Source organism: Narcine bancroftii, chromosome 1, assembly GCF_036971445.1.
Source record: "Narcine bancroftii isolate sNarBan1 chromosome 1, sNarBan1.hap1, whole genome shotgun sequence".
Taxonomy (NCBI): domain Eukaryota; kingdom Metazoa; phylum Chordata; class Chondrichthyes; order Torpediniformes; family Narcinidae; genus Narcine; species Narcine bancroftii.
In genome coordinates, this window is record NC_091469.1 from 145,650,706 (window position 1) to 145,722,794 (window position 72,089).

At 43.8% G+C, this 72,089-nt stretch overlaps 1 protein-coding gene across 7 annotated transcripts; it reads left to right on the plus strand.

The window, feature by feature from the left end:
* Positions 1-6,849: 6,849 nt before the first annotated feature.
* hand2 (heart and neural crest derivatives expressed 2) lies at positions 6,850-47,161 on the plus strand. 7 transcript variants are annotated; one of them, XR_011346403.1, is made up of 4 exons: positions 6,850-7,955; positions 8,906-9,227; positions 24,911-25,006; positions 26,233-26,601. XR_011346403.1 is itself a non-coding variant. In XM_069903035.1 (3 exons), the coding sequence occupies exons 1-2, from the start codon at positions 7,422-7,424 to the stop codon at positions 9,002-9,004; spliced, it is 633 nt and encodes a 210-aa protein (XP_069759136.1). In that variant the 5' UTR covers positions 6,850-7,421; the 3' UTR covers positions 9,005-9,027; positions 9,155-9,644. The 7 variants fall into 7 exon arrangements, 2 of the variants coding, with proteins under 2 accessions (XP_069759136.1, XP_069758942.1); XR_011346418.1 differs by lacking the exons at positions 24,911-25,006; positions 26,233-26,601 and adding an exon at positions 46,013-47,161; XR_011346395.1 differs by lacking the exons at positions 24,911-25,006; positions 26,233-26,601 and adding an exon at positions 33,470-33,580.
* The last annotated feature ends 24,928 nt before the right edge of the window (positions 47,162-72,089 follow it).

Sequence of the window (72,089 nt, forward strand, 5' to 3'; positions counted from 1 at the left end):
ACTGTCCCCTCATGTCCCACCACCTCTTCACCCTGCCGTCTTGCCTCAGATCCTCCGACTTTAGGAACCAGACTATCACTGTTCACTTTGTCAATACCCCTCATGGTTAAATGATTCAATCTATGTGCAATTTACTCCCGTGTTTAGCAAAAAGAATCATTTAAATCCCCTACGAAATCATCCACCGTTATTTCAGAACCTTTCGCTTGCAATCTTTTCCAAAGGTGTTACCTCACCCAAATGAATTTCTACAGAATTTCCTGCAATTTTTTTTTTAAAGATTTTAGCTTTGGTTTTTATCGAGACGGTATATATTTCAGTAACGAGCGCGGGAGCCCCTTTGATTCTGCTGTTATTACCAACGAATCATCAATCCAATTCACACCGCATTTCTCCCGTGTCTGATCCGGGCTTTATCAATAATCGACAAACTTTTTGCTTTCGAAATTGTCCGTGTTACTTGGTATCCACTTTTCCCAGTGAATGCAATCGCGCTGCTCCATCAGCCCTAACCCTAACCCCACCATCGATTACAAATGATTGTTGAAATGTTGGTAACCAGTGAAAACCCTGGCACTGCAAGATATTAGCACCAAAAGGATCGATGTGCAAAGATCCCCAACGCGGTTTCTGGAACGGTTTATGGTTTCAGCAGATTTGATTTTAAAATAGCTGCTGTCCGTTTTGTGTTGAAATTCCTACTGGCAAAGGTGAAATGGGATCGGGGCGGAGCGGGTGCTATGGTTTCGTTCAAGCTGGACTAGATGCTGGGGAGAGTGGGGGGGGGGGGAATGGGGAGGGGAGAGAGAGAGAGAGAGAGAGAGAGAGAGAGAGAGAGAGAGAGAGAGAGAGAAATTAAACCCGGATCACCGTGTGTACAAAACTATTCTGCTAGAGTCTAACTTTAAAATGAAATTCCAAAACACGTTCGTGCCAATTTACGGGACCAAGGTCAGAAATTCTCACTTCTGTGCCCTTTCGAAGTATAAGGTCCCTGCCAGTCTAAGTCGTTAGAAATTCATTCTCTAATCTTTTGTTGGAGGGACTTTAAAGTGGAGGGTTTTTTTTTGTTGGAACGACCTTAAAGTAGCAAACCTATTTTTTTTTCAAAAGTCTATTGCCCGAATTAATGTTCCTGTTTCAATATAAATGCTATTAACTCGAAAACGATCAGCTTTAAGTATGTTCTTTCTCGTTCATTCCCTGAAGGGAACCATGGGCATCTTTTGAAACCCCCCACCAAAGGGTGTTTTTGTTTTAAAAAAAATGATGTTGCAAAGTAATCGTTTCCATTTTGTCTGCAGTTTCTGATGGATAACTGTGGGTTTAGTGATGTAGGGTTGTTGCAAGCATTCAAGTCAGCGATCGCCGTCTCAGCATTAATCTTAAAAGAGAGAAAAAAAAGTTCATCTCTGATATCCACTGTCCAATAAATGAAACATTTTGGTTTTATTGTAGCTTTTTGTATAAGCATATTATATCTACGTGCGTGCATTCCACGTGTAATAGATTTAAAACGTTATGTATTTAAAGCTTCAAAGATACATTTTTAATTTGTTTCATTTTCAAAAACTGTCAGATTTCTTTCTCCAGAGATCCAAATATTTAAAGTTCTTTTTAAAAACCATATTCTTTCCGCGTCCTCTTTCGCTCACCCCTTCTCATCATCATCTCGTCTCCTGTTGGTGATGTCTGGTATCAGGTAGCTTCCATATCGAACTTTGATGCCAAACGTTTTTAGTGCGTTTTTAGTGCGTTAGAATATTCTTTGTTCAAGAAAAAAAAGTGTTTTTGTGCAGATAAACTACTCGGGTGCTTTTCACAAAACCAGAGTTGAAAGAAATCGCCTTTGAATTCACTCAGTCACTCGGTCAGTACATTTGATTTCAAACCACCTTTATCTGAAATTTCAAGTAAGGGAAGTTTCTGTGCTGTGTTTAAAGGGTAACTTGTATTGTTTTAAAAATCGATTCTTGAACATTATGGGTTGTTTTTAAATATAACAAGTTTTCCAATGTTTTCTACGAGTCAGCCATATCTTGGTTTTCTCTGTTTGTTTATTTAAAATAAAGTTTGAAAGGACATCAGAGGACGCTGGAAAAGTTGTAATAAGAGAATGGCCGAGTGACCCTTGGAGTTGATTACACGTAATTACCTGGAGCCTCAGCATGTCCGGAGACTGTGCGGGGAGGGGGGGGGGGGTGGAGAGAGGTGAGACCGACCTCATTCAGGGGAACTTCAACAGCAGGAGAGGGTGGAAGGAGAGGATAACACTTCATGGTACAAATACCATTTCAAATCAACATAAGACACAAACTGCAAGAACAGCTTGATTACAAGATTTTCCTGTTTTAATTTCATTAAGTCTAAACCAAAGACTTCAAGCATTGCCCGTGCATGCAAAGGTTTGCAGCAATGGGACATGCGTCTTCTCAAGCGACCAACCTTTCAGTTTGAATGGAAAATCGTAAATTTTTTTAAAAAAAGTGTTTCTCCCACATTATGATGCGGAGATTGCTGCAAAGGACGAAAGTGCAAACGTCCATTGCTTATTTCTCTGGTCGAATTCTCCACAGAATTACGCGGTCGAGCTCGTACAACGCCGAGTTTTCCTCTTATTGCTTGATTCAGTTCTGTACTTATACATTGGCTCGCTGCAAAGAACGATATCGGTACAGCCTCGTGATAGATTGTTTCTTCGTATAGTTTGAGCATCTCGAGATAAGTAAATCAGGTTAACGTGGTATAATCAACGTTTTCTTGTGTCCAACCGCGTGTTGCCCTTGTTCGGGTAACTCCAGCCGGGTTCTGCTCAGAACCAACGCAGGAGTCAAGTTGGGGCGTAAGTTGTATATATATTTCCACTGAATATTCCTCAGCTCGGAATATTGAGTGTAGAAGCACAATTTCCCCTCAGCCTCTCCAATGTATGTCTTGTGTTTACAAATCTATTTGGCTTTTTTTTATAGGCAATCTGGAGTTTATTCAAAATTACAAATTGATACTTGTCTGTTCGAGGATATTAGCAAAACTGAAGTCGTTGAATGAATTTCATCAATATTTTACCAAGAACCTGGCCCTCGACTTCCAAAGTGTTCCGAGTGGCTCAAGCGGCGGGCCAGTCACCCGCTACAGTGTGGAGCTGCATTTGCATTTAGCCCCGGGCCTCTTTTCTTTCACTGCACCCCATCCGGATGGTCAACTCCAGAATAAAAAGGGAAGGGGTGCTCGTCTTTCATCAGGGACATTAACTAGTATTTCAAGCTGCCTGCACAAAAAGGTTTCTTGTCAAGCACTGAAGTTGAAACAGACCCCGGTATAAATATAAATTCCCCGCAAGTTGAAATCTAATGTTATTAATGTTGGAAAATGAGAGAACAGACCATATTATTGCACAGCGATTCAGTCTACATTTGCTCTATTCTGCTAATACTAAACTGCGCCACCTCACGGAAATCGACGGTAGCGCACTCAATGTTTTGCTCTCTCAACACACACACACACACACACATACCTGTTATCTCTTAAAGGGACCTTTATTTTTTTTCGCTCGAGGTGAGTGTTCTGGCCGCTCGTTTACATTTTTAAAGCAGACAGCAGTACCATGTGTCGAGTTTACTACCATTGCATTGCCAGAAACGGAGGCGACATTGAGTTTCGCTCTCTCTCTCTCTCTATCTTGGCTATTCTCACGTACTAATGCGATGTTGGTACATTGGTCTCTGTAGCCCTGCGTTCCAAACCTACAGCACTGTGAATGCGTGTGGAAGCGAAGCCATATATATCCCCGAATAAAATCTGGTCCAAAAGTGGAAATAAATGTAACCGACCAATCCTTTTCATTGAAATGTGCCCCACAATTATTTCCCCTCTACCTTTCAGAACTGAATCACAGTTCTGACACTCAAATCTGGACGTCGCAGAATTCTATCGATTTAGGACTGACCCATTGGGCCTACAGTCCTCCGAATAATTATTGAATTGAGAACCCGTTTTTTAATTAAAAAAGACTTCGTTTTGCGTGCCACCAAGGCAAGACAACTTATAAAGCATGTAGAGCAATGATAACAAATAAAGAAAGAACTGGACCACACGACAGTCCAGACTTCTTGTAACATTGCTCTTGTTACAAAAAGTCATGGAGAGTGAAAGGTGCAGATATAATTACAAAGGGAATGGAAAACCGCGAAAGGACACCATCATTTGCTTGTAAGAGATCTATTTAATCAAAGGGAATTAATTTATCTATGCTGAGTAGACAGTATATAGAAATATGTACATGACTAGTTGATCGGTCAGTAGGTAGATAGATATATTTAGACGGACATTGGTGGATATCTATAAAAGAACATCTAGAGGGATTTTTTTTTGTGTGTGTACGTTGACAATGGTTTAATGTAAAATCTTGGTTTGAATAGCCGCCAATGTGCAACGGAAACCAAAAGACAACGCATTGAAACGTCCACCGTGTATACTGTTGATTTGGACGGATTATTTTTTAATTGAACATTCGTAGTTTTTTTCTAATTGATTAATTAAAATGAGGTAACTATATAGTGTTTAAATTGCACCGCCTTGTTTTGAACATCTTTTCATGGCATTAAGTTTGTGGGATCAGGGAAGCGGACATAGAAAGGCATTTGGGGCTCACAGTAAATTTCCACACAACCGCAGACACCCTGATTTTTCTCTCAATGTGTAATTTCGTTGTAGCCCGATTTTAGTGCTAATTACATTAATATCGCTGACATTGTTCGTGAACCATGCACATTGAAAAACAGTAAACACTTACATAATGCTCCTTGGAGGGGCTCAGTAGTACACGTGGACTCACAGTTGTATGTTTCGCTTCGACTCAACTGCGGTCGCATGATTTTTCAACACGATTATTTCTCGACTTTCACGCCTTGGTAACGTTGAAGCAGTTCGTCGACTTGTTCCCGGTCACTTTGGGACATTTTTTGATTATGGCTCACAATTACAACCAAGAGTGACAGCACCTCTTTGTGCCTGCAAGACCACAGCTCAGGGCGTGTGATGTTTAGACCATTAGCTAATGTTGCCGGTTCTGTTCTCTGGAACAGAATCCGTGCTCTGTGGCACATTGTCGCACCCGCCATTGAGAACCATACAAGCAAACAAACCTGAATTCTCGGCCACGTACTTAACGGAAAACTAAATTTCCTCATGTTTATCTCAAATCCAAACATTCAATGGTCAGGATTTTCATAAGCTGCAATCTTACGAAAGGTTTTGGTTCATTTTAAAAGTGCAATGCCCCTTTTAAGTAGATGGTATAAATATCTTGCATTGCTGGAATTAACACACGTTGGTTCATTCTTGCTCAAAATGTTAAAAACTCTCGTTTTCTCCTTCAAATTGCAAAATTACACAAATGTAAAACATTTTTTTTCCCCGACTGCATAAAGGGTTTCATTAGAATTGCAACATAAAGCAAGTTAACAGCGGTACTCGTGATTTCCTCATATATATTAAATAATTTAGCTTTCAAGGCTATAAATATATGTTAAAGGCGCTCCATTTGTTCACTCTTCCGCTGTAACTAGCTTGGGGACGATTTTAAAAGAGAAATTGTATGCGTCCATTTGATGGATATTAGGAAAGAATATTACAAGAGGGTTTACTTTGACGATGCATCTCTTCCAAACTGGTGGAAACCAATAATGCTTTCAGTAAATTAAATTGACAAAGCATCAATTAATGATTAGTTCAGGTCCATCTGCACTTCAGTGCTTTCCTGTCACTATAACCAATTTCACTGGTTGTTTTTCGTACTCTACCTGCTTAGTATTTTTCTTAATATTCACCCATTGTGCTGCAAAGCGAATGTCCGATTGGGGTATTCTCTGTCTACAACGATAAATAAATGTGAATTGCATGAGTAGACACAAAACAAAATGTTACTTGTTCCGCTGAATCTTCAGTGTTTTCCTTCTTATTAAGTATCTTAGAAACATGTTCTATGGGAGTTGTTTTATATTCAAAATGAATCAATTTTAATTCAGTAGTAATTCAATATTCCCGTGCTAGCCCAATTTAATCGGTTTGATTTCAACATTTAGTAGCAAAACGTAGTTATCAGCTTTGATTTCACACGTCGCCTGTTTCTAATAAAATATCACAGAAATAGGTGGGGGGGGGGAAGAAAGGAAATGTTTCATCCTATATATATATATATATATATATATCGTTTACTTCCCTTGAGAAGCTGAATATGTTTTTGCCCTAAGTTAATGCTACTTCTGTCCTTAATCGCGGAATGTTAAATCCCATTAGTTATTGGTACCGTACTGGATTTTGATCAGATAGCATCGCGTGAAAAGCAAACTCGGCAACACACGAAAGCTCAAACTCTTAAAAGGTGAGTAAAGAAACTGCAAAACTGTGGCTGGACCGATTTAGTTTTATGAAAGGGAAGGAGGTCGAAAATAAATCTGTTTACCGAAAATATTATCGCAATATATTGTTGCGCGTTTATACGCTCACAGGTCGGGTGTCATTCCTCGAGCAATAGGTAGACTGTTGTCCCCGTGTTATTTTGTTTTGGAAGGAGGAGAGGGACAGACATTACAGTTATCTTTTTTTAAAATGTGTGCGAAGAATACCTGTTAACGAGATTTTTTTCTGCACATTGCTAATTTCATGATGTAAAAGAAATTGCAAGCCAATCCCAAAGTGAGCCTTGACAATTAGAAAAGTAAACAGTCCGGAGAACTTTGAGTGCTGCTCTCGGAAGCCCGCCCCTGTTGCAGTCTCATTGGCTCCTGGCTGCTCTGACGACATATATTAACCCAAGCTACCCAAAAGATGTAGCTTTACATGGAGATCAAATTCGGAAAATTCTGCCGCTGCTCTGCTTGGCCGTGAGTGGATCACAAATATTGGAGCACCGTTACTGATAAGTTTTTTTTCTTCCCCCCCCCCCCCCCACCCCCTCTTGTGTGCTAGAGAGAGAGAGAGAGAGAGAGAGAACGCGGTGTTGATCCCTTTCCCAACTCGTCTGTGGAAGATTATTGAGTGAATGCATGCGTGCGTGGTGTATATTTTTCTTAATGCCGCTTGTAAGCACTGTGGAGCCCAACACACTTTCTTCAGAGAAGATTTTTTTTTGTGTGTGGCAATTGACAATTTAATGCAAAGAATCCCGTTCGGGGAGAGACTGCACAATGGAGGAAGTTGGTTGTAAGTAAAGCACCGCGATATTTAAAAACAAACTTTCAAAAAGTCTCCTTGATTGGAGTTTGTTTGCTCGTTCAACATCAAACACCGAATAGGGGCGGAAAGAAATACATTGGCAGAATATTGCACACTTTTTGATTGCATTTCAATCCTCATTCAATAAATTGTGGAAGGAGGGAGAGGAAGCTAAAGGACAGTGAAGGGTGGCTGATAACCGAAAGATGAGTCTAGTTGGAGGGTTTCCTCATCACTCCGTGGTACATGATGGGTATCCTTTTGCCGCGGCGGCGGCGGCAGCGACCGCCAGCCGCTGTCACGAAGACAGCCCCTACTTCCACGGCTGGCTCATTAGCCACGCCGAGATGTCTCCTCCTGACTACTCGATGGCGCCCAACTACAGTCCCGAGTACGCGAACGGCGGCGGGGGCCTCGATCACACGTCCTACGGGGGTGTTTCGTCCGCGGTGGGGACGGCGCCGGGGAACCGGCCGATCAAGCGGAGGGGCACGGCCAACCGCAAGGAGAGGCGCAGGACTCAAAGCATCAACAGCGCCTTCTCCGAGCTCCGGGAGTGCATCCCCAACGTGCCTGCCGACACCAAGCTCTCCAAGATCAAAACCTTGCGCCTAGCCACCAGCTACATCGCCTACCTCATGGATCTCCTGGCCAAAGATGACCAGAATGGGGAGACGGAGGCCTTCAAAGCGGAGATCAAAAAGGTGGATGTCAAGGAAGAGAAGAGGAAGCGAGAGTTGGTGAGAACAATTCTCTTTCTTTTGTTTTAAACTTTTGTGAGGGTTTTCTTTTGTAAAAGGGGCGCTTTTTCCCAGCTGACTGCAACTTTTCTTTTGCTCCTGTTTCAATACCAGGAAATGGCCCCCTCGCTTTATTTTGTCAGTTTGACTCAATTAATTGCAACTAAGAGGTCATTCGTGCGGCGTCGAGGCGATAGAATCGGGGGATTCTGCTTTTTAAAAAAAACTTTTGCAAGGACTGCGCCGAGTTCCATTTTGTCGGCCTGCATTGCCTGACTATTAGATCGCTGCCATCTCGCCCCGCTCGGAAAGGTGGAAAAGCACAAGAGTCCGAGGAGAGTGGCGATTTTGACCCTCCCCGGCATCCGAGTGGGGTGGTTGGGTGAGATTTTTGTCCAGGGGCAGACTATTTGCAATGGGAACTCTCCTGGTCCCTCGCCTTTCGAGGACAGTTACTCCATCGAATGCAAACCAGTCTCTTCGATAATGAGCAAACAATATCATTCAAGAGAAAACGAACACGTTTGTCTTCTGCTGCTCATGCGATTGCGGGAGGGGGGTGGGTGGGGGGAGATGCTTATTAACGCTGGGAAAAAAAATCTGGTAAAACGACCAAGGTCATAGGCTAAATGTGGTTGTGTTTATTCAAAAAACACATATTACCCGAAAAGCAGAAGTATATGGGGCCCAATCATGGCAACAGCCTCCATTTTCGAAAGTATGGTTTTTTTCTCTCTCTCTCTCTCTCTCGCTCTCTCTGGGAAGTTAAAATGAACTTTAAAAAAAAAACCAAATGCATAAAGGTCTAAAATGCCTTAATTTCGCCACTCCCCGCGCGAGAATGTGTTGCGAACCGGGCATGGGTGGGTGTTTTATTTCTAACAATGCAGCGGGGGCTAATGTTGCATCATAAATAATCGTTTGCGTTTTACTTTGCTGGGATTTGTCAGACTGAAGTTCTGAAGAATACAGTCAGCAACAACGACAAGAAGACAAAGGGGAGAACTGGTTGGCCGCAACACGTCTGGGCTTTGGAACTCAAACAGTGAAAGTTTGAACCTGACCTTAGAAGGTGGGGGAAGAAGAGACTTCCAGATTTGTTGCCCTGAGTATTTGTCACGCAAACTTTTCGCACGTCGACAGAAGCTCTATATGTTCAGAATCAACTTTATTTATATGTGCAATTTACCCCACCCCAGAGAGAGACTGAGAGAGAGAACGGAATGGTGGAAAAAAAAGGCATTTCACATTTGGAAGAGAAAGGCCGAGATGGTAAGGGGTTGTATTGTTTTATAGTAGATGTGAATGTTGTTTTCCTCCTCCCTCCCTCTTTTTTTTTAACGTGTTAAACGTTTATAGCACACACACACACACAAAGATTTCTCAGTAAAGGATTATGTATGTGCAGTGTATCTGGCAGGACTTTCATGGGGTATAAATATTCGAGGTTTGGTTTTTTTTTTCTCCTATGTTGTATTGGAACGAAAAGTAGATGTACCAAAATGCAATTTGGTCACGTTAGCGCGCCGAATATATAATGATGTTGTTGTGTTGTGGTCTTGCAGTATTTTGTTCGGTTATTTTCCAATCATTGTTTGATATGTGCACTTCCGTCCAAAAAGTGGAGATTAATATTGGAGATGTAAACGTTGTAATTATTGTCAATAAAACACTTTTTTTTTAATAAAACCTATACCAACATATATTGCATCATTTCGACCGTCCAGTGACGCTGGTAGATTAAATTCGGTCTCTGGTTTAAATGTGATCTAATAGAATAATTAAAGAAAGTGAGTCTTTTTACACAGAGAGTTGTGGGTGCCTGGTGGAGGAGCATTGAGTGCATTTAAGAGACTCTTAGACAGGCACGTTTGAAAGAAAGAAAAATAGAGAGTTACGAGGTAGGAAGGGTTCAGTATTTTTTGGTAGGAATAATATAGGTCGGCACAGCATCGAGGCCCGAAGGGCCTGCACTGTGCTGTAATGTTCTAAAGTCACTGTAATATTGGCCATGAATGAAAACGCCGCTTCCCTGCAAACGCTCATCTTCCACCAACTAGCTCTGGGTCGCAATGTTTTGTAACAGAGAGAGAGAGAGAGGAGGGCAGTTCTTTTTTTTTGTCCTTTAAATCACAAATGGCAAACATCCAAAGCATTAATTAGAGCAGATTTGTAAAGATTTCCAAACATTCTCCGGCGCTGAGTAAGCGTTCTTGTCTCGGGAACGTGAATTGCTCCCTCTAGGATTTCTAAGACCAGCAAAAAAATAATTATAATAATTTATTTTACTGTTAATTAATGAGCTCCCACAGGATTTTCGGTGGCCGCAGCAATTGTTAATTTTAAATAAATTTATGTTAATGAAAGTGTTAGGCGCATAATGGAGAGAAAAATAATAATAATTAGAAGTTGGCATAATAATAAAATAAAGTGGCCAACAATCGGCTTGCCTCGTTAAGTGCTGACATTCCATCCAATCCCCAAGTAGACGATGAGAGCTCGATAATAGAATTTTGCCTTCAGTGTGTATGTAGGTGTTGGTGTGGAATACTTCAAAAAGCACAGTCAACAAGGCATATGATCTTATGACAGACAATCAACGGCTTGGAAGGAAAGTACACATTTTCTAATCTTAAATTGTTAAAAGAATACAAAAACAAAGGGTTTTTTTGTTGAGCTTTGAGAGGTCGCTTACATTTTCCGAGGCTTGAGATGCAACAAAAGAAAAAATTAATAGTATAGAGCAGTGAAGAAATTCCGTGCTTCAGAAACTTGCCAAAAAGAACCGGTGTGTGTGTGTGTGTGTGTTAATGTCATGGAAGCAGCAGCCACAGAAGTGGGTTTTGGGGCCCGGCCACTAGCACTTGAAAGTCTTAAGATAAAATATAAACTGAATCAATTGATGGATCATTTCCGAGATCATTTTTGTGCTTAGTCAGTTTCAGTATCCCGTTGCTGTGCGGTGACCCGGTGGGTCTCGGTGCTTGTGCGTAGCAATCCTCCTCTATTTTTATATTGGACACGCACTAGCAGTTCGGATAGGTACATCTGCAATTGCCCATAAAAGATAAGAGAAGCTTTACACCCTTGTGCAAATAGGTTACAAAGGCAGAGGTTGCGGGGTTAACAAAACTGGTTGTGGATGGGCAAAAGTGATGTGCCCTAAAGGGTCATATTTTATGTTTGCAATGTTTACATAAAAGTGCATTTGTTGCTAATACAGTTGATGGTTGCAGTCGATCTAACACTTACTCGGGACTTTGATGCACTTACACATACCCTGTTTGGTTAAGTCACCCCTTTGTATGCTCTCTGCTTATCTTGCGTTCCTCGCTTGAAATGCATCGCCATCTCGGTTGAAGACATATTTTCACCACTAATAAACATTCCGCAATAAGGTGCTCTAAAAACGAGTTGGTCAATGGTTAAATATAACCATGGCTGTCTTTTTGAGCAAAACAGAGACGCTGCTCTTGCAACTTATTCTTCACCGTCTCGTCGAGCAAGCACAAACTCAGCAGCTTTCACGCACTGGCAGGACCATACGTGAGCAAAGCATATTTTCAACAGTAGACGGGGAACACACGATGAGCAATTTCCCCCAAGTCCGAGAAAATGCGGATCACGTTTTAGGCCCCCCCCCCCCCAATAATCCCCGTACCCGTGACCAAATCTACTCCCCTTGGATGTTGAGTGTTGGTGAATGGAATGGTCTCAGAAAATATCAGGCTATGTTGTTTCAAGGGTACAAAGGAGTGGAACTCATTGGTGGTACTGTACTCGGTGTGTTTATTTGATTAATCCCTTTTTAAACAGCGCGGTGTTCCTGGGTGCCACGAGGTTGACACATTATGATTAAAACCGCTGAACAAATGCAAATAAACAAGTCATTTGCTGAAGACCTATGAAGCTCCCATACTTCTATGGAAAAAAAGATACAAAAGTATTCATCAGTAGAAAAGGAGAAGTGTGACTTTGGGTCGTTTTATTAATTAATTAATAGCCGCAAACACTCTCACTGTAAGATGTGTGCGCGGATAGCCATGTAGAAATGACCCCCAGCTCTTTGTTTCACTGGGATTGTTACCTTCTTAAAACGGTTAAAACATTTGAACCCTAGACATGCCGGAGCCGAAGCACATGCCCGATTTGACGTTAAAAGCTAAATGGTGCAGTGAGATGGGTTGAGGTAAATTGATGAGCTATCGGGGATGTCAGTGACATGGCCTCGATACAACATGTGGACTTGGTGTTATCGATAACACATTTATTCGAGTAGATGGCTCCCTACGTGCCCCCCACCCCCCACCCCTGCTCCCTCTCACCCCGGTTAAACCATTTTCAAAGAGTGCGTTGGTTGATCGGGCGAACAGGGGCTGTCAGAGGCAGATTGATCTTTTGAGGCCAATCTCATTTTAGGCAGAAATGCTCTCACTCACTTCGTCCTCGTCCGCCATCACTTTGAAAGCACGAGCGTCATGGCTGGACGTCGTTGCTTTGCGGTCTAATGCTTGGAAGGTGCGTGCGAAACTTTCCCATTAGTGTGGCATTAGAACGAAGGACTAATTTTATAATTTAAAGTACTTCAAGCGGATCGAAACACTGCAAATTATATTCATGGCCTCGCTGTGTTTGAAATGGTTGAAGTATAAAAAATGCAAAATGCTGGAGAAGTTCAGCAGGTCAAAAAATGTCCTTTATGTAGCAACGATACAGATACATCATCGACGTTCCGGGCTTGAGCCCTTCATCAAGCCGGAAACATCCTTTATGTATCTTTGCCTTTACTACATAAAGGACATTGTTTGACCAGCTGAACCTCTCCAGCATTTTGTATTTTTACTTCAACCACGGTATCTACGGATTTTCGTGATGTCATTGTTGAATGTCGTAATTGAAAGTTGTGTTCCTTAATGCAGCCACATTCGCTTGACTGTTCATATCGCTCGCACCAACTCGACATTATAGAAGTCCATCTGTTTTAAGTGCAAAGGGATTCCCCGTCCTGTTTCTCGCCACGGTGCAGAGCTCGCTCATTGTCCCCTCGCTGATCTTTGTTTAAAAGTGTTCTGAAATTCCGCTGGAATTAGCCCACATGTGTTCGTGTGATCCCACGACTTTGACGTGGTATTTGCAAGTCCTTTGTGCGTTTGCCAGTGTATTATTTAATCCGCTAGCCCACAAGATCGGCGCAATTACGGTGCCAAAAGGAATAGATGTGAATAATCGTGCACCTCGCGTTTTGCCACTGGCATATGGGACCAAAATAAACTCGGACGGAATATTCGCCGTGGCAAATGAATAGAGTTGTTATGTACAGAGAAGTTTAAGACATTTTGATTAATTGGGGCTTTAAATCATAATTATCTCAACTGGTGAGGCCACGAACATCCATGTTCTCCATTTTTAAACTACAATCAAACAATTGGGGGAAAGCCTCTTCTGTGGAAAGAAGTTTGGATGACCTACAATCATTGCTTTCTTCCAGCAACTACAGCAGAAACAAGGGAGGTCACCATACTGTTACAATTGGGGTTTTATAAAATACGTAGATAGATGTGTTTTTTTTTAAATCCATCTGCGTGTAACAATGTTATTCAGGGCACCCAAAATCCCTATTAAAGAGAGGCAAATAAATGTCATCTTTCAAACGGCTGAAACTTTTTAAAATATATATTTATATTTGACGTTTCTATAAAGAATGTTTACATGATAGCCTGCGTGATTGATTATCTGATGATATATTTGCAATTAGTCGTGTATGTCACATTTAATGGGGAATTGAGGCAGGCATTTGATTGGGAATATTGCATTTCATGCATTAAGCTGCTCCGTCGTTCATATTTGGCCCTGGTGGACTGAAATATTTGGCGGGCAGCAGTTTTCGACTTCCGCATGAGGATGCATTATCCTGAAGACAATTTGGCCTTTTTAAAAATAAATCTCCGCCTTTGTCTCTTTATTTCGCGACATCCACAGACTCCCACCACCCCCCCCCCCATCCCGCCGCCGACAAGCCTATCTCTAAAGGCATACCAATTGGTTTGCTTTAACATGATATTAGCAGGTCCCAATGGCACCAATAACCTGATAATTTGTTATCAGTGTCAAGATGGCGTCAAAGATAGACTCTGGGGCCATTCCCATCCGATGGAAGCGACTGATAATCCTTGACCTTGGAACGACCTTTAGGCTAGTGTAAAACCAAAAAGATAAAAATTGACCTTACAAGCAGGTGGTTTTTTAAAATCTTTTTCTTGAAAACCTTTAATACTGCAATTAAGTGTTCAGTCTGACTCCGTCAAAAAACTTGTGTTTAATCCCAAATCGATCCGATCCCACTTTGATGGAACCTTGAGTGTTCAAAAATTGATTTTTATTTTGGTTACACATCTTGGACGCACAAACCTGTCTATTTAATCGAATGGGAAGCTATAGAAGGGTCCGGGCAACAATCGTCTGTTGTATGGTTGGCTTAAAGTTTGATCTTGCACAAGTTCTTATTCCGAGTCTTCCAGCCATCTGGAAATGATTACTGTGCGCGGCCCTTCCCCCGCCGCCCGTTCTCTATCTGTCCAAAGTTGCATATAGACATGCTGACGTCACATCAGACGGTCAGGAGCCATCCTGTTCTCGAATTGGGTGTAATCATCCCAACTCCTTCCACTTGGAGGCATTGAATTTCAAAATAGGGAATGCGGATGTGTGTGTGTTGCAGAATTCTACGAATGTGCTATACGGAAGTCTGCTAACACTGTCCCACCGCGGGAACTGGGAATTGCGGTGTGAGCTTTTGTCTGGCGTGGCGATGTTTAAAGGCACTGGGTGGTGTTTATGTGCGAGAAAGAAAATGTACCTGTGTGTGCGTGGGTTATCGATGCGTGGTCTGCTTGTGTGTGGTGTGCATCGGGGTGAGGTGAGATTTAGCTCATCCGTGCGTGGGGAGAGGTAGAAATGGATTTATAAGGGGAGTGTCGAGAATCTACATTTCCAGTTGTCTTCCCCCGTGGGTCAGGGAAGAACTGATTAAAATATTGGCCCGTTGCGATGACATTTCTGATTTCAGTTGAATGGTGAGTCGAAGAATCCACTGTGGCTTTGAAGCGGTGTCGAGGAAAACTTAATGTGCAATTTTATCATTAATGGGGTTGGATTCCGTGCGAACGGCCTCAGTTCTTACCCCTATAAATGATCCAATGGTGACATGCACCTAATAGCAATACTCCAGCTACATATCAAAATCAAGAGGTTTGCTTTTGATTCCTCAAAGTGAATTGATGGCATCAAATGTCAAGGAAAGTCAAATGCACCCTGCTCAACCCACCCCGCCTGGTCTAATGCGTCTATATTTGGAATGAAACAAAAAAAACCTCTTGAAATACTCAGTCGGTCCGCGATCAGCTGTTCTCGGAACGTCTCTGTAAACCCGGTCCCGATGTTGAATGGGTGCATTTAAACGGATGGCCTCTTGTTACTTCCATTTTGAATGGGCTTCCTAAATAATTGTGACGAATGAGGAGCCTTCCTTAAAATAGATTTTTGGAGCCTCCAGCAATTTGCATTCCAATTATTAAAAAGAGGTGGTAATCAGGCTGTTGGGTGTATAAATGCCCTTTAAAAACATGAATTTCACTGAGGCGGCCACGTTGCCATTTAGGAACAGAAACCGCTGATCTGGCGGGGTTTGGACGACTTTTTTCAAAAGTGCTATTTTTTTTCTCTCCAGATTGCTTTCCCGTCTGAATCTGCACCTTTCTGACCACGCAGTATTCGGCCCCTATGTAAAACAGTGAAAATTGTGGTGTTAATTACAGAGCAGGCGAAGTCATATAACAGTCCGAGCTAATTATTGCTTACTTCGACATTCGAGTTATTAATTATATCCTGAGTAATCTACTTTAAAGTCCCTGCAATTTGTTCGGAGCAGTTAGCAAAATTAAGTGTAACAGCGGGGAATAAATCCTGATTGTACATTACCCTCAAAATTCCAGATTTATTTTGTCTGGATTTCGTTCGCTGCTGTACATGTTTGAAGATGAGACCAAGAACATAAGAAATTGGAGCAGGAGTAGGCCATCCGGCCCGTCGAACCTGCTCCGCCATTCAATGACTGTTTTTCTTTCAGATTTATTGTCAGAGGACATACATGACATCGCATATAACCCTGAGATTCTGTTTCCTGCGGGCGAGGCAGAATTGCCACTTATTGGTAGTGCAAAGAAAAACTGTCCACAATGTACGCAAGCAAACAAATAACCTATAAACAAACTGATTGTGCAATGCAGAAAGGGGGAAAAAAACAAGTAAGAGTCCTTAAAGGAGTCCCTGAATGAGATTACTATTGAGGAGTGGAGGGGTATCAGCCGTTCCTGAAACTTTGTGGTGCGAGTCTTTCTGATGTACCTGGGGGAAAAAAGTCATTGAATGGCGGAGCAGGTTCGACGGGCCGGATGGCCTACTCCTGCTCCAATTTCTTATGTTCTTGGTCTTATCTTCAAACATGTACAGCAGCGAACGAAATCCAGACAAAATAACGCTGGAATTTTGGGGGTAATGTACAATCAGGATTTATTCCTTGCTGTTGCACTTAATTTTGCTAACTGCTCGGAACAAATTGCAGGGAGAACAGAGCTTGTGCTGGATGGTGTGGATCCCTGACGATTACTGCTGCTCTCCGAAGGCAGCGTTCCCGTAGCTGTTCTCCATGGTGGGGAGAGTTCGGCTTGTGATGTCCTGCGTTGTGTCCACTCCCTTTTTGCAGGGCCTTACGCTCGAGATCGTGGCTGATCGGATGATAGGCTCATCTCCGCCTCCCTTCATTTTCCGCTCATCCCTTATATCATCCGATATCTATCTTTTTAGCTCACCATCAGGGCTGTGCTGCCATTAATTTTGCCAGGAGCAAATCTGGCGCTGTGAGAGACGTGCATTGGGTTGTGGACTGCAGAATATATATATGGAGACGCGGATATCTGGAGCGGGGGAAAAAAACATCACTGGAGCAGCCTTGAAAGGAAAAGAAGGGTTCCGACTCGAGGTCGACCAAATTTCTCCCTCCCGCTGAGTCCCTCCAGCAGATTGTGTTTTTGCTGCGGGGTGTATGGGGTTGAGCATAGATTGATCCGATTGTAAGGCCATTCTGTCCCAAGGTCTGTGATTAATTCTCGTCGTTAACTCGCCGGTTAATCGTCCACTTCATATCCCATCATTCTAGACATTTCACCGAAGTCCAAGTATATTTGGAGAGGTTCACAAAAGAGACTTGATACACACCACGTCAGAAGCCCAACTATTAACAGACAGCACCTAACAATATGAATGTATAAAGAAATTATGAGCTAGAAAGGACGTCTGTTTGTATACAGTATCGTCTACAAGGTTATGTATTTATGTAGTTGTTAAAAATACAGGCTAAAGGTCAGATTGCTAAACACACACACACATGAAGTAAAAGTGTGGACAATGGGAAATGAGAATGGAAAGGTGGCTCTCTTAAATCCGTTTGGAAAATTATAGCCATTTGCCTCCTGTTAATTTCTGATAAACCAGTGGACATTAATCGACGGGAGAGTTAGGTTGGACGGTGTCTCGCAATGGTCTGATACGCCGGAGATGCAATGTTGTGTTTTCGGAGAGTCTGTCTCTGACCTGTAGCGCTGTCAATGTGACAGATCCCAGATGGAGCAGAGACCTGACCGCTACTGTGTGTGAGATTGGGTCTCCGCGCTGTCCTCTGCGTCTCCACTGCCTTCTCCCATGCACTCCCATCGAAAATATCTCGTCATGACAAATCAGGCAGGCCTGAAATCATCAGGGGGGGGATTTTATATCCAAACATCCTTACCACTCACTCCTAGAGACCTTCGTCTGACCACTTGCTTTCCGGGAAGCTGTAGATTTGTGTGCATCAAAAGGGATTTCAGATTTGTTTTTGCAGTGAGGTTCTGAGATTAACTTGGCCTAGAGATGTTTATTTGGTTTGAGGTAAGTCAGCCATTGTCAGCAAATTGTATTTCTTCACTTGGGTACTTTGTCTCTCTGAACGAATGTTCTTTCACACATTGCAGTATTTGCAATCTCTCCTATATCTCCTCTTTCCATTTTAGTTCGGCGCTTTGGCTGCTTCCAGGTTGTAATGAAATTAGGATGGGTTTCGAACCGAATTTCAACCAAACGTTCCTTCGTCATTACCTGACTATACCGGCAAAATAAGAATGCAATTCAGCACGAAGCCGAACATTGCGGGACTGTGAACCCCTCGTGTCGGCGTGTGTAAAGTTGTCTTCTTGATCTCCGTCGGTCGTGGTAGACCGTGGGTACTGGCCGTGACTGGAACAGGAATGGCCTCTCCAGGGCTCAAGCCAGGGCAAAGTTGATATGGAGATCCGGATGTTGCCCATCCAGTGGGACCCAACCCCCATCCCCATGCTAGTAACAAGTCCAAAGGAACAACGAAAGTCGATACAGTTTGGTGCCAGCAGCATGGCAAGGGGTGAGGGACAGCAGACAGCCTCCTTGACGACCCCGATTCCTGTTTTCCTCGGGTTTACTCCCAAAGCCTTTCGCGTGAGCGGGTATAGACACAGGGCAGCGGAGGTTTGAAATCAGAGTTTTCCCTCTCCTAGGTGTACATTTTAAATCTGTGTATATAACGTGTATGGTATCCCCTTGTGTGCCTATGTACATTTACAAACGTAGTAAAGCAAAAAAGAAGTTACAGAAGATATTTATGAGGGTCGTTGCATGAATCAAATGCAACGGCTTTATCGAGACTGGAAGCAAACTAACCGCTGGCCAGGAAGTGTCTCGGAGGACGGGCAGTCGTAGGGCCATGAGACACCACGCACAGAACTGCGATAAACTCCTGCCAGCTTCTTTCTTTTAACTTAGAGAAAAAAAAGGGACTTCCTGTGACTGAATTAAAACGGGCGCCAGCTGGATCGGGCTTTTTAACGGTGCGTGGTGTAAGAAGTGTTCAATCCTCAAATCTCTTGGTTGCATTCTAAATCGTTTATAACGCTGCGACGAAGAGAAACAGTGAAACAAAACGGACAAGGCAACTTCCATCAAGATGTTGTGGTGGTGGGAGGTGGGGGGAACGAAGAGATTGGTGCGAATGGAAAAATTCGACTTCCTGCGTGGCTCGACCCTTCATTTCAATTCTCTGTTAGAGCAGTGTGCGCGTCTATCCCTTGTTATGACGGCGGCAGGTCAGAGGGTGCGTATTCTCAACGGAGGCGTCCCAATAAAATACTCACCCCTTTGGCACCCTGGAAAGACTGAGCACACGGAGAGGGAGAAAGCCCCCTGAAAGTTCACCCTCTCTTTCCCCTTCGCGCAGTTAGACTCAGCTGTGTGGTAACTTCATCAATTCTGAGCGCAGGGTTTTACAAATTTCTTCCCCTCCTCAAAGACTTCCATCGGAAGGAAGCGTACCCTCTCATCGTTCTGTGTGCGTGTGTGTAAAACGGCCCTTCCAATTTTGAGGTTCTGTGAAGACCTCCCAAGTGGCCGATGTCTGAATGTCACTGAGTACAATTCTGCAGCATGTCTGTATTCAGTCAATGCAGCCAAATTCGGTGTTTGTCAATGGATTTTTTTGGTAATAACTAAATAGTAAATATTTTGACAAGAAAAGTGGAGCATCGCATCCAACACCACTTGAAACTCCTTGAAAGGAAGGAAACGAGTACCATATTTCATCGCGAGAGAAATATATAGGAGTTTTTAACCGTGTCACCAATGTTTTCATTCGCAAGGGAAGGGATTCGTTCACTAATAATTTTGATAACAAGTGCCGTTTGAAGTGCTCCAAAGTTTTTGCAGGCATTTGGTTCCTGAGTGGAATTTATTTCGCTCTATTTGGCCTGGCAGCTGTATTTCAACTATTTCGCGGTAGTACTGGTTTTGGGGGTGGGGGGGGATTAATATTTTAAATTATGTCATAAATATTTAAGGTCAGAGCGTGATATTTTAAATAATGTTTGAAGTCATTGAAATATAGATTACACCCTAACATGAGATTTCGAGGTAAAAAAAAAGTCCTTCATATGTATAGTTCACTTGTTTTGCACGTCTTTTTCGATTGTAGCTGCAGAACATTTATTTGATGTTGATTTGATGATTTACAAACATCGAGCAACCTTCGTGTCCAATTTACAAGGTGTTTTTGCTCCATCCTGATGCCTCGGTTCTAATTTGAATTTTCCTAAATAGCCAAACGATGGACATTAACTCCAAATTACATTTTCTTGTTCATTGGAGCAGTGATCCCCTTTATTTACCGCTGGGGACTTTTCGAGTGTTGTAAACACGTTGAGCCTGCGCGGGTCGGTGGGATTAAAATGAATCGTACATATTTGCATTGGATTTACTGAGGGAGTCGGAGTGGCGTGACCGGCTCCAAGTCGGTTCAAAAGCGTCTGTAAAATATTCAGAACGCTTCATGGTCGAGACTCATTCCACATTCAGCCCCCGATTACTTTAGAGGGAATAATATTTTGGCCTGATTCGCTGGCCGCGGTGACCATTTCCATTAGATCCCTAATGGTTCTGTTGGTTTTGCTAAACGTTCAGTTCTGACACCCAATGACCCCTCGATCCGTTAATTCCATTTTCTCCCATTTCTTTCGGAAAAAAGCTAGACACCAATAATTGTTAGCATGCCTAATGATATATTGAATACTTTATCTCTATTTGTTCGACATTGGGATGTGAGATCACGGCGGTTTCAATCGACTATAATAATTATCAAACTTCAGCCAGCTTATTCTTCACTGATTTTAGACAGGTGGTAAAATCAATCAGCATTAGGACCCAAGCTCTTTATTCTTTATTTCAAGCCGCGGCCGCTACCTGGGTAGTCTGGAAACTACACGGGAAATGAAGCCTTATTGGGACAAAGGAAAATCTCTCGGCTCCAAGCTGGGAGCGCAATTTAACAAATAGACAGTAGCCTTTTAGAATGTATCAAACAAAAAGCGCTGTTTGATTCGCAAAAGCTGGACCAAACATTGTTCCGAGAAGGAAGGATCGTTTAAAATGAGTCAGTGGTTAGTTGCGTGTTATAGGAATTTCAATAATAAGAAATTAAGCAAGAACATACCCCCCCCCCAAAAAAAAATCTATTGCATGGAAATACATAGGGTCAAAAAGACTGGAGAAAAAAAAATCCTCCTGGTGTAAGTTTCCACGAAACCTGCTTGTGACCAGAATAGTAACTGTATCTTTGGAATGTTCACAGAAATGTCATAGCGTGTGGTTGAGGGATGGAATTGAAACTGTAACATTGGGAGAGCGTACCTTTGAAATCGAAGCAAAGAAACCTAACGAAAGTGAAGCCTTATTTTCATCCGCGCTATACATTCGGTTTATATGACCGTACTTTGATGGGTTTCGTAAGGCACCAAGATTTTTTTAAATATTAATTGTGCAATATTAATGTCTATTAAAATTGCTGTCAAAAAAAAACACAGAACCAGGACAGTCGAGGCAAATGTTCCAAATAACACATTCGTCCATTAAAGATTAAAACAAAATCGTTTTATTATTACTTCAATCTTTTTTACTTAATTTCCAGGCATTGGTGATCTTTATTTACAAAGCAATCAAGTTAATAGCCGCATTGGATAAACCAACATCAGTTCGTTCCCGCTTTCGTGCAAGGCGCATTAGGTACAACAGAGGCTCATGACATCTAGTGGCAAACACGCGTTAACGTGGAGATTTGTTTATTAAATAGACAATCAAAAAGATAATCAAGTCATTTACACATCATACCCTTACGAACATTTGATCATGGCATGAATAAGGAAGCTCTAAGCTTTGTAACTTCAACGCCAAGCCAAGAATAAATAGCACTACGCACCGCTTAGTCTGTGTTAAGTGGACTTACATTTCAAAATAGTTTTGTTCACGGTTATAAAATCTTTGGTGGGGGTTGTGAGAACTCGCTTGCTATTCCTGTGTTATGTTTGGCAAAGAAAGTATGCTTATAGGTGACATCAAACTAATTGTGAATATAGATCTCTTTTAATTTAGTGTCTCTCTCTATCCGTTTACCTGTTCATAGTTTAATGCGCATATGGACCTACAAACAGATCCAGAGAATTACAAATGCATGCAGAAATTAATATTTCAATAAGTAGCTCGCGAATAAATCACACCCACTTAGAAATGCGCGTGTAAAATGTATTTTAAAATAAAAACCAATAGGATTTATGATCCAAGCAAGGAAAATGCGATATCGATTATTATGTGTATCCAACATACTCATCCATCAGAGTCTGGAGTAATATTGTGGGGGGGGTTAAGCTCTAACGTCCGTAAAAAAAAAAATTAAACATATTTGTGTTTGGTTTCGAGTTTTCAGTTGAGTATAACGCTCATGTTTAATGTAAAACTACACACATTCAGACGTCGTTGTATACAGAGAGTCAGACACCCATAAACACAACCTTGCAGAGGTCTGGGCGTGCAAGCACGAATGCCGCTTCAGATCAGCCAGCAGGTTCAAGTTCTGAATGAATGCAACGGTATGAATAATAATATGGATTTCCAGACGTAGATGTAAAGAAAGACTGGTTTTTTTTCATGAAGAATAGTCTGAGAACATTACTTTTGAGAGAAAGTGGCGCGTCACACGCAATTTAAAACTCACGAGAATTCTCCGCCTTCTCAAAGGCAGAAATCTCAAGTGCAGGGATCCAACCGTTCTGAAGTATTCTGTATCCTTTCGGGTTAGTGGGGTGAATGTAAAGAGATTGGACGAGGATTAAGATTTAGGAGTAAACTGTGTTAAATCCAAAGGCGGTGTTGGACGGGTGAAGCAAGGTTAAAGTTACACAGTGATAATACTCCATGAGAACGTCAATGTCATATATAACATAGGCACGGCGGTTGTCCTCGGGGTTTCTGGACTGCGACTCAGGCCTTTTGGAAATATCAGACTCGTTAATCAGATTTACAGAAGTTTACATCGTTAAAGTCTTGCTTCTGTTGGCCCGCATCCGTCGCGGGACTGTGTGGGGAGAACCAAGCCGAAAGTTGTCAGAGAACACAGAATAACGCATTCAGCAACTTCCCAGCCCTGCTTTAAATCAGGCAACCAGTTCAAAATTAATCCTTGACAACGGGACTTTCGCTTCAAATTGGGTTTAGGATGCAGCATCGGTGGAAAGGGGAATCACAGTCACGTCCAATCAAAGGGCACTTCAACCTTAAATGTTGACCCTTTTGTTTTACGGCTCGCTTACTACCTATGCATTTCCAGCGTTTTTTGTTTCTGTTTCAGATTTCTACCGGTTAATGTGTTTTTTTTTTCCGCTTTATTGTCTATTAAAAGTGGTCGAGCTGGGTAACGGGTTTCCGCGCTCAACAAATAGCCTTGGCGTCCTCTCGCCTGGACGACTCACAAGTGTCCGCGCATTCTCGAGATAGAGATAGCTACATACATGAACTTCAATCTTTGATTGAAGCCTCCGATTATAGAGGAAGGAGCACGGTCGATTTTAAGGGTCGTTTTCTTCGCACCAAGTACAGAAAGGACAGCAATGAACCTGATAAGAAAAATCGCGCTGGCAACCTCCTATGGATCCCAATGAATGCATTATTTTCTTAGAGCTATAATGCTTTGATTGGAATAATACTGGGCTCAGGATTACTGTAAACAACTGTTATAATTGCCCAGTTCAAAGCCTGGCGGAGCGAACGTGCCATAATCCCAACCACGTTTCAAGGTAAAACCGAAAATAGAGACCTAACCCCAAAGAGTAGTTTATTTTACATCAAGAAAAGTACATTTAAAGAGTATTCTGCTCTTGATTATAGAGAGAAGGGCTGGGCGAAGGGGTCCCGATGGTGGGCGGTTGGGGGGTTGGTGGAAGAACACGTTTATTCTTGTACATAGAGTGTGCCCCTAGGAGCTAGTTTTTGGAATTTATAATTTTTTTTTAAAATGGAACAGAATTGGATCTTGTAGATGAGGATCTGCAGAAACATTCGCGTGGCCTCCCGAGTGCATTCTGCACCCCCCCCCCCCCAAAAAAAAAGGCGAGAGAGGCAGATCCACACATAACGGGCACGAAGAGATTCGGACGTGGCCAACCTCTGTAAAATAAATAAATGTGGTCATATTGTAAATGTCGCTGCACCGTTACACGTTGTCTCGCGTGCCTGTTACGGTAAAATAGACTGATAAATGCAGAGAAACAAGATCATTCAAACTGAAAACTAATCTTCTGATATAATGTACATTTTACGCAAAACCTGGTAAGAATCCCCACGGTTCCAGTCATTACAAATAAGCACAGGGGGGAAAAAAGAATACATGCGTGACCCTTATAAATCCCAGATTTCCGACTCAACAATTAATCTAAAGCCAGCGATATACACCCGCTGGATGTAAAACAAGGGGAGGGGGGTTGAGATCCATATCTGCGACTTTGCTCCGTTGACGTAATTGTTGTTAAGTCTCACTCTCAAATAAACGCGATTTTACAGGCACTCATCTCACTTTCATGCCCAGCTATTTCCTTCCCCCCTCCTCTTCCCCACCGTTCGTCCCCCCCCCCCCCCCCCCCACCCCTCTCTCTCTCACTTCTCAGAAATGGTGAGCAAGCAAGATCCCCAGTTCGTGCCGAGAAATAAACACTGACAGGCGCCTCACACTTAATTTAGTGTGGAGAGCACATTCCCGGAATGAAAGCGAGCGCCGCGATAGATCATTTTTTTTTGGTGTGTGTGCGGAGAATATCGTTATCAACAGGAATGTCGCACATCGCGTTCATCTCTTAATATAATGTTTATTTTCATTTTTTTTTTCTCTCCCGTCTAGTTTCCTGAAATCTGTCTTCTGTAACAAAGAAATAGACGTTGCATTGCTGAGGATGTCAATACTATTTATTTAAGAAGCCCTGTTTTCCAATTCGTGATTTATCTGTTCTCAATACCAACAGATCTAATTTAATGGAGGTCAATGTTCGTGGAGCTCATTTCCAAATCGGAGTCATGATTTGGAGCCTCGTGTTATCGGCTTTTAAGATTACTGAAAGGTAGTACGCGGGCGGTAAGGGAGGGGGGGGTGGTGTTGGTGTTGGAGGAGTGAGTGGGGGTACTAATGTATGGCAGCAAAGAGTCACAGCAGCTTCGCTCACGGAGACGGAGCGCAAGAGCGTGACCCCACCGGTGTCTTGTCACGCACTTGAGTCGGTTCGCCGACGATCCCACTGAAGAGAGAGCAACTTCTTCGAGCCAAAACTTGCGCCGGTCAAAGACTCGAAGGGGAAAAAAAATGCTCGGGGCCATGGGAAAAGGGCAAGGGAACCAGTCGCCGGACAGGGCAGGGTGACCCCCGTCGCCTGTGTTATAATTTTAGATGTATTGTTCGAGGAGGAATTGAACCTGGGTATTAAATATACAGCAAAGATCAGTGAAGCACAGGAATAGACCCTGCGGCCCACGGTGCCTGCGTCTCGCATGCTGGCAGATTAAAGTAATAAAACTGCAGATAGCACATGAGACTATTCCCTACATATTCTAGTGTCAGCCTCGAAGCCTCTTCAACGCTACACGGTTCCGACATTATCTGATTTTAACCCCCCCCCCCCACCCCCCACATTCCCTGCATTTTCAGGCTTTTTAAAGAAAAGAATCTCTCCGCATTTTTCTCAAGGTGTGCAGTTGAACCTAATTCGTTGAACTGTCAGGGCGGCTGCACTGCGAGCCGGTGGGCCGGCTGTTTGCTTCTCAGGTGTAAATTGTATTGAGGTGTGAGGTCCAAGAATGTATATATTACTGAGCACTGACTTCACGTTGAATGATTGACTGTATTAGGTGATTCTGTGACCCACCAGTGCGGCGACATCGGGGGTTTCAGCGAAACAAAAATGGTTACAATGCAAAGCATCAGCGAGCAAAACTTCAATTTCCTCGGGAAGGATTTTTTTTGGAGGGGAAAGAGTTTTGCTTTCCTCGCCTGACCTTTATCGTCAATGAAGTGACCCGATGAACGAGTGGACCTTTTCTCACTTCTTAATCGATCATTTTATTGCAATATTCCTTTGCGGGGTTCATTTGTCCTCTTCCGCCACGCTCTCCCCAAATATTTGGATAAAAGGCGGGGGGTGGGGGGGTGGGGTGGGGGTGGGGAAGCTGGATATCGGAGAATGGCGTTGTCTGAAATTCCAGGCGTTAATTACCAGGGCACGGGCGCCGGACCCTGTCTCAGTTCTGCGGCCGTAAATTCCTGTAAAATGTAAACAGTTTTTTTTCTCTACAGGCTAACACATCAGACAGTGTTTCTGTAGCAGGGACCTGCTGCTTTTAAATTGCACCTTCTCGTCGTCATTAAAAATGTAACAGGCATAATGGAAACTGGGTCGCAACGCAAGATAAAAGCGAGGCTGATTTGAAAGTTTTTTTGAACAGCAGATTGATGCTTTCTATCCAACTTTATTTAAAACACTCAAATGGTTGAGGAAAGCAATATATGGTTTGCGTTATTAGATTGATCCCAGAACCTCAACTATGTCTCAAAGGTGCTTTCCGTGTCATGGACCGCACCGTCAATATACAGGCAAAAAAAAAATGGAAAATAATTCAGATAGAGCCCTTTGTTTCGTTTACAACAGAATCAAAATTTATTGTCGTGAACATGTCATGAAATGTGATGTTTTGCGAACATATAAAATAAATAAAAATAGCGCGAGAAAATAAAGTGGTGTCTGTGGTTTATTATTCATTCAGGAATCTGATGAGAGCGGGACGAAGCTGTCCTTGTGACGCTCCTGTACCTTTGTCCCGATGGAGCCAGAGTGAAGAGGGCATGGCCTGGGTGGCGGGCCTAAAACATCCCTTTTAAATATCGTTACCTTTTGAACGGGTTGACTATCCACAGGCATCTGACGTCAGTCAGATAGACCATTCAAACCACACAGCGGAATGAAGCTGCAAACGCCCAATAATTGTGTGGTCGGAGACCGGCAAATGTGTCCACTTGGTCGGGGTAGGGAGAAAAGAAAAACAGAGACATTCAGTAGGTCAAACAGTGTCTTTTATAGCAAAGGTTAAAAAAAAACATAACCGCCGTTTTGGGGCTTGAACTCCCATGTCGGCAGGCGTCCGAACGAAAGAGTAGGATGGAGGTCTTAGTCGGGAGCTGGGTAAAATCATGAGTGCGGTGTCCTTGTTTCCTGTTTAATATTTACCTTTGCTAATTTAACTATAAAGATATCGAGAATAACGTAGGCAGACAGGAAACCCATGTGGTCTATTCGCCAGATTTAAATTTGCTCTTAACTACTTTTAAATATTTAGCCAGCCAAATTAAACAATATGGAGATATTTTAAAAGAACTAAAGTGGGAGTTGTTAATGTTCTACCTATATACAAACATAAATGCAGAGAGAAGTATGATGGTTCCAAGAGCAATGTTAAGTAGAATCTTATCGCCAGTGAATTAAGAGTTGAAGAACGAGCTTGACTGAATTTAGAGAGAGAACATAAGAAATAGAGCAGGAGTAGACCATCCGGCCGGTGGAACCTGCTTCGCCATTCAATGGCTGATCTGATATGATACGTTCATCTCCAGCTACCTGCCTTTCCCCACAATCCCTTAATTCCAGTATTATGCAGAAAACTATCCATCTTTGTCTTGAACATGTTTACTGAGGTGACCTCCACTGCTTGAATGGCCAGCGAATTCCACAGATTACTACTTTCTGGCAAAAGTAGATTCCCTATGACACTGTAGACTGGTCAACTTCTACAGGTGTATAGTGAAGAGCATTCCAACTGGTTGCATCACTGCCTGGTATGGAGGTGCCAGCTCTCAGGTCGAGAGCTTTATTTTATAGTAAGGTTGCAAGCTGGGTATAATATGAATGTTTGCTTTATGATGCTGCGGCAAAACATAGAATTTCATAACTTGTTCATGACCCCCCCAAAAAAATCTGATTCTGAACCCTCATCTCTGTCCTAAATTTACTGCCCCGATTTTTAAGGCGGAAGCCCCTAGTTCTGGTCTCCCCTACCAATCGAAACAACTTGCTTACATTTATGCCAAGGCACAATATCTTTTCCAAGTAGCCATTGGATGAAAGATCAAAGCTGTGAATCTTGAGTCGGGACCGAGGGCTGGAGGGAAGACTGCAGAGCGCCCAACACCGCCATCTATTGGGCAAGCGGCAGGCGTCATGACCCAACGCTCCCATAAAATACCACCGGCAACGCAAGTGGGGTCAACTGCCTGGGATTCCGCGTGATACAAAGTTAAAAAGAAAATTAACTACACCATTAATTAATGTTTATTAAAAAGGTCCATTCTCTTTATCGCTGCTTTAACCGGTCCCATTCCTGAACATGACTAATAGAGTGGTTGGCTGACGGAGTCATTGAACAGCATTGGTTTTCAATTCAGTTGCAAACTTAAATTAATCTGCATGAGACAAACAACGAGCGAATTCTCAGACGGGGCCTGATAGTATTACGGTCCGTTTTTTTTTGGTTGTCAGAATGGGGAATGTTTGCAACAAATAAAATTAAGGTCTGGAACTTTGCTTCCAGCGTTAATCAAATTGCAAGTAGTTAAAGCACGTTTAACATTTTATCTTTAAGGGACTGTATATTCCTTTTGCCTTGCCCGTGTGACTTAATTCCCAATTGTGCACTCCAATTTTATAATCCCGTCTGCCGTTTATCAGGCAAAATCCAGTCGTCAATATGAGACAATCATTCGTTTCTATCTGTCTCGCTGCTTTTCGATCCTTTAAGAATTCTGAATGAAAAGCGCTACAAATGAGGTTTTTAAAAAGATTTTCAAGGACTATATTACGATGTATTTAAATATTTGTTATTTTCGGTTGTGTTTTTGTCTTCCCGCAGTTTGACTGCAAAAAAAAAGAACATTGCAGTATTTCCCTAATGTAAGAGAGAGGTGTAACCAAGTATCCACATCACTGGAGCTGAAATCTGTCCACAATATTTTGTATTTCCTTTAATTGCGTTGTTAGCCTAGATATCAGGTCTAGATTTCACTCGTTCTACTTCATTAAAAATAAGCATGTTAAATTCGCTAAAACTGAGAAAATTAACTTCCATAGACGAAATGGACCTTTGATCTCTCTCTCTCTCTCTCTCTCTGCAGTTGCCACGACATACAAAACCATTTCCCTCTCTGCTAGCCGGCGCAGGCAGCGATTCCGTGTAATGAGTAGGTCTATTAATTTAATTAGGGGACGCATTAGGCAGTTCACTCCAAGGTGATCTGGAATCACTGCAATCACTCCACCCTTCTCTTTCGTTCGGACGCCTGCCGACATTTTCCCATATCTTAGTGGGGGGGTGGGGTTTGTTGGATTTAAACTTCAACGAATCTTTTTCATCTTTCAAATGTCTCGAATAGCCAAACAATTATTATTTTGTTGATGCAAATCGAGAAGGCTGAACTTCTATTTGGCATTTTGTTTGCATCAGTCACTCAATGATAGCTCCATCTGACATTCCAATATACCTGAAACAAATTTCTGATTTAATCAGGGCATTGCGCCTCCATCCAGAAACCTACTGGGGTTTTTTTTTTTGGTGTGTGTGTGGTGGGGGGGGGGGGGGGGGAGAATAGTTATATTAACTTTTAAAAAAGGAAAATGTTTTAATATTTATCTTGCACTATTTAACGATTCCCGCTGACCCCAAATGCTCTGCGTTTACTGTAATAGTTTTGAGGTTTAGTCTCTGTCGCAGTGTAGGAAATTTGGTCAGAAAGGTGGAGGTTTAAAAATCTCTGTATTAATTCGTTTGATGCATGTTTATCCGATTTTAACTATGTTTTATGGCAAGGGTTATTGTCCATAGATACTGATATTTCAGAAAATCTTTTCCTTTAACAACGAAGGCGCGAGCTTGTTCTTTAACCAACTTTGTCTACTCTCAACCACTGCAAGGTCGCCAGCAATCGAAATTGCAATGCGACAATGGCACGATGAAAAATAGCAGACGCCAAAAAAGTTTGCGGGAGGAATGCTTTATCAACAGCTAGATCACAGAGCAATCGGGATCATGGCCTTGCGTCTCAAACAGGATGGCAAAGGGGCTCATCAAGCTAAAACAAGCAACGTGCTCCGGCCGCCCACCCCCAAGCACCAAAGGAGAAATTGCTGCAATATTGCCATGAATCCGAGTTATTCTCGTGCTTCCACGGGCAGACAGTTTCCAGGATTCATTCTCATTGCTCTTGCTACAATTTGGGAGGACGGGATGACTGGAGAAAGGATACGTTGACACCAGCCGTCTGGGTGGTACATCGCAGGGGAGATCCGGTGGGAGGTGCGGGACTCGTTACAAAGCCATTAACCTCTGGTTCTCCGCCATCCGTACGAAACGAGCACAATGTGAATTTCCGCCCCACCTCGCTGCAAAGTTCTCAAGAAACGTCCATCAATTCGAGCTGGGATTCGCTTCGCAGTCTCTACTTCGCAGTTATGTAGAGCAGTAAAAATGTACAGCAGTAAAAAAAAATGTTACATGTCTGATTGGGTTGTGAGTGATTTCTGTGAAAATGGCATTCGTAGACTAGCTCAGGTTTAATAAACCCCAGTGGGAGCCGTTCCATTAAAATGGTGCAGGGTTACGATAAGTGCTGGTCGGCCGTCTCTTGTGGGCCGAAGGGCCTGTCCTGGGCTCCAGGACCCGATGGGTGAGATGCAATGGTTGTGAGGCTCCCAGTTCGGACCCCTCTCCTTCCACCCGAACGTTCTTTTCCCATTCAGTGGCTTTCGCTGAACAAAACACCCGAAAAGCAGGCAGGTGAGGTTGGAGGACGTCCACAGGAGGTACAGGTTGTCTACCGACGTTTCGGGCCTGAGCCCTTCCTCCCAATGAAGGGGAACTCTCCCAGCGCTTCTACAATTGTGAGCAAGTGTGGAATTTCTGCAAGAGAGCCGGATACATATTTCCCAGGAAACTCCATCAATTTAATCTCGGGCTCTCCCTTTTCTGTAACAATGTTTTCTGTAAATTGCGAGTAAAATTGCCACCCCCCCCCCCCCCCCAACAAACTAAATTAAAAGTCTTGGCAGCAGGGAAGACATTTTATAGTGACACAAGAAAGTCTGCAGACCCTGTGATGATAGTAAATACACAAAAGTGCTGTCGAAACTCAGCAAGTCCTGCAGTGCCCAAAGTTCTGGCCCTGAGCAGGCAGGCTCCTGGGGGGTGGGGGTGGGGAGGGGGGTGGTGGTGGAGGGAAGAAGGGGCAGGGGAAGCAAAGCAGCCCAACAGCCAAGAGACCATAGTTGGTCATGGATACAGGGGCAGGAGAGAAAATAGTTGAGAATAGATTGGGGGAAGGGGTAGGAGAGGAAATCTTATAAATCACACTGGAGTTTGGAGTTTGTGTATAAATTGCAGGGCCAAAAAAAATGGCCAGTACATAAGTCAAAGCTGCCTCCCTTATTGGTATAATGTGGATGTCATGGCCTAATGGGAGGGAGGGGGGACTTCTTTCCACATTTCCTGTCGGCAGTAGGCACACAAGAGACATGAGTATGGGAAGCTGAATCCCTGCGGTTAGATTGGTTCCAGATTTAGGCATTGGAGAGGGACCCAATCCAATGGGGCTCCACTGTTATAAGTGAAGGTTTGTGTGGGTCCCACAGGTTAAGAACCAGACCGAGATCGAAGTATAAAGCACAAGTTTATTCTCAAGAGATGCAGAGGAAACCATGAAATCTAAACGCTAAATTAACTTAAACTCACGGTTCACCAGGGGATGAATATGCACTACGGGTAACGAGGGAAAACCGACAAAACCGAGGAATGGGACAAACACATATACAGTAAACAATCAGATCAAGGTAACGCTACGTGGCCCCACCCCTTGACTTGTATGGACATGGTTCTAACTAACTGGCTTTGGGACTCACCCCAACCCAATACGGAAGGTGATACACATGGGCCACGAGGAATCGAGAGAGAGAGAGAGAGAGAGAGAGAGCAAAGGAAAGCATGGTCCTTTATAATCCTGCAGTAGGTATTGGTAGACCAATCACTCGGGCGGCAGGCTGGACCTCATTGGCTGCTGTGGCCAATGACTCAAAGCCAAGTGCAGAGGTCAGCCCAGGTGATTCACCTGGGCCAATTAGGAAAAGGTCAGGGCTAAGTCCAGGCAGGCTGCCTGGAGCCCAGTACCTGGTCATTTCAATGGGCCAATCTTGAGGCCCACCTTGATGGCATGGGGCAAGTCAAGCCTTGATTGGCATCAGATGTGTCCTCCAAATAGGAGCCCAGCAGTGTCACCATGTGGTGGCCATGATCTCTCCATTACATCCACACAGATAGGGTCTGGAGGTGAAATCAAGCTGTTTATAGAATATCCACCCTAAATGTCTTGTCTTTATGGACACCGCTTGACCCAATGAGCACCTCTGGTCATTTGTTGTGTTATGGTTTATATATATGTCTTTAAAAGAGATAGATTGTGGGGGGGGGGGGGGGGGGGGAGGTTAGTCTAGGTTACTTCACAAGCAGATACTTAGACTTCACATCTTATTTAAAATGCTAGAACTTTGGTGAATCCAGACATGCAGGCATCAGTGGCTTTGCAAAGGACAATGAAACTGCTTTGGAAGGAACGTCAGAAGTAGGTAGAAATGGAACAAAGTCTGGGCTCAAGTGCTGATAAAGATCTTTCAAGGATTGGTTTTGGAGCCTTTGGAGGGGTTCTGGTTTTTACAAGCAGAGAGAGAGAGGAAAGAAAACAGGATTCTCTTAGAGAGAGAGAGAGAGGTCAGTTCTACAGTGGCTTTTGAGGCTGCAACATGGCAAGCTGGCAGGATTATTTAAAAAAAAACATTTTGAAGATGGGTTCTGAGTTCAGCCTGTTCAAAACCCTCATAGTCCTTACAAGAGAAAATGGCTGGCTCGACCGTTTCTCCTGAAATAAGGGAAACACACAGAACTCTGTGGTGACCTGGAAGAAGAGGTTATCATTTGGAAAACCCATGATGGGGCAAAAGGATCAGAGGAAATCAGTGTGTGTGTGTCCAACAAGCAACAGATATCTCTCTGAAACCAACAAGAACTTTCCTGAGCAGTAACCATTTAAAGCCCATTGATACTATTCATTCAGAGTGTGGGCTGTATTTGGAATGAGCAGCCAGTGGAAGTTCCAGAAGTGGGTACAATTATGATATTTAAAAGAACTTTAGACAGAAAAGGAATGGCTGAGAAGGATATGGACCAAATGCAGGCAAATTGGACTCACCCAGAATGGGAACATGGATGCGTTGGGCTGATGGGCCTGTAATGTGCTTTAGGATTGCATTCCATTGAATCTTCTGTGCACCCAATTTGATTTAAAGGAACATCATAAGTTTCTCTTACTCTGTTAATTGCAATATTTCAACTTGTTATTTGTTGGTAGAGAGCTGCAGATTTTAATGGCATTAAATCCTAATGTATTCAGTGATTTTATACATCTAAATATGTTTGTGGAATTGTTTTATTCTTTTGTTTTTCAGGAACTTGGCAAAACAGGAAAGGTCACCATTTGTTGCTCAAGCCTATTTAGAGCCATGGTGTCATGTAGGCCTTTTTATGGTGCAATGTTGTCTTGAAGGCGGCTCAACAAATAAACAAGTTTAATTTACCTTTATATGGGCTCTTACTTTTGCAACTCAAGTTTCATGTGGGGCATTGTCATAGGTTATACTAAAGTCCATGTGGACTACATCAACCACCTCAGACTCATCAACCCACTTAGACACCTCCTCAAAAAACTCAACCAAATTAGTCAGGATCTTCCTTTAAAAAGCCAAGTTGCTGATCCTTGATCGATTCCTGCCATTCCTGTCCCTCAGAATTTGTTCCAATAATTACACTGGACAACAATTTTTTTCAAAAGATTTGCTCCCTGAAAATAAAATGGGAATGATATGACAGACGACTTCAAGCTGAACACAAAGATAATTTCAGATTAGCTGTATCACATAGGAAGTTGCAGAAACATGAAAGTCACAATTAGCATGTTCAATCACGTAATGAGGCTGACACATTGTGCTAATGTAATTGACCTAAAAATGTTTTGCTGCTGATCTTCATTTGTACTCAGCATCTGATGCCTCTCATGTCAGTGTCCAACAATAGTCAGCCAGCATTGATGGATTCCAGTTGCCCTGTTACCACTTTCCCATGGTCGCAAAGTCCTTGTAAAACCTTTCACCATGTTCGTCGCTGACTGCACCAAGATTAGCAGGAACGAAGTCCAAGAGTCAATGCAAAAAATGAATTTTCAATGACATGTTGCACCTCATGATTTTGTCTGCTTGAAGCATAGATTATGTCTAAAAAACAGGAAGGGATAGGAAAATTTGTGATCAGAGCCCAAAACCCATAAAATATACCCAGAAGCAAACTCTTCATTGTCCAGTGTAATTTCCCTGACATTACCTGGTGTCCCTGTTGTCCTTGGTGGTTCTCCTGGCATATGATATTAAAAGAATCCTTACCCACGTTATGAATAGCTGTCTCAAGCATTTAGCTGAGAAGATCCTTCTATAGGCTCAAGCCAGTTTTATTTAAACTTTATTTATTCCTTCAAAAAACAAATAATATATGACATATACAGCAATTAAACATGAACATGAACTTTTTTTATATATATAGAAAAAAGAAAGAAAAAGAAAAAAAATCCCCCTTCAGCCAACTCTCTTAAGGAGAACCATAAAAAAATTAAAAAGAAAGAATATTTTTAAAAAAAAGAGTTAAATATACATGTTAAAATCTAATCAATATAAATTGAAATGTAAATATTCTGAGTATAACAGCCACTTATTAATAAAAAAATTATAATTATCATGCGAAACATACATAATTTTTTCCATTATTAAACAATATTTCATCTCGTTATGTCATCTATTAATATCAATCATATTTGTATCTTTCCATGGTCAAACAAGTTTTAGACCATCACATCGAGCAATCGACATGATCTTCACAATGCGACAACTGCAAGAAAAATGTCGTGAACAACTTCAACTTCTGTATATGGCATTCATCGCCTACACCAAAGCCTTTGACTCAGTATCAAGGGAACCCCAATGGGATGTCCTTTCCACCTATGGATGGCCTAAAAAGTACATAGGAATTCTGACACTCTTCCATGATGGCATGATTGCCACAGTCATGATCAGCAAAGGAACAGTGAGCCTTTTTGGGTCAAATCAGAAGTCAAACAGGGATATGTGATTACCCCCACCTCATTTACCATCTTTATCAGAACATTCATCCGAATCAGGATTTATTGTCCTGAAACTTGGTGTTTGCAGCAGCGTCATAATGTAAACATACATATTATGACATTTATGACATTTCTTATGGGCATATTAGAATAGTTAAGGGTAAAATATATTTTTAAAAGAGATAGGTTGTGGGGGTTTAGTGTAGGTCACTTCACAAACAGAGTAACACTTCACAAAACACATCTCGATTAAAATGCAAGAGCTTTGCTGAAGCGAGACGTTGAGACTCCAGTTGACTTTGCAGAATCAATGAATAATGCTGATCAATTGTGTGTGGGCAATAAAGTCCTGGCTCAGAGATACTGATAAGATCTTTCAAAGATTGGGTTTGGAGCCCTGTAAGAAGTCATTTGTTTTTTTACAAGCAGAGAGAGGAAAAAACAAACAAGTGATTTCTCTTTTGGGAGGGAGGGAGGGAGAGAGAGAGAGAGAGAGAGAGAGAGAGAGAGAGAGAGAGAGAGAGAGAGAGAGAGAGAGAGAGAGAGAGAGAGGCCAGTTTTACAATAGCAGTTGAGGTGGCAAAATGGCAAGCTGGCCGGTTGTGTAAAACCCCATTTTAAAGATAGGATATGAGTTCTGAGTTCAGCCTGTTCAAATCCCTTGTAGTCCTTACAAGAGGAAATGGCTGGCTCGAGTGTTTATACTGAAATAAGAAAAACAAGTGGAATTCTGTGGTGACCTGGAAGATGAGGTTATCATTTGGAAAACCCATGATGGGGCAAGTTTCTTCAGCAAGACACTAAAGTGACTGATCAGAGGAAATCAGCTTGTGTGCGTCCAATGAGCAACAAGCACCTCACTGAACCAACAAGAACTTTCCTGAGCAGTAACCATTTAACTTTAAGCATCAGAGCCTGATGAAAATTCATAAATGTTAAATTCTGTATGAGAATTGCCTGTTACCAGTGAACTTGGAGGAGTGGAGAAGTGAATGACTGGACTATTAATGCAAAGAACTTTACTGAACATATACACATTACATACACGTGGACTTAGAATTAGAAGTGGGGGGGGGTAAGTTAGATTAAGTTGTTAATAGTAATAAGTTAAATATTGATCTTGTTATTAAGTTTAAAGAAAATGAAAGCAACTATTGTTTAAGTAACCATTTGTCTTGGTGAATTTCTATTGCTGCTGGGTTTTGGAGTCCTCTGTTATGGACACATTGACTATAAAAATAAAATAAAATAAAAATAATATTAACAATAACAGTGCCCGAAAAGTAAGGCAGTATCTTTGGTTCATTGATTATTCAGGAATCTGATGACAATGAGGAAGAAGCTGTCCTTGTGCCGTTGAGTAAGCTTCTGTACCTTTTTCCCAATGGTAGCAGAGTGAAGAGGATATGGCCTGGGTGGTTGGGGCTTTGAGGAGAGAGGGTGCTTTTTTAAGACACTGCCTCATGTAGACATCCTCAATGGAGTGAAGTCTGGTGCCTGTGATGTCGCAGGCTGAGTTAACAGCCCTCTGGAGTTATTCTTGTCCTGACATTTGGCAGATCCATATCAGAAAGTGATGCAACACACCAGAATGCTCTCCATAGTACACCTGTAGAAGTTTACAAGAATCTTTGGTGACATACCAAATCTCCTCGGGCACCTCAAAAAGTATAGCTGCTGGCAAGCCTTCTTTGTGATTGCATCAACATGGAGGCTCCAGGACAGATTGTCTGAGATGTTGACACCCCGGAATTTGAAATTCTTGACCCTCTCCACTACTGATCCCTTGATGCAGACTGGGTCGTGTTCCCTGATTTCCTCCTAATATTAAGCGCAAGGTTGTTGGCATGGCCCCATTCAACGAGCTAATCCATCTCTCTCCTGCACACGTCCTCCTTGCCGTTTGTGATTCCGCCGACAACTGTGGTGTCATCGACAAACTTGTAGATGGCATTGGAATTGTGCCTGGCCACAGTCATGCATGTGTAATGAGTTGAGTAGTGGGCTACGCACACATCCTTGGGATGTGCTGTATCGATAATCAGTGAAGAGGAGACATGGGGGTGGGGCGGTAGCGTGGGGGTGGTACAGAGGTCTAGATTTGTAGCTTCTTGACCAGCACTGAGGGAATAATTGTGTTGAAGTCTGAGCTGTAGTCTATGAAGAGCAGCCGTATGTATGAGTTAATGTTTTCAAGGTGATACAGAGCTGAGTTGAGAGCCAGCGATATTGCATGTGCCATGGAGCATCATCAAGGATGCACTATCCCCAGGAGTCGAAATTGTCTCCAGAACAGATGGCAGACTTTTCAATCTTTCCCATCTCAAGTCCAAAAACAAGACATCCACGAGTTCCCTCATCGAGTTCCAATATGCAGATGATGACAGTGTTGAGCTCTCTCAGAATACCACCTGCAACAGATTCCTGAATGCCTTCGACTGTGTATACACGAAGGTTTGACTTACCATCAAATCCAAGAAGACTCAGATCATCTACCAATCATCACCAACTGAGACAAATTCAACGGTGAAACAACCCTGGAAAACGTGGGCCACTTTCCATATCTTGGAAGTCACCTCTCCTCCGACGTCGACTTTAACGACGAGATCCAACACCATCTTAAATGCACTGGAACAGCTTTTGGATGTCTCCAAACAGAAGTCTTTCATGATTATGACATCCATATGGATACTAAAATGTTAGTGCACAAAGCAGTGGTGATCCCAAAACTTCTGTATGCATCGGATTTCTGGACAACACACGATGACATCTAAAAGCACCCCTTAAAATTTACATCAACGCTGCCGTCAAAACATCTTAAACATCAGCCGGGAAGATAGATGAACTAGCATCAGCATGCTAAAACAACAAGCACTGAAGCCTACGTCATCAAGAACCAGCAAAGATGGAGTGGTCATGTTGATCGGATGGAAGACGAACGTCTGCCGAAACAAATCCACTACTTCCACCTTAAAGAAGGCAAATGAAAAGATTTAAACACTTCTTAAAAGCCAAAATGGAGAAATGTAACATCAGCAATTGGGAAACCAATGCTAAGGAGAGGGAACTCTGGCAAACCATCATCTGAGAAGTAAGAGGAGCTTTCGAAGCCAACAGATGTGCAGAACTAGAAGAGAAGTAAAGAGAAAGAGAAGCAGCAACAACCAAAGCCCTATCTGCCATCTGGAATGACCGGTCCTGAATGTGGAAGAACTTTCAAAGCCAAGATTTGACTCATAAGCCACCTGAGAGACCATAGATAGATCAACGGAACGAAAGTGTCATCATTCTCAAGCTCAAACGTTGAGAATGATTCAAAGAAATAAGAGCAGAAGGAGCCAAATGGCCACTCAAACCTAATGTGCTGTTAAATATGATTATGGCTCATCTGCCTCTGAGGATCTCATCTGGCACAGGTGGTAAGAACAACTGAGGGACTTGCTTGGCCTGCTCAGAGGGCATGTGAAGATGTCACGTAGAGGACAGCTGATTTCTTCTCCTGCAAGACCAATAAAAAAGGCGTTTTCACAAAAATCCGATCATTTTACTGCTCATTGTTACCAAGACGAGCTATCCCAAAATTCCATCTGAGTGAATGAATGATAGCTGAATGTAAATTCCTCAGCAGGATTTGAATTTGGATCTTCAAATTACTATTCAAATTCTTCTGGATTACTGGCCCAGTAATTTATACTGGTCTCCAGCTGTGGTCTCAGAAACACTGTTGTTTGCTTGTTGTGTATAGAGAACAAAGGTGAAGGCATTGTCTGGGTCCATCAAGGTGTCCCCCATAAGGATTCCATTCCATTCTCTCAAATCCTCCATCTCCATTGCATCTGCACCCAGGATGAAGACTTCCATGCCAGATCATCCTTCTTCAAACAACTTGGTTTTCCCTCTATGACCATCACTAAACCCTCACCTACATATCCTCCATTACCCACACATCTGCCCTGGCCCCTCCTCTCCCACAAGGACAGAATTCCTCTTGTCCTCACCTACCACCCCACCAGCCTCTGCATCCAACCCATCCTCCTCCGTCATTTCTGCCATCTACTATGTGGTCCCATCACTAAGCACACATATTCTGTCTCCTCTCCTCTCCATCTTCCACAGAGACATCTCCCTCTGTGACTCCCTTGTCCAGTACTCCCTCCCCACTAATTGTTCCCTTGGGACCTACCCTGTTACTGCAGGAGATGCTCCACTTGTGTCCTCCGCACCATTCGGGGTCCCAAACAGTTTGTCCAAGTGAAGCAACATTTCACTTGTGAATCTGCAGAGGTCATCTACTCCATCCAGTACTCCCGCTGTGGTCTCCTCTACATCAGAGAGACTGGATGCAGACTTGGAGATCACTTTGTTGAGCACTTTGACTCTGTCCACTGTAATAGCGTGGATCTCCTTGTTGGCATTATTATGAGCTCCTGTTTTATTTAGTGACTGTCAATTTAAGGGCTAATACCATCTGTGACCATTCACAGATGTGGAGAGAACTGAGTGGAAACAATCAGGTACTGACTGTGCCCAAAGTTGATCCTCCAGAGGAAGATAGAGAACATTTGTTGCTTTGTCCAGGGACAGGTGGAGAAAGAGACATGTGAGAGAAACATTTAAAAGGAACAGCGCACGTGGTGATCGGTAGCCATCTTGTGAACACGGTGCTGGAGTGACTCGGTGTGAAATAGACAATTTGGCTGATTCTCCCTGTCAGGGGAATTATTGATCCTACTGTGACCAAAGGAAAGGTAATTTTGAAGGGGACCTATTGAACCACACCATGACCAAAAGAAAGGTCACTTTGACTGATGTGCCAGGATTTTGAAAGCATCGTGGAAGTCACATATTTCATTTCCCCTACGCAAGAAAAAAGAGAGTTGTGACAACTATTCATATGAAAGAATATTTCTCTTGAAGAAACTCGACCAGGATTCATGAGTTTTCAGCAGTCCAATCACTCAGTCTCTCCCACCTCCTTCGTAATCCCTTCTAGGCATCACTTTAAAAGTCTGAGTTTCAACACAGGATTTGTAAGACTGAACTGTGAACTGGCTTTCCAGAATTGCGCCTAAGTTGTAATGGTTTGGGTATCACACACACAAACACGTATATTAGCTCATAGCTCATAGCTTGGGGTTAAATTTACCTAAGTTGTTATTAGCAGTTGTTAATTAAAAAAATTGTTTTAAAAGAAAAACAAGATAACAGTCTCTTGGTGAATTTATATTGTTGCTGGTCTGCATTTCAATTCTCCATCCCATTCCATTGCCAACTGAGACCACCTGGAGATTAAAGGGCCAACACCTCATCTTCTGACTGGGCACTCACCAACCAGATGGCATTAATTTTGACTTCTCTGGCTTTCATTACCCCTTCCCCCTCACACACACACACACACACACACACACACACACACACACACACACACACACACACACACACGCACAAACACACACACACGCACACACACACACACACGCACGCACGCACGCACACGCGCACACACACACACACACACACACACACACACACACACACACACACACACACACACACACACACACACACACACACACACACACACACACACACATTGGGATCTCTTTTGGGGAAGGCATGATCTTTACAAGAGGGACGGGTTGCACCTAAATCCAAAAGGTGTCAACATTTTGGCAAGTATGTTTGGTACAGCAGTGGGGCAAGGTTTAAACTAATTTGGCAGGGGTATGGGAACCAGAGTGATAGGGAAAAGGGTAGGGAAGATAAAGTAATGGCTAGGAAAAGTAAAATAGGAAAGTAATGTTGGGAGGAGAAAGTAAAAAATCAGATGGTGCAGTGAGTTTTCGGGTCAATTATAGTGTTAAGAAAATTACAAAGAAAAATAGTGGGCAGAAAAATCAAAAGAAAAGGTTACAGAAGTCACTAGATATTAAAAGGACAAAGAGCATAAGGGCACTTTATCTGAATGCCCGCAGTATTAGAAATAAGGTTAGTGAACTTGAGGTGCAAATCGGTACCCATGCCTATGGGTAGCCATCATGGAAACATGGCTACAAGGTGTCCCTAAATGGGAATTAAACATTCAAGGGTATCAGGTGGTGCAAAGAGATATACAGGATGGTAAGGGAGGTGGAGTTACACTCTTAATCAAAGATGAGCTCCAGGCAGTAGTGAGGAATGATATAAGATCTAAAGAGCATAATGTTGAGTCCATTTGGGTAGAGATAAAGAATAACAAAGGGAAAAAAATTATTGGTGGGTGTTATCTATCGCCCACCAAATAACAATACTTTAGTGGCACAGGAAATAAATAGAGAGATAAGTGAGGCATGTAATAATGATATGGCAGTAGTCATGCAGGACTTTAACTTCCACATAGATTGGGTAAATCAAGTTGGTCGTGGGAGTCTAGAAGAGGACTTCATAGAATGCATCCGTGATAGCTTTCTTGAGCAGCATGTCAAGGAACCCATAAGAGAAAATGCTCTCCTGGATCTAGTGTTGTGCAATGAGATAGGTAGAGTAAATGATGTAATAGTCAGAGACCATCTGGGAAATAGCGATCATAGTATGATTGAAATTCTCATTCAGATGGAAGGGGAAATAGTTAGATCTAAAACTATTATATTATGCTTAAACAGGGGTGACTACCAAGGATGAGGGAGGAATTGGGCAGAGTGGACTGGGAGCACAGGCTCATTGATGAAACAGTTGAGGAACAGTGGAAGATTTTCAAAGAAATATTTTGTAATGCTCAACAAAAATATATTCCAGTCAGGAAAATGGGCAGCAAGAGAGGGAAAAATCAACCGTGGTTAACAAAGGAAATAAAGAAGAGTATAAAATTGAAGGCGCAGGTTTACAAAGCTGCAAAGAGCAGTGGGAAACTGGAAGATTGGGAAAACTTTAAGAGACAACAAGGGGTTACAAAGCGGGTAATAAGAAATGGGAAAAAGGATTATGAAAGTAAATTGGCACAAAATAAAAACAGAAAGCAAAAAAATTTATAAATATATAAAACGGAAGAGGGTGGCCAGAGTGAACATAGGACCCTTGGAGGATGAGAAAGGAAAACTGGTAGCAAAAAATGAGGAAATGGCTGAGGCATTAAACAAATATTTTGTGTCAGTCTTCACGGTGGAAGACACGTCCAGCATGCCCAAGTGCGGAGTTAAGGATGCGAATGTTGGGGAGGGCCTTGATAAAATAGTTGTTACAAAGGAAGTAGTGATGGAGAAACTAATGGGACTAAAGCCAGACAAATCACCTGGCCCTGATGATATGCATCCAAGGGTTCTGAAGGAAATGGCAAAAGTTATAGTTGATGCATTGGTGGTCATATACCAAAATTCCTTGGATTCTGGGCAGGTGCCGGCAGATTGGAAGACAGCAAATGTCACGCCACTTTTTAAGAAAGGATGTAGGCAGAAGACTGGAAATTATCAGCCAATTAGCTTGATGTCTATAGTTGGAAAAATGCTTGAAGCCGTCATTAAAGATGAAATAGTGAAACTTTTGGAATGTAAGGGTTCAATCAGGCAGACGCAGCATGGTTTTAGAAAGGGAAGATCTTGTTTGACAAACTTGTTAGGATTCTTTGAGGATATAATGGGTGCGGTGGATAGAGGGGAACAGGTTGATGTTGTATTTTTGGATTTCCAGAAAGCGTTTGATAAGGTGCCGCACAAGAGACTTCTCAGTAAGTTACAGGAAAGTGGAGTCCGGGCAAGTATATTGGCCTGGATTGAAAATTGGTTGTCTGACAGGAGGCAGAGAGTCTGGATAAATGGGAGTTTTTCAGGTTGGCAGAGAGTGGTAAGTGGGGTGCTGCAGGGGTCAGTGTTAGGCCCACAACTGTTCATCATTTACATTGATGACTTGGAGGAGGGGACAAAATGCGGTGTAGCCAAGTTTGCGTGCGGATGACACCAAATTGAGTGGAAGAGCAAATTGTAATGAGGATGTGGAGAGTCTGCAGAGGGATATAGTTAAGCTGGATGAGTGGGCAAAGGTCTGGCAGATGGAGTACAATGTTAGTAAGTGTGAGGTTATCCACTTTGGCAAGAAAAATAAAAGAGCTGAATATTATTTAAAGGGTGAAAAACTACAGCATGCTGTTGTGCAGAGGGACTCGGGAGGGCTTGTGCATGAATCGCAAAAAGTTAGGTTGCAGGTGCAGCAGGTTATTAAGAAGGCAAATGGAATGTTGGCCTTCATCGATAGAGGAATTGAATTCAGGAGTAGGGAGGTCATGTTGCAACTGTATAAGGTACTGGTGAGACCACACCTGGAGTACTGTGTCCAGTTCTGGTCTCCATATTTGAGGAAGGATATACTGGCTTTGGAGACAGTCCAGAGGAGCTTTACTAGGTTGATCCCTGGGATGAAGGGGTTGACTTATGATGAAAGATTAAATCGTCTAGGATTGTATTCGCTCAAGTTCAGAAGAATGAGAGGAGATCTTATAGAAACATATAGGATTATGAAGGGTATGGATAGGATAGATGTAGGAAGGTTTTTTGAGCTGGCCGGGGAAACTAAAATGAGAGGACACAGTCTCAAGATTCGGGGGAGTAGATTTAGGACAGAGATGAGGAAAAATAGTATTTCCCAGAGAGTAGTGAATGTTTGGAATTCTCTAACCAGGGAAGTGGTTGAGGCTGCTTCATTAAACATATTTAAAATTCGGTTAGATCTATTTTTACATGATAGAGGAACTAGGGGATATGGGGAGAAGGGAGGTAGGTGGAGTTAGGTCATAAATTAGATCAGCCATGATCGTATTGAATGGCGGAGCAGGCTCGATGGGCCATTTTTGGCCTACTCCTGTTCCTACTTCCTATGTTCCACACACACACACACACAAACACACACACACACACACACACACACACACACACACACACACACACACACACACACACACACACACACACACACACACACACACACACACACACACACACACACATACACACACACACATACACACATCTCTTTCTTCCCAGTGTTGATTAACTTAGTAGTGAAAAGTAACATGTGCTACAGGCCCTGAATTCCAATTCAGTGATTCGGCACTTGCTCTCTTACTATTGTAGTATACTTCCTTCAACTTTTATGAATGACGGGGTGTTTAAGGTTAGCCAATTATCACCTTTAATTGGGGGTTATTATTTTAACACAATAATTAATGGGAGTGTGGTATCTATGTGATATATATACAACGCATGAATACGAAGGTATTTTAAAGTGAAGTCATAGCCGGTGCACTAAGATGAAAATGAAAAAGGAAATGCGCCTTCGCTGAACAGTGAAAGCACGCCTCAGGCCCACAGTCAGCTGGCTGGTTTGAATGGTGGGGAGCCGCATGCTGCAAGGTACGTAATCATTACAAATGTCTTTAATAACATGATACGAATAAATAATTTTGTAAAAATTTAAATGCTAGCAGTCTATTAGATCAACATGACGAAAGTTCCTCGCAAAGAGAAGCTTTAATTTCAATGTTGATGTGCAAAAACAAAGGTTTACATGTTGAATCCCAGCTTGTGAAAGAAATGGAGACTGAACCAAAGTTGTATTCCTTTAGAAAAAAATTACATGTAATTTGAGAGGTAAATATCCTGTATTTTTACAGATTTGGAGCCCGTATGCTCGAACATTAGATTTGAAATTATAAATAATTCCTTTGAATCCTCCGGACCAGAGAAGTCTTCCTTTAAAAATAAATCATGTTTTCTTGTGGAATGTTATTGGGATCTTTGAGCATTTCCTAAAGCAATCGAATTCAATATATAATCATATGCATTATGTATTTTAGTAATTTAGATTTGTTTTTATAGATACTAATTTTAGTTGGGGGGGTAGAAAGGGTTGGGGGTTTGGATGGAGGGTTTAGTTGGGGAGGTTCTTTTGTTTTTTTTCTTTTTCTTTATATAAATCAATCAATAACTTTGTAATAATGTGATACATGTTTTTTTAAATTTGTTATATATGTGTTATCTTAAATAAAATATTTTATAAGTATTGGTGCACACTTCTAGAGCAAATAATTGAAGTAAACTTTTTAGCAGATCGAGGCCTTTCATTTCGTCGTCATGATTAAACTGTTGGCTCTCCTTATAATGGAAATTACTTAGGGTTGTCAGAATTACTGGCCAGGTTTGACTTTTTTCTGGCAGATCTTATAAATACTCATGCAAACAAAGGAAGGGGACATAAATCATGCCTATCTAAAAGAACATGGGAGGAATTCATCCAGCATACTGGATCACATTATCTCTGACGTGAAGAAGTACAAGTATTATTCTGTTTCATTGGATAAACCCAACACCCAACCCCAACCAACCAATTTTCCCTTGCAACCGCTGCAATCGTGTCTGCCTGTCCCGCATCGGACTGGTCAGCCACAAACGAGCCTGCAGCTGACGTGGACTTTTTACCCCCTCCATAAATCTTCGTCCGCGAAGCCAAGCCAAAGAAGAATTCCAGATATATCTAATGTAGACCAGCTGACTTTGACTGTGTGGTATGTTTTGCCATCTGGACCAGTTGAAAGATGTGTAAAGTTTTTGGATCTGGAGGGTTATAGTGCTGAACAACTCACTCGAAGTTCACTTGACTTTTTAAAGAAAAATGGCATTGATATAACAGACAGCTCTGGTGAAAGTTGTGTCAAATGCCAGCAAAGTGAGTGGCAAGTACAGTGGCTTACAAGCACGAATTCAAGAGTTTGCATTCCACGTTTTGCACATTCACTAAATTTGGTTGGAAAATGTCCTGCTGAATGTTGTCAAGAAGCATTAATTTTATTTTGAATTTGTAGGAAGCCTGTACACACTTATTTCCACTTCTACCTGTTGGTGGAATCGTCTTTCTGCTGCGTTACCTGATGGTGGTGCCCATTGTGAAAAGAATGTCAGATACCAGGCGGTCAGCTCGTGCTGATGCAACTAAAGCACTTATATACAGAGCTTTTCTGCAATAAAACAAGTCTTGGATGAATTTTCAAATAGCAATGATCAGAAGACAGGGTGTCGACAACAAGCTCATGGAGTACTTTCAACCACGATGAAGTTGGAAACAGGAATGTTGTGGGATCAAGTGCTACAGCTTTTTCAAATGACCAGTGCTTCGTTGTGATCTTTTGGCTAAGACTTGGACACAGCTTGTGCACTCTATGAATTATTGGATGGAAATATTCAAGCTCTGCGGTCTACTTTTTCAGACAATGAGCAAAAAGCCAAGGATCTGACTGAGTCTGAACATCATGAGCACCAACCTGAAGAGAATTACAGGCGAAATTGCAAGGATGATGGTGGTTTCAGTTCTTCCAGCACTCTTGATCCACTTGTTGAACCTCAAACACCTTCTCCAAAGTTTAAAAGCTGAACATTTCTTGCCATTATTGATAGCTTGCTTTCTGCCCTGTCAAAACGCCTGAAACCTTATCAAAAGTCGAATGGTGTCATTGGATTCCTTCATCAGTTGCAGTCCTTTACACCTGAAGAAATTGTAAGGAGGTCATCAAATCATATCCTGATGATCTGGAAGAAATTCTTGGTGAAGAATTTGTGCAGTTTGTTGCACGGCTTTAAAACTGATCTTGCTTCTCATTCTGGCGCCAAACAATACCTTGTAGAGTTACACTTTTACTGTTGGATCACTGACCATTCTTTGGAATCTCGTTTTCCAAATGTAGAAATTGCCTTGCGGGTCTATTTGTCACTCATGGTCACCAACTACAGTGGAGAACGCTCATCTTCCAAACTGAAGCACTGAACATGAACCTCTGCATGAAATAGACATTTCCAGTATCATCAACAAATTTGCTTATGCTAAATCTCGAAAAGGTAACTTTTAAATTGTAGTTTTGTTACTTATGACATTTGAAATTGATACCTATATGTAAGGAATACTATTACTGAAATGTCAGACATATTTGTCGTATTATCTGGCTTTATAGCAAATGAAAACAATTCACCAAGTAAAAAAATACATTGTTTAATATTTATGTGCATTTTTTTAAAATTTGGGGCCACTTTATAACATATGCTACAGACCCTGCATGAGCATCATCTGGCCCCTGCTTCCCCCACCCACCCCCCCACCACCGTTGTACCTCCATTCCCTGTCTCCTTTCGCAAAGACGTGATAAATTCGACCTAGCCCCTTATCCCATCTAATTAACACCTTTTGTTGGTCTGGATTCCTGCCCCATTGTTTGAATTCTGAGACTGTCTGATTGTAGAGCTCGTCAAAAGAACCAAAGACTTGTTGATCCAAACCAAGGCTTTTATTAGCAAAAGACAGGAGCTCTTCACAGGTGGCCGACCAGTCCGGAATGATCCGACCTGGCTAGGGACACAACCCTTTAAGGCCCAGACAGTAGGCGTGGCGAAGCTCTCAGCCAATCGCTGTAAGCACAGTCATTACTCTCTAGATACTGTAACTATATACACTGGCGATAGGTCTGTACTATCACACTGTTTTAGCCTTTTCTGATTTTTCCTTGAAGAAGGGCTCAGGCCTGAAACGTCGGCGACATATCTTTGTCTCCTATAGATGCTGAATAGACCAGGTGAGTTCCTCCAGCATTTCGGTGTTTTTACTACAATCACAGGGTCTGCAGCCAATCATTCTGATGAATCTGTGTAATCCTGTCAGTCTTTCGCTGGGCTTAGTCTGCTCTACTGACATTGGACGTGTATTATCTTTCCCACTAAAGATACTCCCCTTGGGAATAACTGTGTACGCGCCCATTATCGTTCATTATTGTATTACTGAGTTTATACTAATGATTCCTGGTTAACTACACAGCCTTCGATTTCTTCATTAACTGGCACTTCAATTGGCCGTTGCTATCTGATTAACCATTTCGTTAATGCAAGGTAATGGGTAGGCGTCCAAGTTAGTATAACAGTTAATTGTCTGGCTTTAGTCAATAGCCAGTCGTTTCTTAGTGTGATATTTCACCACTACCACCTGGGCTCACCACGGTCTCCTGCATGAATGATAATGAATGTGTACACAGTTATACCCAAGGGGAGTGTCTTTAGTGGTAAAGTTAATACACGTCCAATGTCAGTAGAGCAGATTAAGCACAGCGTAAGACTGACAGGATAACACAGGTTCATCACAGTCATGCTTCTCTCTATTTAAAAACTTCGACAGGCACATGGATGCAAGAAAAATAGAGGGTTATGGGAATGATGTAGGGAAGGTTTAGAATGTTGAATAGGTTTATATAGGTTGTCACAACATCTGGGGCCAAAGTGTCTGTAGTGTGCTGTGTTCTTTGTTTGGCCATGTAAATTTACTTTCTAGACCTCTGGCAAATGAACCTTTTACACAATACCAGGTGTAATTTGACAATAAACGAAGGGGGAAAGCCATCAGAGAACATAAAAATGACCATAAATAATGCAGGACTGGAGCACATGTAGGCTAAATTAGAGGAAGATTTCCAACCACAAAGAACATCGTTAGAACACTTTAGAACAATCCAATGTTGATTCCATGTTAATTTAATCTCATTTATTTGTATTAGAGTGAATTCAGCTTTTGAAACCACCGCTGGAGTTCAGGAGTGAGTTATAGGGAAAGGTTGAATAAGTTAGGACTTTGTTCCCTGGACCAGTGGAGAATGAGCAGAGATTTGATAGAGGTATACAAATTTATGTGGAGTATAGATAGGGTAAATGCAAGCAGGCTTTTCTCACTGAGAAAAACCAGAGGACATGGGTTAAGGGAGAAAGGTGAAATGTTTAAGGGAAAATTAGGAGGAACTTAGAGGGTGGTGAGAGTGTGGTACAAGCTGCCAGTGGAGGTGGTGGATGTGAGTTTGATTTCAACATTTAAGAGAAATTTGGAGAGGAACTTGGATGAGTGCCCATCAATGGGACTAGATGGGCTGAATGATCTATTTCTGTGCAAAATGTTTCTGTTCCAAATTTCTTTTACTCAACATAAATATAATCAAAAGATATTAAAGAGTTTGTAACCCAATATAATTTAAGGGGGGGGTTTGGCAACATTTTCATTGGGGAGACTATCGCTAAGTATTTTAAATAAATCTAGCAAATCACATTCAAATATTTTTGAGTAGAATTATAATGAGTGTTAAGCCTCATCCTGCATTTAACCAATTGATTGGTACTACATTCACCATCTTTGAATTTATTGCCTTTTCTGTAGTGCACACTCACCTTTTAGATGAACAGCACGGTAACAGGCCCTTTCTCTCCACAACCTTATTCAGTTAACCAACAATCACTGGTACATTTTAAATGGTGGGAGGAAACCAGAGCCCTGAGAGGAAATCCACACAGATACAGGGAGGATGTATAAACTCTTTACAGACAGCGATGGATTCAAACTCTGGTCCTGATCGTTGGTATTGTAACAGCAATGCCCTAGCCATGCCATTCCAGGACTTAGCTGCAGTCATTCACTGCAATAGCAGCTCCCACTAAGAGAGACAAGAGCAGCAGGTGTGCCTACCTGTTGGTTCCCCTCCAAGTCATGCACAATACTGATATGGGAATGCTTGACCCTTCCCAAAGATGTTCACCAGTCGGATGAAGTGGTTGGAAAAAAATGATTTATCAAGTCAAGTCAAATCAAGTTTATTCTCATCTGATTGCAGAAGTACAATCTGACTAAACAGCATCTTCCAATCTTTGGTGCAAAACACGCAGGCATACAACCAGACATAGAACACATACAGACAAACAATACATATGCAGGATAAATATTCAGACAGTATATACAAATAAAAATTAAAAATGAGAGTCTTGGGTGTTTAGTGCGAGCCGTTCCTTTGGTCGCTCACCATTCTCACCGCCCGTGGGGAAAAGCAGTTCCTCAGCCTGGTGGTACTGGCTCTGATGCTCCTGTATTTCTTTCCTGAATAGATGGGGTCCTCAATGATTTTGCACGCCCTCTTCAGACAATGATCCTGAGTGGTCATGTCGATGGAGAGGAGGGAGACTCCACTGTTCCTCTCTGCCACTCTCATGGTCCTGTGGATTGACCTCCGATCCATTTCTTTGCAGCAACTGTGAAGCAGCCGGCCAGGACTCTCGCTAGAGCTCCTGTTAGAAAGTTGACATGAAGGTACGAGGAAACTATGGCAAGCAGGGTGAAAACTAATCCAAAAGAGTTCTACAAATATGTTAATGGTAAAAGGAAAGCTAGAGACAAAATTGGTCCCTTAGAGAATCAGAGCGGAAAACTGTGTGTGGAGCCTAGAGAAATGGGGGAGATATTGAACAGTTTCTTTTCTTCGGTATTCACTAAGGAGAAGGATATTGGGAGATGTGAGATAAAAAGAGCAAATTGGGTAAATATGGGGAATATAGAGATTACAAAAGGTGTATTTTTAGGGCTTTTGAAGAATATAAAGGTGGATAAGTCTCCGGGACCAGACGGGATCTTCCCCAGGACATTGAGAGAAGTGAAGGAGGAAATAGCAGAGGCTCTGGCGGTAATTTTCCAAATGTCATTAGATATGGGGATAGTGCCGGAGGATTGGCACATTGCGCATGTGGTTCCGTTATTTAAAAAGGGTTCAAGGAGGAAGCCTGGCAACTATCGGCCTGTAAGTTTGACGTCTGTGGTAGGTAAATTAATGGAGAAAATTCTTAGAGATAGTACTTATAAACATCTGGATAGACAGGGTCTGATCAGGAGCACTCAACATGGATTTGTGGGAGGAAGGTCATGTTTGACCAATCTGATTGAATTTTTTGAAGAGGTGACTAGGAATGTGGATGAGGGTAGCGTAGTGGATGTTGTCTATATGGACTTCAGTAAGGCCTTCAATAAGGTACCACATGGAAGGTTAGTTAAGAAGGTGCAGTCTTTAGGTATAAATTTTGAGATAGTCAAATGGATTGAACATTGGCTGAAAGGGAGAGGCCAGAGAGTGGTAGTGGATAATTGTCTGTCAGGTTGGAGGCCGGTGACCAGTGGTGTGCCTCAAGGATCTGTATTGGGCCCATTGTTGTTCGTTATATACATTAATGATCTAGATGATGGGGTGGTGAATTGGATTAGTAAATATGCAGACGATACTAAGATAGGTGGAATAGTGGATAATGAAGAAGGTTTTCAAGGATTGCAGAGGGATTTGGGCTGCTTAGAAAAGTGGGCTGAAAAATGCCAGATGGAATTTAATGCTGATAAGTGTGAGGTGCTTCATTTTGGTAAGAAGAATCAGAACAGGACATACGTGGTAAATGGGAGAGCATTGATGAATACAGAAGAGCAGAAAGATTTAGGAGTAACGGTACATCGTTCCCTGAAGGTAGAAACTCACGTGAATAGGGTGGTGAAGAAGGCTTTTAGTATGCTGGCCTTTATCAATCATTGCATGGAATATAGGAGTTGGGAGGTGATGTTGAGACTGTATAAGACGTTGGTGCAGCCTAATTTGGAGTTCTGTGTGCAGTTCTGGTCGCCTAATTATAGGAAAGATATAAACAGAGTGGAGAGAGTGCAGAGAAGGTTTACCAGAATGTTACCTGGGTTTAAGCATCTAGAGTATAGGGAGAGATTGGACAGATTAGGTCTTTATTCTTTGGAGCGTAGAAGGTTGAGAGGGGATTTGATAGAAGTATTTAAGATTATGAAAGGGATAGACAGAGTGGATGTGGATAGACTACTTCCATTAAGAGGAGGAAAGATTAAAACAAGAGGACATGAGTTAAGAATTAAGGGGCAGAGGTTTAGAGGTAACATGAGAGGGAACTTCTTTACTCAGAGAGTGGTAGCCGTGTGGAATGAGCTTCCGGGAGAAATAGTGGCGGCGGAGTCAATTGTATTATTTAAGAAAAGGTTGGACAGGTATATGGATGAGAAGAAGATGGAGGGTTATGGGCATTGTGCAGGGAGGTGGGACTAGAAAGGGGTGCTTGGTTCGGTGCGGACTAGAAGGGCCTAATGGCCTGTTTCCGTGCTGTAAATTGTTATGTTATGTTATGTTATGGTGGCCAGTAGCCTTGCCCACTTCACTCTTCTCAGGAAGTGCATTCACTGTGGTGCCTTGCTGACAAGCGAAGACAAGTTGTGTGTCCACCGTAGGTCACTAGTTAAGTGAACTCCAAGTAACTTGGTGCTCGCCTGTCTTTCCAAGACAGGGTTCTCACCGACTTCTGATAGAAATAGAACATAAAACATAGAACATTACAGCACAGTACAGGCCCTTTGGCTCTCAATGTTGTGCCGACCTATATATTCCTTCCAAAAAAATGTACTAAACCCTCCCTACCCCATAACCCTCTATTTGTCTTTCATTCATGTCACTGACTAAGAGTATTTTAAATCCCCCCCCCAATGTTTCTGCCTCCACCACCAACCCTGGCGAGGCATTCCAGGCACTCATAACTCTCTGGGTAAAAAACTTACCCCTAATATCTCCCCTAAACTTTCCTCCCTTAGTTTTGTACATGTGTCCTCTGGTGTTTGCTGATCCTGCTCTGGGAAACAGGTCCTGATTGTTCAACCTATCTATTCCTCTCATAATCTTGTAGACCTCAATCAAGTCTCCTCCCATCCTTCTACATTTCAAAGAGAAAAGTTCTAGCACTGCTAAACTTTCCTCGTAAGACTTGTTTCCCAATCCAGGCAACATCTTGGTAAATCTCCTCTGCACCTTCTCCATAGCTTTCACATCCTTCCTGTAATGAGGTGACCAGAACTGAACACAATGCTCCAAGTGTGGTCTTACCAGAAATTTGCAGAGTTTCAACATGACCTCTCTACTCCTGAACTCAATCCCCCATTAATGAATTCCAGCATCCGATAGGCCTTCTATCCTATCAACCTGTGCGGCAACCTTGATGTATGGCTTTCAACCCCAAGGTCCCTCTGTTCATCCACACTTTTAAGTAACTGACCATTAACCCTGTACACAGCCTTCTGGTTTGTCTTCCCAAAATGCATCATCTCACACTTATCCGAATTGAAATCCATCTGCCACTTTTTTGCCCAACTCTGCATCCTATCTATATCATCTTGTAACTTTTGACAACCTTCAGCTCCATCCACAACTCCTCCAGCCTTTGTGTCATCTGCAAACTTACTGATCCATCCTTCCACCACTTCATTCAGGTCAACTATAAAAATCACAAAGAGCAGGGGTCCCAGAACAGATCCTTGCAGCCCCTCCACTAGTCACCAACCTCCAGACAGAATACTTTGCTTCCATTACCACTCTCTACTTTCTTCCTACAAGGCTATATTTTATCCATACAGCAAAGGTTCCACTGATCCCCTGCCTCATGACTTTCTTGGATGAGTCTCTCATGGCGGACCTTGTCAAATGCCTTGCTAAAATTCATGTAGACCACATCTACCATCCTACCGTCAATTTATTTTGTTACCTCCTCAAAAAACTCAATTAGACTCATGAGGCACGACCTTCCTTTCACAAAGCCATGCTGACAATCCTTGAATAGACTGTACTTCTCCAAATGCTCATAGATCCTACCCTTAAGAATCCTCTCCATTAATTTGCACACTACTGATGTAAGACTCATCGATCTATAATTCCCAGGAGTTTCCCTATTACCTTTTTTAAACAAGGGGACAACATTTGCCATTCTCCAATCCTCTGGCACCTCCCTTGTGGCTAAAGAGGATTCAAATATCATAGCTACTGCCCGGACCATCTCTTCTCTCACTTCCCACAGCAGCCTGGGGTATACCATGTCCGGCCCTGGTGACTTATCAATATTGACGTTTTTAAGGAGATCCAACACTTCCACTTCCTTAATCTCCACATTGTCCAGCTCACAGGCCTGTTCAATTTCAACCTCATTGTGATTAAGATCCTTTTCTCTAATGAATACTGATGCAAAGTATTCATTTAGGCCCTCCCAACCTCCTCTGCCTCCAGGCACATGTTACCGCCTTTATCCTTTAGCTACCCCACCTTCATTCTTCACATCCTTCTGTTCTTCATACATGCATAGAATGTCTTGGGGTTCTCATTAATCCTACATACCAAGGCCTTTTCATGCCCCCTTCGAGCTTTCCTAAGTCCTTTCTGGCTGTTACATACTTCACATGAGCCCTTCCTGTTTCCTGTTTCCTGTTTCCTTTGTATGCTTCTTTCTTCCTCTTGCCTGAACTATTTTGTCAGTCATGGAATGTCTTCATATACATCCCATAGAAAAAGAAAAAGCCCAGCACAGATTTTGCAGGCTGGCATGATGACGTCACTCATCGCTGGGTGGGCCGGCCAGTGGATCCTTGCGTCGTTGGAGTAGGGGTGGAGCGTCATGGGGCCTCGGCGTGGTGCGCGCTACATTCACGTGGTGACATCATCAGTGTGGGCGGGCCATTGGCGGTGAGTGGCAGAGGCAGTGATACTCGCGATGCAGGCGGGTCAGCGGGGCCTTCTGGTGCCGGGACCCGGTCATAGTCGGCGGTGGCGGTGGGCTCTGGAGACGGCGACTGTTGCTGTGCAGGCAGTTCCTTGGGGCCTGCTGGCTCAAAAGTCCTGTTGGGCGGTGGGGGGCCACGTCGGGGATCAGTGTCAAAGCGGCAAGGTTGGAGCTTTGCTTCATAGCAGCGAGGGTGGCGCCTTCCGCACGCGGTGCTTGCGTCATGAAGTCAAGTGTTGCCACGCGATCAAATCTTTGCTCTCATTGGATGAGAGTTCTGATGATGAATAATTCGAATATGAGGAAGGTGGTTGGACCTCACACAAGGCACTGTGTTTGGCGGCGGGCATTTTGGACCGGCAGATGGTGGTGAAGTGGCCGTTCTTCCCGCACTTCTGGCATTGGGCCTTCCTCACAGGGCACAAGGATCGACTGTGCTTCTCGCTCCCGCAGAAGTAGCACTTCATGGCCGCATCGTGTAGTGTGGCGGTGGCCATCGACAGTGTGTGGGGAGACTGGGTTAAATGCAGGCGTTCTACTCACATTGTAGCGGGGGGCCCCAGCCCTGTGATTTTGAGTTTTGGATGCAATGGAAAGAGATCTGGGAGGTCACAGCTGTGCTCAGAGGTAGAGCTCAGAAAAGTGCTATTTTTTTTGATGGGACTATACTCTAGGCCTCCAAATATCCAACAGGGGATAAGTATGCATGCATGCTTAACCTACAGCTCTACTCACTCTACACCCTTGACTGTGTGGTTTGGCATAATTCAAATGCTATCTTCAAATTTGCCAAATTTGCTGATAACACCATGGTTGCCAGCAGAATCACAGGCTTTAATGAGGGTTGTGATAGATCAGCTAGTTGAGTGTCACAACAATGACCTTGCACTCAACCTTAGCAAAACCAAGGAGCTGATTGTGGACTTCAGGAGAAAATCAGGAGAAAACAAACCAGTCCTTATCAAGGGGTCAGTAGTGGAAAGGGTCAAAAGCTCCTGGGTGTCAGCATCTCAGTCAATCTGTCTTGGGGCCTCCATGTCGAGGCCAATCACAAAGAAGGCTCAGCAGTGGCTGTACTTGGTGAGGAGTCTGAGCATATTTTCCCATGTCACCAAAGACTCTTGAAAACTTCTACAGGTGTCCTGTGGAGAGCATTCTGTCTGGTTGCAACACTCTCTGGTATGCGGGGGCCAAAGCACAAGATAGGAAAAAACTCCCGAGAGTTGTTAACTTGCCCAGCGCCATCACAGGCATCAGTCTTCATGTAATTTATAGCAGTATTTGTACTGTAACGCTGCTACAATAAAAACATTCATAACATGTTCATGACAATAAATTCTGATTCTGAAACTGGATGCAGGCAGATTATGGAAAGACGTGAAAGCAACAGGTTGCCTCAGTGGATGATTTTATGTTGTCCAATATTTAATGAACCTTCACGAGAGCTAGAGGCTTAGATAGGACAGGATGTGTTCAGTTCGTCCAGGAGTGTTTCTTGAAACAGTATGTCAAGACTGCCACCAGGGAAAGAGCCATACTAAAACTTGTATTAGAAAGTGAACCTGGCCAGATGATTGGGGTTTCAGTGGGAACAGTGACCACAAGATTTAAGATAGTTATGGACAAGGATAAGTCTGGACCTCAGGGGAGAATGCTAAATTGGGGAAGGCAAATTGCAACATCATTAGGCAGGAGCTGGAGAGAGAAGATTAGGAACAGATGTTACAGGGTAAGTGTACATCTGACATGTGGGGGTCGTTCAAAAACCAGCTGAGAATTCAGGGTAGGTTCCAGTGAGGAAGGAAAACAAGGTTTGGAAAACTTGGAAGGCTTTAAATTTAGTTGTAAATTTAGTCAAAGAGGGAAAAGGAAGCATATGTAAGGTTTAGGAAACTGAAATCAGACTGAGCCCTTAAGGAGCATTCATAAAAACCAGGAAAGAACACAAACAGGGAATGGCGAGAGCTAAAAGTCCTGGAAAATGAAATGTACTTGGGGAGTAAGATTGAGGAAAATCCCAAGGCTTTTTAGACAGACATTAAAAACAAGAGGGAAGCCAGGGAGAGGATAGTACATTCAAGGACAAAGGAGAGGAATTTATGCTGGAGCCGGAGGAAGTGGGCGAGGTACTAAATGAATATCTTGCATTGGTATTCACCAAGGAGAAGGATGTGGAGAATAATGAGATCAGTGTGTGTAGGGAAAGATTATGGGTAGGGAAATATTAGATTGTTGTGGAGTAGGTTTATATGGGCCAGTGCAACATCAAGGCTGAAAGGAATGCAATGTACCATAATATTCGATGCCAATGTCAATAAGGAGGAGATGTTGGGTCTCTTGAAGAACATTAAAGCAGATTAGACCCCAGGAACTGATGGGATCTGTCCTAGGACATTGCAAGAGGAAAAAGATGAGATTGTTGTCCTGACGGAGATCTTTGTATCCTTTCTGACCACAGGTGAGTCCTTAGAGGAGAGAAAAGGAATCAAAGTTAATTCTGAGTTTGAGAATGCAATAGGCATTCTGGCAACTTATAGGCTAGTTTTAAAGAAGCTGTCGGAGAGAATGACCAGAAACAGAATTTGAATAAAACTTGGGATTGTTGGGGAGAGCCAGCATGGATGGGTAGTGTAGAGCTCGTCGAAAGAATCAAAGACTTGCTGATCCAAACCAAGGCTTTTATTAGCAAAAGACAGGAGCTCTTCACAGGTGGCCGACCAGTCCGGAATGATCCGACCTGGCTAGGGACACAACCCTTTAAGGCCCAGACAGTAGGCATGGCTTAGCTCTCAGCCAATCGCTGTAAGCACAGTCTAGATACTGTAACTATATACACTATATACATTGGTGATAGATCACAGGTAGGGCAAGTGCTCTGATTTTTAAATTTAAATGTAGACATCCAGGATGGTAACAGACCCTTCTGGTTCACGAGCCCATGCCCCCAAAATACACCATGGTTTTGAAGGGTTGGAGGAAACCAGAGCACCCAAGGGAATCTTACGCAAAAAAGGGAAGAACATACAAATGCTGGATTCAAACCCAGGTCGCTGGCACTGTAATAGCATTGTGCTAATCGCTATCTTACAAAAGATTGAGGAGGTGACGAAAATGACTGATGGGAATATACATGGATTTGATTAGACCCCTCATTGTAGCCCAATCTGGAAGATTAAAATACATGGAATCCATTGCAAATAAATTTGGCTTGGCCATAGAAGGCAAAAGGGGCACTGGTTGAAGGACATTTCTCTGACAGGAGGTCTGTGACCAGTGGGGCTCCACAAGGATCAGTGTATGGCCCTCATAGGATTTGGATATAAACATAAATGAGCTGGTTTGCAGACGACACCCTATCTAAATAGATTTTAAACTGCAGTTTTTCCCATCTGAACCACATTCTTTGGCATTAAAAACATGAAAGTCTGCAGACACCGTAGTTGAAGTAAAAACATAATGTTGGAGAAACTCAGCAGGTTAAACAGTGAGGTAAGTGGTAAATTGGGTGAGTAAATATGCGGACGATAAAAAAATAGAGGGAGATATGGATAGTGAGGATGGATTTTGGGGACTGCAGAAGGATTTGGACTGGTTAGAAGTGTGGGCTGAAAGGCAGCAGATGGAGATTAATGTAGATAAGTGTGAAGAGCTTAATTTTGGGAAGAATAATCAAAACAGGACATATGCAGTGAGGTGGAGGGCATTGAGGAATGCAGAGGAGCAGAGAGATCTTGGAATAATGGTTCATCATTCTTTGAAAGTGGATTCTCATGTAGATAGATGAAGAAGGCTTTTTGTACGCTGGCCTTTATAAATCATAGCATAGAATATAGGAACTGGGAGGTGATGTTGAGACTGTTCAAGGCATTGGTGAGACCAAGTTTGGAATATTGTGTGCAGATCTGGTCCCCAAATTATAGGAAGGATATCAATAAGGTAGAGAGGGTGCAGAGAAGATTTACTAAAATGTTGCCTGGATTGCAGTATCTAGAATACAAAGAAAGATTGAGTAGACTGGGTCGTTATTCATTGGAGCATAGAAGATTGAGGGGGGATTTGATAGAGGTATATAAAATTATGAGGGGGATAGATAGAGTAGATGTGAATAGGCTCTTCCCTTTTAGGGTAGGTGAGATTGGAACAAAGGGTCATAAATTAAGGATTTGGGGGAAAAACCTTAGAGGTAACATAAGAGGAAGCTTCTTCATTCAGACAGTGGCGGCTGAGTGGAATGACCTTCTGAAAGCCGTGGTTGCAGCAGGGTCAATTTTGTCATTTAAGAGAAGGTTGGTTGATGTGAAGGGATTGGAGAGCTATGGGTAGGGAGCAAGTAGGTGGAACTAGAAGAGTTCACTTAAATCAGTGTGGACTCAAGGGACCAAGGTTGCCTGTTTCCAAACTGTAATTGTTATATGGTTATATGGTTGTTAAATGGTAAGGGCCTGAGCCCTTGAGGAAGGGCTCAAGCCCGAAATGTTGGTTATGTATCTTTATCTTTGCTATATAATGCATACTATTTAATCAGCCGAGTTTCTCCAGCATTGTGTTTTTACCACATTCTCTGACAACTCATTCCTCCTACCTATCACCTACTGTATGGGAAAAGATCCCTCTCGGGCCTCTTTTAAGCCATCTGTCGAGAAGGTAAGGCATGGGAGATGATCCTGCAGGAAGGTGACCATAGCAGCAGAGCAACATCAGTCTGAGCAGGATCCACACAGACTGTGGGATGTCATTGACTTGTAGTTGTATGACTCACACCAGTCTCGGGCTGCTGGAGACAGGTTCTTGATCGTATCAGAGAGCTGGATCTGAAGCTCGGGTAGTCCTCGGCTTGAACAGGAATCTGTGCAGTTGTGGATGAGCTGCATCTGCGGGTTTTGAAAGAGTGGCTTTGGAGGTTGTAGATCCATTGGTGATGATCTTCCAGAAATTGATAGACTCTGGAGAGATTCCAGAGGATTGGAAGGTCGCAAATGTGGTTCCGCTGTTTAAGAAAGGTGGGAGACCGAAAAAAGGAAACTATAGGCCGATTAGTCTGACATCAGAGGTTGGGAAGATATTAGAGTCGATCCTCAAGGATGAAGTGATGAAGTACCTAGAGATCCATGACAAGATAGGTCCAATTCAGCATAGTTTTTTAAATGGTAGATCCTGCCTGACCAACCTATTAGAGTTGTTTGAAGACATCTCAAGTAGGATAGACAAAGGATAGGCTGTGGATCTTATCTATTTAGATTTTCAAAAGGCTTTCGATAAGGTGCTAGATATTAGGCTGCTAAATAAGATGAGGGCCCATGGAATTACAGGGAAGTTATTTAACTGGATAGAGAAATGGCTGATAGGCAGGAAGCAAAAGGTTGAAATGAAGGGTTCTCGTTCTGGATGACTGCCTGTAACTAGTGGTGTTCCGCAGGAGTCAGTATTGGGGCCACTGCTGTTTACAATTTATATTAATGATTTGGATTGTGGTATAATTGGTTTTGTGGCCAAATTTGCGGATGACACCAAGATAGGTGGTGGAGCAGGAAGTGTTGAAGAAACCGTAAAGTTGCAGAAGGATATAGACTGGGCAAAATTATGGCAGATAAGATTCAACATAGAGAAATATACAGTTGTGCACTTTGGCAGTGGAAACAAACAGGCAGAATACTGTTTGGATGGAGTGAAAATTCAGACCTCGGATGTGCAAAGGGACCTAGGTGTCCTCGTGCAGGGAAACCTGGTGGGATTGGTAGTGAAGAAAGCGAATGCTATGTTGGCCTTCATTTCAAAAGGAATAGTGTACAAGGGTAAAGAGCTGTTGATGAGGCTCTACGGGGCACTGGTGAGATCTCATTTGGAGTACTGTGTGCAATTTTGGGCCCCTTATCGTAGAAAGGATGTGATGTTGTTGGAGAGGGTGCAGAGGAGATTTACTAGGATGATTCCCGAATGCAAGGGCTAACGTACGAGGAGCGTTTATCAGCTCTTGGGTTATATTCATTGGAGTATAGGAGATCTTATCGAGGCTTTTTGTATTTTGAAAGGTTTAGATAGGGTGGATGCAGGTAAGATGTTTCCCTTGGTGGGTGAATCGAGGACAAGGGGGTCATAGTCTGAAAATTAGAGGCTATCCATATAAAACAGAGATTAGAAAGAACTTCTTTAGCCAGAGGTTCGTGGATCTGTGGAACTTGCTGCCGCATACAGCAATGGAAGAGAGATCACTGGGAGTATTTAAACAAGAAATAGACAAGTATCTCATTAGTGAGGGCATCAAGGGATATGGGGGAAAAGGCCGGAAATTGGAACTAGTGTAGAGTAGCTTTGTATATTTTTACGGAACAGACTCGATGGGCCTAGTGGCCTGCTTCTCTTCCCTTGTCTTGTGATCTTGTGACACTCAGTCTCTCTGAAGGGACTCTCTTTTGTTTCTCTTAGTGTTAGGGGCACTGAGCAATGCTTTACAGCAGGCAGAAGTTGAAGTATATTATGAAAATTACAGTTTTTTGCATTGTTAAGTGACAGTAAAAAGAATCTTGAATCTGGTCCAAGTTAAATTCCATCTATCATTCCTTGGCCCACTTGGCCTAGATCCTGTTTTAATCACAGATAAAAACACAAAAATGTTGAAGGAACGCAGCATCAATAGGAGTTAAAAATATATAACCATCGTTAAGGACCTTACTGATGCATCATCAATGACTCCAAAGGACTGAAGTTGAGCAAACTGATAAGCTTTTATTTGTTATAGAACAAAGGCACGTCCATGCTACTCGACTATCCTGCACTGGGGAGGGGGCTGTGGAACAGTCACCTTTATTCAGGAGACTGTGCGAGGGGCCACAGATATAGTCGGCCAATGGTTTACCACACTTACCTTGACGAAGTGTTCAGGTCAAAACGTTGATTATATATCTTTATCTCTTATGGACGCTCCAAGACCTGTTGAGTTCCTTCCCCATCTAAACCCCCCTCTTGCAATGTCGCGTTGCCATATTGGGCTGACCTACTTCTGGCATCATTTCTGGTGGCCGAGAACAGAACACTGGGAACAGGAGCATGATGGCATGGGATGATGTCACATTTGGCTTCTCTTCTGGACTCCATCACGTGTGATCCATGGGGGCGGCCATCTTCACAATCTCCCAGGTGGCCATCTTGGCGGCAGCCATCCCAATGATATAGCTGCAGCAATTTGGACAGTGAGCTCATGTTGGTCTCCATCGTGCTGGACCAGAGCAGGCCACACTAACTGGGGTGATCAATGATGGACATGGAGGTAAATTGCCACACCATGGGCTGTCTGTTTGACACAGGGAGCACAGAAAGTTTCATACACCCAGGCACTCTCTGCAGAAATCCACGGGTAATGCAGTCATCCTAACCATGAGGGGCACGAAATATTAAAACTTCAAATTGCTAGTGATGCCCCACCTCTGCGCACCCATCATACCGGGGCTGGAATTTCAGTACCAGCTTAAGGGTGTGCTGATGCAATTTGATGAACCCCACTCATCCCTAATGGTCAGTAATAACCAATTCCTGGAGGGCCCGTCCTCCCGAATGTGCCCAATCACACGCTGGAACGGCATGCAGGGTACCTGACCTGCAGTTTGCGTACCCTCTGGGTCCCTCCGACACCCTTCCCTCCACATTCCAGAACCTCACCCCACACTGCAAACCAATCGCCACTAAGAGCAAGCTATACAGCCCCGGGGTCAGAGAATTTATAAAATGGAAGTGGGGTGACTGCTGGGGAGGGCATCTTAGAACCCAGTAACATCCCCTGGAGGGTGCAAGTGGTGGTGGTGGAGAAGTACCAGATGGTCATCAATTACAGCCAGACCATCAACAGGTTCACCTTATTAGATGCTTACCCTCTTCCCCACATAGCTGACATGGTGAATTAGATCATCCAGTTCAGGGTCTTCTCCATCATAGACCTCAAGTTGGCATACCACCAAATTCCAATTCACCCGGAAGACCGGCCTTAAATAGCATTTGAGGCAAAAGGCCCCCTCTATCATTTACTGCAGGTCCCATTCAGCCTCAAGACAGGGTGTCAGTGTTCCAAAGGGAGATGGATCACATGGTGGATGACAACAAACTAAAAGCTACCTATCCCTATTTGGATAATGTCACCATCTGCAGCCGGAAGCAGGAGGAACACGATGAGAACCTGCAGAGGCTCCTGGCCACCTCTAAATCTCTCAACCTCATGTACAATCAGAAAAAGTGCGTGTTCAGCACCACACAGTTGGTAATCCTAGGGTACATGGTGGAGTATGGTGTCATCACCCCCAACCCCGAACGCACGCACCTCTGCCCCAGAACCCCAAGGCTTTAAAAAGATGTCTGGAGTTCTTCTCGAAGTATGTAGACAAGGCCCGACCCCTGGTGAAAACCACCACTTTTCCCCTGTTGGCAGAAGCCCATAAGGCTTTCGAGGGAATTAAGGGCAAGATTCCCAAGGTGGCAATGCATGCTATTGATGAATCCATCCAGTTCCAAGTGGAAACTGACACTTCCATCTACACCCTGGCTGCAATGCTAAACCAAGCATACAGGCCAGTGGCATTTTTCTCTAGAACCCTCCAGGGCCCTGAACTCAGGCACTCCACCATTAAGAAGGAGGTACAGGCTATAATGGAGACTGGAGGCATTATTTAACCTGTAGACCATTCACCCTCCTGACGGACCAGAGAGACATCACTTTTATGTTTAACAATAAACAGTGGGTGAAAATCAAAAATGACAAGATCATAAAGTGGAGAATTGAGTCAGGGATCTGACTCACAATTGCTTGGTCTGCGCAGAATGCAAGCTGCATTTTTGCCCTCTGGAGAGAGCCCAGATCATCAAGGCCACTCGCCCCTTTGAACGTCTCAGTATGGATTTAAAAGGGCCTCTCCCATCACAAATCAGAACGTGTATTTCCTGAATAACGTGGACTCACGCTTCCCAATCACCATCTCCTGCCCAGACATGACCATATCCGTGGGAATTAAAGCCCACCTCAACAACTTCACCCTGTTCAGATACCCCAATTACATTCACAGTGATCAAGGGTTCTCATTCATGAGTGAGAAGTTATGGCAATATTTCTTTTCCAAGGGCATAGCCATTAATAGAACCACCAGCTACAATCCCCACAGGAATGGGCAGGAGGAAAGGGAGAATGGCACAATCTGGAAGGCAGTCCTCAAGGACCTGGACTGCCCTCAAGTCAAAAGGGATGCATGTCTCCCAATGGCAAGAGGTCCTTCTAGAAGTGCTACATGCTACCAGGTCCCTACTCTGCACTGCAACTAATGCCACCCCACATGAAAAATTGTTCTCCTTCCCTAGGAGGTCAGCGTCGGAAACCACGCTGACTGACAACCCCAGGGCCAATGCTTCTCCATAAGCATGTTAGGACCAACAAGACAGACCCGCTGGTCAAGGAAGTGCACCTCTTGCATGCTGACCCACAGAATGGTATGATACTCAGACGAACAGGATGAAACAGTGTCCATCTGGGACCTGGTTCGAGCAGGGGATCCGACATGAGATGTGAGCCCAGTAGCCCCGTCAGCGACAAGTCGGTCCCAGGGACTACCCCGACAAGGGATTAAATGAACCCACCATCACGGCCCCTCAGGCTGCACCCTCCCCACCCCTACAAACAAGTTCCCAACCCCACCCCTACAAACAAGTCCCCAACCCCCCCCCCCCCCCTCAGAATTGGTACACACAGATGCAGTTCAGCCCTCCAACACTCACTGTTCTGCAAGAACCAATGATACTGCCGGTGCTGCAGTGAACGCAGCGGCAGATAAAACTACCAGATCGGCTGAACCTATTAACAGTTATGGACTACACGACCAGTCCCACTTCACCCTGCCGGACTTCATCTAAAAAAAATGGGGTGAACGTGGTGGAACATGGTACTGCAGGCATGACCTCGCTGGTCTGGGCAGGCTGGCCTGCCTTCCATCCCTGAAGCTCCTCCCTGTAAGATCCCTAATAAAGGCTGATAGTCCTATTCTCCTCCCTCCTCCATATCTGTCTTGGACATGAGCCAGCAGCTTGTAGAGGCACGCTGACGTGAATAATAAAGCCTTTGATTGCTTGCTTCGTGTCTGCAGATGGTCATTGATCGTGCCACACAGGTGTCCAATCTAAATAACTATCTTCCACTGCCACCCAATTCTGTAAACAATTAGCCAGCTCATCGTGGATCCTATGTGATCTTCTAGACTAGCCTACCATGGTCTTACCAAAGGCCTTACAAGAGTACATGTAGTCAACATCCACTGCCCTGCTTACATCATTCTTCCATCTTAGGAGGTCAGATATCAGAGGCAGTAAATAGCAGGAACATCGATGTACAGAGGGATTTTGGGATGCTGGTCCAGACGTCACTGAATGTGGGCAGCGCAAGTGGATAGGGTATTGAAGAAGGAATAGGCTGCTTGCCTTCATCAGTCAGACCACTTTGGTTCGTCCACATATGGGGCATTGTGCCTCTGCAGAAGAGGCCTTGGAGAGGATGAGGAAGTGGTCCACCAGGATGTTGCCGAGATGAGACTGCAGTATTGGCAATAACGAGAGTTTGAACAAACCTGGGTCCTTTTCGCTGAGGGGAAACCCGATGAAAGTTGATAGAATTATGAGAGGAATAGATAGGGTAGATCAGATATTCTCAACTTTTTTTCTTTCCCTATGTAATCCCTATGCCATCGGTGCTCTGCGATTAGTAAGGGATTGCTTAAGGTAGTATGTGAGTGGGAAAGGGAGGTTGAGAATCACTGCTCTAAACCCAATTGTTATTGAAATATTTTGCTTGTCATTGGCCCATTTCCTTTGAAACCATGCACATAACGAGTCAATTAGGCTTGATTAAAACAGTGGTTTCCAAACATTTTATTTCCACCCATCTTAAGCAATCTCTTACTAATCACGGAGCATCACTGGCCTCACTGCTACCAGCCTACTGCAGGGGGCAACCCCTGTACTTGCAGATAGGCAACCCAGGAGGCTGGTCCCACCTGCTGGCTGTAAATCACCAGCCCATAAAAAGACTCGAGCCGGCCCTTTCAGGGACAGTCAGACACGTGGAGCCAGGAGTACTCTGAGACTGGTGTGTATGAGTTTAAGCTAATTAAAGCCTGTTGTACAGTCTGCGGACTTTGCATCAGAATTATTCGCACAACAGCGCTCACACTTGTTAACCCTTTAATCCTTCTATCAACAGCACAATTTCTGTGCTTCTTAGTTTTTGACCCAATTCCTTGCGGAAATATGTCCTTTTTTTGTTTCTTCTTTCTAGGCTTTTTGATTTGGAGATAGAGCACAGTTACAGGCCCCTCTGGCCCATGAGACCTCATTGCCTAATTACCCCCATGTGACCAATTAGCTTACAAATTGTGAGGCATTGTCCCAGCTTCCCCTTTTCTCCCTCACTCACATCCTTCCTCCCCTCACTCAGCCCGTCCCCCCCCTCCCCCCTCCCCCTTACCCCAACCTTGGCCTGCCCTGGCTCTGCTTTCCAATCCAAACCTCATCACCCGTCCTTCCCTAATCTTTCCCAGAGCACTTCTTCCCCCTTCACTCTCCCCAAAACCGTCCCCCATTCCTTCCCACCCTGGGCTCCCTCTACTTTCTCCATCCCCCACCCCCCCACTTCCCCAACCCACCTGCTGCCCTACCCTACTCCTAACTCCTGCACCTACTCCAGACAACAATGGAAAATGTAAAAACATATTGCAATTAAACAGCCATTGAGGCAATTTTTAAATGGTTCATTGTTGTAGAACTTGCAAATACCCCCCAAAATCGTTGCCTCTTCCACTTTATCCCACATGTATTTTGTTAAGAATTTAAAGATCATTTACTCTTTATGATAAAAGTAATTCCACGTTAAATGCTGCATTATATTTTGTTTCATAGAACAAATTTATAAGAGGCCACTGTCAGTAAACTTCTAATGTTTCCATTATGATTGCTGGAACTTAAATAAAATCACTGCACTCATTAATCAAAATGAGCAGGTATAATTAGCACATGGCTGACTGTGCTGAGATGGATATGACTGCAAATTAAATTCATATTTACTCCACAACTTACAACTAAAACGCAGTGGTGAAGACTTAAATTGTAAACACATGATTATGAATTGAATTTTTACTTATATTTTTCTTGTGGTAATTTAAAGCACATTCCTTTAACACTCTCCAAGCTATTATTCCTGCGGTCTTCATTCCATCAAGGATAACACCCCATCTTTGGGTCAAAATTAAAACAATGACATGATTGGAACGTAAATCCAGCTCCTATCTTTGTGAATGCAGAGAATACAGGGAAGATACTGTTAAACCAGACTCAACACAGAAATGATGGAGGAAGTCAGTAAGTCTCGCAGCATCCATGGGAGATAAAGATTATATAAATGATGTTTTGGACCTGAGCCTTTCTTCAAGGTATGAGTGAAAAGTAAGAAAGAAAGAAAGAAGAGCCCAGACCAACAGACAAAGGGTGATCATTGGGTATGGAAAAGACGACAGGAGAGGAAAGGTAAGAATTTATCAGGGGAGAGGGTTATTCTGTGAAAGGCAGAGCTTGCGGAATGATGGAAAAGGAAAGGGAGAGTGGTGGACAGAGCTGGAGGAAAGGAGAAATAGGTTTAGGGGAAGCTAACAGAAACTGGAGAAGTTGATATTAATGCCATCTGGTTAAAGAGTGCCCAGACAGAACATGAGGTTTCCTCCTCCAATTTGTGGGTGGTCCCAGCCTGGCAGTGCATGGGACCAGACATTTGGGCATGGAAGTGGGGCGGGGAATTGAAAATTGAGTCTCATAAGCTGGCTCGCAAAGGTTCCTTCAAGGAGGACATTCTCAAGACTTTCAGTTCAAAGGGCACAAGGTCTCAAGGTTCCTTTTATTAATAAAACATAAAAATGTAACATACATGATATACTTTTGTCTGCCATAGGAAAGAGTCACCAAGAGGATTGTTTGACATCCTTAACTATAGGAGAAAGAGAAGCACCTTCAGGGTCATTAGAGTTTAGGAGAGGATTAAAACTAAATTACACCCCTCTCTGCATTACACAACTTACACTTGGCTTTGCAACTAAAGTGAAACTAGAATTGGACATTGTTCAAAGGAAGGATAATGGTGTTTCTTACAATGTAAAACATTGGTTGGTGTGAGGCCAATGGAACAAGATGGTGCAAATGGCCAATGGAACAAGATGGTGAAAATGGCCAATGGAACAAGATGGTGCAGATGGCCAATGGAACAAGATGGTGCAAATGGCCAAAGGAACAAGATGGTGCAAATGGCCAATGGAACAAGATGGTGGAAATGGCCAATGGAACAAGATGGTAGAAATGGCCAATGGGACAGGATGGTGGAGATGGCCAATGGGACAGGATAGTGGAGACGGTCTGTGGAACAGGATGGTGGAGACGGTCTGTGGAACAGGATGGTGGAGACGGTCTGTGGAACAGGATGGTGGAGACGGTCTGTGGAACAGGATGGTGGAGACGGTCTGTGGAACAGGATGGTGGAGACGGTCTATAGAACAGGATGGTGGAGACGGTCTGTGGAACAGGATAGTGGAGACGGTCTGTGGAACAGGATGGTGGAGACGGTCTGTGGAACAGGATGGTGGAGACGGTCTGTGGAACAGGATGGTGGAGACGGTCTGTGGAACAGGATGGTGCAGACGGCCAGTGGAACAGGATGGTGCAGACGGCCAGTGGAACAGGATGGTGCAGATGGCCAGTGGAACAGGATGGTGCAGATGGCCAGTGGAACAGGATGGTGCAGATGGCCAGTGGAACAGGATGGTGCAGATGGCCAGTGGAACAGGATGGTGCAGATGGCCAGTGGAACAGGATGGTGGAGATGGCCAGTGGAACAGGATGGTGGAGATGGCCAGTGGAACAGGATGGTGGAGATGGCCAGTGGAAGAGGATGGTGGAGATGGCCAATGGGACAGGATGGTGGAGATGGCCAATGGGACAGGATGGTGGAGATGGCCAATGGGACAGGATGGTGGAGATGGCCAATGGGACAGGATGGTGGAGATGGCCAATGGGACAGGGTGGTGGAGATGGCCAATGGGACAGGGTGGTGGAGATGGCCAATGGGACAGGATGGTGGAGATGGCCAATGGGACAGGATGGTGGAGATGGCCAATGGGACAGGATGGTGGAGATGGCCAATGGGACAGGATGGTGGAGATGACCATTGGGACAGGATGGTGGAGATGGCCATTGGGACAGGATGGTGGAGATGGCCATTGGGACAGGATGGTGGAGATGGCCATTGGGACAGGATGGTGGAGATGGCCATTGGGACAGGATGGTGGAGATGGCCAAGGGAACAGGATGCTGGAGATGGCCAAGGGAACAGGATGGTGGAGATGGCCAAGGGAATAGGATGGTGTAGATGGCCAAGGGAACAGGATGGTGGAGATGGCCAATGGAACAGGATGGTGGAGATGGCCAATGGAACAGGATGGTGGAGATGGCCAATGGAACAGGATGGTGCAGATGGCCAATGGAACAGGTTGGTGCAGATGGCCAATGGAACAGGATGGTGCAGATGGCCAATGGGACAGGATGGTGCAGATGGCCAATGGGACAGGATGGTGCAGATGGCCAATGGTACAGGATGGTGCAGATGGCCAATGGAAGAGGATGGTGCAGATGGCCAGTGGAAGAGGATGGTGCAGATGGCCAGTGGAAGAGGATGGTGCAGATGGCCAGTGGAAGAGGATGGTGCAGATGGCCAGTGGAAGAGGATGCTGCAGATGGCCAGTGGAAGAGGATGCTGCAGATGGCCAGTGGAAGAGGATGCTGCAGATGGCCAGTGGAAGAGGATGGTGCAGATGGCCAGTGGAAGTGGATGGTGCAGATGGCCAGTGGAAGAGGATGGTGCAGATGGCCAATGGAAGAGGATGGTGCAGATGGCCAATGGAAGAGGATGGTGCAGATGGCCAATGGAACAGGATGGTGGAGATGGCCAATGGAACAGGATGGTGGAGATGGCCAATGGAACAGGATGGTGCAGATGGCCAATGGGACAGGAAGGTGGAGATGGCTAATGGTACAGGATGGTGGAGATGGCCAATGGGACAGGATGGTGGAGTTGGCCAATGGGACAGGATGGTGGAGATGGCCAATGGGACAGGATGGTGGAGATGGCCAATGGGACAGGATGGTGGTGATGGCCAATGGGACAGGATGGTGGAGATGGCCATTGGGACAGAATGGTGGAGATGGCCATTGGGACAGGATGGTGGAGATGGCATTGGGACAGGACGGTGGAGATGGCCTTTGGGACAGGACGGTGCAGATGGCCAAGGGGACAGGACGGTGCAGATGGCCAAGGGGACAGGACGGTGCAGATGACCAAGGGAACAGGACGGTGGAGATGGCCAATGGAACAGGACGGTGGAGATGGTCAATGGAACAGGATGGTGGAGATGGCCAATGGAACAGGACGGTGGAGATGGCCAATGGAACAAGACATTGCAGATGGCCAATGGAACAGGACGGTGCAGATGGCCATTGGAACAGGACGGTGGAGATGGCCAATGGAACAGGACGGTGGAGATGGCCAATGGAACAGGACGGTGGAGATTGCCAATGGAAATGGACGGTGGAGAAGGCCAATGGAACCGGTCGGTGGAGATGGCCAATGGAAAAGGACGGTGGAGATGGCCAATGGGACAGGACGGTGCAGATGGCCAATGGAACAGGATGGTGCAGATGGCCAATGGAACAGGATGGTGCAGATGGCCAATGGAACAGGATGGTGCAGATGGCCAATGGAACAGGATGTTGGTGATGGCGAATGGAACAGGATGTTGGTGATGGCCAATGGAACAGGATGTTGGAGATGGGCATTGGAACAGGATAGTGGAGATGGCCAATGGGACAGGATGGTGGAGAAGGCCAATGGGACAGGATGGTGGAGATGGCCAATGGGACAGGATGGTGGAGATGGCCAAGGGGACAGGATGGTGGAGATGGCCAAGGGGACATGATGGTGGAGATGGCCAAGGGGACAGGATGGTGGAGATGGCCAAGGGGACAGGATGGTGGAGATGGCCAAGGGGACAGGATGGTGGAGATGGACAAGGGGACAGGATGGTGGAGATGGCCAAAGGGACAGGATGGTGGAGATGGCCAATGGAACAGGATGGTGGAGATGGCCAATGGAACAGGATGGTGCAGATGGCCAATGGAACAGGATGGTACAGATGGCCAATGGAACAGGATGGTGGAGATGGCCAATGGAACAGGATGGTGCAGATGGCCAATGGAACAGGATGGTGCAGATGGCCAATGGAACAGGATGGTGCAGATGGCCAATGGAACAGGATGGTGGAGATGGCCATTGGAACAGGATGGTGGAGATGGCCATTGGAACAGGATGGTGGAGATGGCCAATGGGACAGGATGGTGGAGATGGCCAATGGGACAGGATGGTGGAGATGGCCAATGGGACAGGATGGTGGAGATGGCCAATGGGACAGGATGGTGGAGATGTCCAATGGGACAGGATGGTGGAGATGGCCAATGGGACAGGATGGTGGAGATGGCCAATGGGACAGGATGGTGGAGATGGCCAATGGGACAGGATGGTGGAGATGGCCAATGGGACAGGAGGGTGGAGATGGCCAATGGGACAGGATGGTGGAGATGGCCAATGGGACAGGATGGTGGAGATGGCCATTGGGACAGGATGGTGGAGGTGGCCATTGGGACAGGATGGTGGAGATGGCCATTGGGACAGGATGGTGTAGATGGCCAAGGGGACAGGATGGTGGAGATGGCCAATGGAACAGGATGGTGGGATGGCCAATGGAACAGGATGGTGGAGATGGCCAATGGAACAGGATAGAAAAGATGGCCAATGGAACAGGATGGTGCAGATGGCCAATGGGACAGGATGGTGGAGATGGCCAATGGGACAGGATGGTGGAGATAGCCAATGGGACAGGATGGTGGAGATGGCCAATGGGACAGGATAGTGGAGATGGCCATTGGGACAGGATGGTGGAGATGGCCATTGGGACAGGACGGTGGAGATGGCATTTGGTACAGGACGGTGCAGATGGCCAAGGGGACAGGATGGTGGAGATGGCCAATGGGACAGGATGGTGGAGATGGCCAATGGGACAGGATGGTGGAGATAGCCAATGGGACAGGATGGTGGAGATGGCCAATGGGACAGGATGGTGGAGATGGCCATTGGGACAGGATGGTGGAGATGGCCATTGGGACAGGACGGTGGAGATGGCCTTTGGGACAGGACGGTGCAGATGGCCAAGGGGACAGGACGGTGCAGATGGCCAAGGGGACAGGACGGTGCAGATGACCAAGGGGACAGGACGGTGGAGATGGCCAATGGAACAGGATGGTGGAGATGGCCAATGGAACAGGACGGTGGAGATGGCCAATGGAACAGGACGGTGGAGATGGCCAATGGAACAGGACGTTGCAGATGGCCAATGGAACAGGACG

What these genes read in the sequence shown, in the direction of transcription:
- hand2 (XM_069902841.1), top strand. Translation starts at nt 7,422, where the DNA reads ATGAGTCTAGTTGGAGGGTTTCCTCATCACTCCGTGGTACATGATGGG. An exon ending in AGAAGAGGAAGCGAGAGTTG is followed by an intron (nt 7,956 to 8,905) that starts GTGAGAACAATT and finishes GGGATTTGTCAG; the next exon opens with ACTGAAGTTCTGAAGAATAC.